The sequence below is a fragment of the Siniperca chuatsi genome, linkage group LG8 (genome assembly GCF_020085105.1).
Source record: "Siniperca chuatsi isolate FFG_IHB_CAS linkage group LG8, ASM2008510v1, whole genome shotgun sequence".
Classification (NCBI taxonomy): domain Eukaryota; kingdom Metazoa; phylum Chordata; class Actinopteri; order Centrarchiformes; family Sinipercidae; genus Siniperca; species Siniperca chuatsi.
In genome coordinates, this window is record NC_058049.1 from 20,533,046 (window position 1) to 20,605,134 (window position 72,089).

At 41.2% G+C, this 72,089-nt stretch overlaps 3 protein-coding genes and 1 long non-coding RNA gene across 8 annotated transcripts; 1 reads left to right on the forward strand and 3 right to left on the reverse strand.

The window, feature by feature from the left end:
- Positions 1-1,968: 1,968 nt before the first annotated feature.
- LOC122880840 (homeobox protein MSX-2-like) lies at positions 1,969-4,290 on the reverse strand. Its single transcript, XM_044206355.1, has 2 exons — positions 3,761-4,290; positions 1,969-3,054 (listed from the first exon to the last, which is right to left on the reverse strand). The coding sequence occupies exons 1-2, from the start codon at positions 4,059-4,061 to the stop codon at positions 2,606-2,608; spliced, it is 750 nt and encodes a 249-aa protein (XP_044062290.1). The 5' UTR covers positions 4,062-4,290; the 3' UTR covers positions 1,969-2,605.
- A 14,305-nt stretch (positions 4,291-18,595) lies between these two features.
- Positions 18,596-30,638, reverse strand: LOC122880841 (cytoplasmic polyadenylation element-binding protein 4-like). Of its 5 annotated transcripts, none has more exons than XM_044206359.1 (12): positions 30,482-30,638; positions 28,419-29,538; positions 28,215-28,313; positions 27,223-27,313; positions 24,623-24,673; positions 23,959-23,982; positions 23,385-23,561; positions 23,016-23,105; positions 22,787-22,905; positions 22,045-22,159; positions 21,765-21,946; positions 18,596-21,591 (listed from the first exon to the last, which is right to left on the reverse strand). In XM_044206359.1, the coding sequence occupies exons 2-12, from the start codon at positions 29,481-29,483 to the stop codon at positions 21,364-21,366; spliced, it is 2,241 nt and encodes a 746-aa protein (XP_044062294.1). In that variant the 5' UTR covers positions 29,484-29,538; positions 30,482-30,638; the 3' UTR covers positions 18,596-21,363. The 5 variants fall into 5 exon arrangements, with proteins under 5 accessions (XP_044062294.1, XP_044062292.1, XP_044062293.1 ...); XM_044206357.1 differs by having other exon boundaries at positions 27,223-27,316; XM_044206358.1 differs by lacking the exon at positions 30,482-30,638 and adding an exon at positions 30,011-30,423 and having other exon boundaries at positions 27,223-27,316.
- A 4,111-nt stretch (positions 30,639-34,749) lies between these two features.
- On the reverse strand, positions 34,750-41,201 carry stc2a (stanniocalcin 2a). Its single transcript, XM_044206362.1, has 4 exons — positions 40,913-41,201; positions 38,707-38,849; positions 37,784-37,995; positions 34,750-37,572 (listed from the first exon to the last, which is right to left on the reverse strand). The coding sequence occupies exons 1-4, from the start codon at positions 41,049-41,051 to the stop codon at positions 37,209-37,211; spliced, it is 858 nt and encodes a 285-aa protein (XP_044062297.1). The 5' UTR covers positions 41,052-41,201; the 3' UTR covers positions 34,750-37,208.
- Positions 41,202-50,526: 9,325 nt separating this feature from the next.
- LOC122880843 lies at positions 50,527-52,715 on the forward strand. The gene is made up of 3 exons (XR_006379042.1): positions 50,527-50,669; positions 50,742-50,824; positions 52,160-52,715. It is a non-coding gene; the product is annotated as an uncharacterized LOC122880843 (long non-coding RNA).
- Positions 52,716-72,089: the final 19,374 nt, after the last annotated feature.

Below are 72,089 nucleotides of genomic sequence, written 5' to 3' on the forward strand. Positions count from 1 at the left end.
TGTACACAATGGTTCACAGTATTGTATTAAGATAGACCTGAAAAATGTGGACATGTCCCCTCGCTCTCTCGGCTGAGGATATAAAGCGTGCATGAGTTGAACCCGCATTGACTATTATGCCTGTGAAACTCAGATTAGCTCAGTCAGTATTTAAATAACTTCTCAAAGCACACTTCCATTAAAATAAAGTCATTCTTTGTCAAATTTGCATGTCTATTCTGTGCTGATTTTGATTTAAGTGGTTTTATATTTACATATTTAATCATTATAAGACCCAACCTCTCTTTTTCTTTATCAGAGGTCTGCTGCTCCACTTTGGGCTGCGAACATTTCCTTCACTAATGTTTCACAATGAAAACACTGGAGGTGAAACAGGAGGTTGGGGTTATTGGGCAATCAAAGCCATTAGAGACCTCACTATCAGTTTAATGTCGGGTTAATTTCAAAATGGAAGAGAGCAAATGGACTGTGAAATATGTGCTAATGGTAACAAGCTTTCCCCAAGATTACAGAAGGGGAGAGAAAGAGTGAGAGAGAGACCATATAATGCCCTGTGCTGTTATCACTGAGTCGACACATATAATTTCACAGAGTTTTGGAGTCAGAATTCAGGGACAAGGACAATTAAACCAGGGACTGCAAAGGGACAGCCTGGTATAATACTGTGTTACAAAGTTCACACAGAGAGACTGAGTTCATCTAAAGTATACAGTTTAAAAATACAGCTCACATCAAATGTAGAAATCTGAACCTCTGTGATTTCCAAGAGCAATATGAAAACACATGTTTGCAATTAAGACAATGTGAGATGTGCTATTTGCTATTTTGCAAAAGATAATTTCACATCTTTAGAGGAAATTTGGCTGGATAAATATTCATTAAAGAGTGCAACACCTCCTCACTCAGGCCACCCAGTTGAACGTGCACCCGTACAATACATACATGTGAGCAGCTGCAGGCAGCCATACAGTATTATACCATGCTTTCAATCTCCAGTGTAAAGCTCTAAAGCAGATTAGTAAACTAAATAGTTCAGTGGTTCGAGCAATATGTTTTGGTTCGTTGCGCACAGTTTCCTTACTTCAAAGGTTTCTTGATTGATAAATACAGAAACGCAACATAAAGTTTTAAACGGATACCATGACTTCAACAGGCATATGAAACTTTGTTTGAGCTGCAATGTGTAGGTCGTTTTCCTCAAAGCAAATTAGGTTTTATTGTCTAAGACAAAGCTGCCTTGGAACATTTGTGTTTGAAATCAGCATAAGAGCACTACCACAGAGCAACTCCCTCTATATGTTAAGCATTTAAGACTGCTACACTGCCTTTACGCAAAAATGATTTACTGTTATTATACTATGGACAACTAAACAGCTTACATAATGCAAAACACAAATGGGTTTTTTTACACTGTACATGAGTATGACCCAATACACTAAACTCACAAATGGCAAGTTTTGCATACTTTCTTAAGCAATAAATCCAAACTAGAGCAGGAGAGGCTAAACCATTTATGATCAAGAGTTAAAAATCCGGCATGTTGCAATGGCTCACAGAATTTCCAATGGTGATGCATAACACTAAATGTCAACAAAAAAATCAGTCTGGTGGAGATCACAGTGCTATGAGAGGAGGGAAACGCCTTGAAATATCAGCCCCTGCTAGGACTGCAGATACAACAGATCTTAAGCATGTCTGTTCGCCACAGAGATCTGCTCAAGAGGCTTCCCGGCATCATTTGTATGGCGTTTTCTAACTGCTCTGAGCATTTGTGGAAAAAAACATAGCTCGCAAGAGCCAGAGAGCATCTTGCTGGATGTGGAGTACACATGAGGAGGCAGCTGGAAGTCTGAAACACCATTAAAGATTGTGTGTCACTAGACAACTGCAAGGCTAGAGTTAGCTCACCAGGTAAATGAGACTAACCACTATGTATGTATGCCACAAACAAGCAAAGAGAACAAAACAGAGGGTTAACTAAAAGCTTTAATGTAATGTCAAACACAAAAATATTAACTTTTAATGTATATATGCATCATGATATAAATGAATCTAAAAGCTATCATAAATAAATATGTGTCACTTGGGAATGCTTTGGCTTTCAAGCAAGCATGCACTTCACCAGGCCAAACTGTCATTGTCCAATTGTAGCCTCTTGTAATTCTAAGAGGAGTATAATATAAAATACTCCTGCATATTCAAGGCTAACATAAAAAATAATATTCCCAATGCTGGAATCATCCAGGAAATACAAGAAGAGTAGAAAAAACAAATCAAAAAGGCTACAATAGATGTAATCTGGTATTCAGGACAATAAATCAGATACACGTGCCCTGATCAATATTCCATTCATTATCAGTGACCCCTGCTGAATCAGCATTGGCCAACAGCAAAGACGGATCTTCCAGATGCTGTATCCTTGTCCTTCAATAGAGTCTCTTGTGAACAGTAAAAGGACATTTATAAATTCTCCTTGTAACTCAAGAACCAGTGAAGACCATGAAGGTTCAGCTCCACTTCAAGTCCACAATCAAGTCTTTTATAAAAGGTGCATGACTCTCCTCTCCAGATCCACAGCACTTTGTCTGTAAAATGCTGCTTCCTCTCAGGAGAGGTGGAACAGGCTGTGGCCGACCTGTGAGGCGTACATGGCCAGATGTGCAGCAGGGAGAATGGGGCTGCGGCCAAATGAGCAACCCAGTCCGTAGAGTGCTGCTGATCCAGCCTGCAGGTTAACACTGAGGGGAAAACCGAAGGACGAGAAGCCTGGGTGGAATACAGCTTTCGGCCCAATGCCAGCAGCTATTTTGAGTTTCTCCACTTCGGCCTCCTGAAGCCTCTTAGCTTTAGCTCGTCTGTTTTGGAACCAGATCTTGACCTGGGTCTCAGACAGCGACAGGGAGGAGGAGAACTCGGCCCGCTCGGTGATGGACAGGTACTGCTTCTGACGAAACTTTCTCTCCAGGGCCAGGAGCTGTGTGGTGGTGAAGGGCGTGCGAGGCCTGCGGTTGGTTTTGTGCTTCCTCAAGGGGCAGACTGCTGGACTGAGCTGCCCTACAGGACATGAGAAAAATGAGGCTGTTTCATTTAGAGTTAAATAACTGAATGAGGGCTGAAAGGATTAGTCGATTATTCAATTACTAGACAATAATTTTGATAATCGATTGATTAATTTATCAAGGTAAAATGCTAAACCTTCCCTGTTTGCTGCTATTTAAAACTGATGATTTTTGGGTATTGGACAGCTGATTATCACCTTAACCTCTGGGGCATTGTGATGGGCATTTGTCATTATTTTCAGAATTTATTTAGACTTTTTAAATTAATTAATTCTAAAAAATAAATCAGATGAAAAAACATATTCCTTTATTATCAAAAAATATTGTCAGGTGCAGCCTTAAACAGACAAAAAAAAAGAAAAATGACCAAAAAGTATTGAATATTTAAAAATTACATTAAAATTTTATCATATTTTTTTTCTGCCTTTCATGTGTATTCCTTTGCATTTAAAAAAATTGAATGAAACTGTATATTGATTTATATATTTATTAGGCCCACCTCCCCTTAAATGTAATAGTTATGAGGAGCCAGGTGCGAACAGGGATTTTTACCTCCAACCTTTCATGTATAAATCATGTTGGACTGGATCCTTCGTTGGGTGATTTAAGGCAAGCAAAGACGTAAATCGATTACATAAACCATTATTTAACAGTAAATCCGTATAAATAGATCTTTCAAGACATTATCCCGGATCACTTACGGGGTGGTGTTGACATCTTAACGGGGCTGGATATCCAAGAAGCACAGTCCGCTCGTTCCGATGGCTCTGATTTGATAGATACTAAGTGTTGGGAGAACTCATCCGGTCTGTGCGCCTGATCATCGCTTATAGAGTAATTTCCGTATTTTCTGTCCGTGGCACTCAGCGGCCTCCTGTCCGACATGAGCGCCTCCACGCTGAAGGGAAGGCACGACACCTGCGCCGTGCGCTTCGTCAGCCGCGGTGGCTGTACATCCTCATCTGTTGAAAACTCGTCTCTCCAGTCTCCAGGGTAAGGCATGCTTTCTTTTTGGGAGGCCGGGATCGATATCTAATTCCAGTCCAGAAAACACATAACGTTTTGTCACGGAGTGCAAACATGCAGCGTCCACACGTTGAGAAATTCGGAGTAAGCTGTCGAGGAAGTTGTAACAAAGTTGACAAAATTGGTGTTGGAAAAACTTTGGGAGGTACTCGAGACTTTCAGCCAATGATGCGTCCTGATCCCGGGGTTGGGGGAAGACTTGTGATTGGACGCGCTCTGGACGGGATCCCAATGGTGCCACGCCCCTAACTAGACAGCAGGTCAGCTGCACTAATTATGCAGGAAGAAGATTGTTTCTTGAAAATAGCTCACAAGGTTTTATCATAATTACTGAGAGTAACATACTGTATTTTATTCACTGTGCTAACTGTAAATCCTTAGTTGGCATTAAAAGCACTGGAAAAGTCCTGTCTTATGTCCTGAATTAATGCATAAGGACTTTGGATGAGACTGAGGCCTGGTATTTTGCAGAAAACTACTAATATAAGTAAACCAATCCCCTGTCTGCTAAACTCTACTCCATCTTGCAATTAGGCTGGTGGATTGTCCTGGCTGTGTCTCCGAGCATCAGCAGCACCAGGATAAAAAGCATCAGTGGGACATCTGAAGAGCTGTATTTCCACTTAACAAAAGCTGACAGAGCTCCTAATTCAAGCCCTAACTCGCAGTACCTGACACACCAGTTGTGGGAGTAATCACAATGGTACTCAATAACAATCATGGTGCTTTTAAATTTCAGATATCACTATACAGCAACCACACTCTTAAATGTGAGTCAGTTGGGAGATGGATTTTGGTTTTGGGCAGGCTTTAAAATGACTGTCATTACATTGTTATTATTAACACCTTGTAATTAGGTCTGTGGAATCCGGTTCTTTTAAGCAGGATTTAACGGTAATGATGGAAAATTGCTACCTTCCTGAGGTGTGTGGCGCCCGCTGCGATTAGTCCCAGTCTCTGCTCTGTCAGTGGAGACAGAGGCGTCTCGTGCCTGTTTGAAGCTCATACATGTAGAGCTCCAGAGTATTAGGAAACATCATGAGAAGTACAACAGAAGCTCTATCCCTCCTAAACATGGCCTCTAACCACTCACTGATGGGATGAGGCGATGCAACGTCCTGAAAACCAGCCAAAAAGGGCGTGGATGTTAAAACTATTATAAAGAGATGAACAGCAGAAGGTTTAATATAATTCTCAGTGAGATTCAGTGTTCTTTCAGCCAAGAAAAGACATGCACAGCAGCTGATGCAAAATTAATGTGCTTATTGCATGCTGTGTCCTATAGTCTGCTCCCAGTTTCTATCTATACACTTGTGTCTGTCTCCTTGTCTACTGTATGTGTCTCTTTCATATACAGATGCCCACACATACAAAGGCCACCTGTGAGGTAACTGGAGTTTGCTGTCCAGAGCTCTGTGATCAGCCCTCAGAGAGACTGTGTGCCCTCTGTAATCAGCAGGATTACAGTGGCATCAGGGTCTCAACTCCCCAGCGCCTCAACATCATTAGTCTCCATATGAAGCAAAGTGAAGCAAAGTGCTCAAGTTTATGGAGTGCACGGACACATGGGTGTGAGTGTGTGTGTGTATGTGTGTTTGAAATTTAAACAAAACTGAAGAATTTAGGAGATCAAGACTTATTGGAAACATTTACACACAGGCTAATAACAACAGCTATATTTCTGTAGAATCCAATTAGCTGGAAAAATCTAGTTCAGGGGGTAACAAACAGCAAGGTGGTCAGTTGTAGGTGTATAATGGTAGTAGTAAAACTGGAAAAACAATAAAACTGTAAATTATGATATTATTTTTAAAAATCACAATGTATCAAAATATGAATGTAAGCATTGCCGTTCTAAGACCATGTCATCATGTTGCATATTATGTTCTTGAAAATAAGGGAAAAAATGTTTAACTTGCTAATCAAGTACTGTATAAAATTGTTTTAAATCAGTAATTAGCAAAAATGCATTGACTATACTGTATCATTGTATTTTACCACTCAATACTGGGGCAGGATAGGGGAAATACTACAGATAAACTAAAATATCGCTTTGCTTGAATGAATGAGTACATGCAAAGCTCATAAAGTAAAAGCAGTCAAAGGGGGACACAGCCTCATGTGAAGACGTGTAAACACTCTTGGAGTGGATCTATGCAGAGAAGGGTGTGTGTGTGTGTGTGTGAGTAAATAAAAGTCACAGAGACCGTGTGTCAGAGAGCTGATTGGTTGGTTGATCCAACTTCTTGTTGAGAGGCAGATTAAAATGGATGCATTACCAGAAGCAGTAATATCAGTAGTTGAAATATTAATACTAGCAGCAGTAGAGGAAGTAGTGGTTTTGGCTATTGCAGTTAAAGTCATGGTATCTGTAACAGCAGCAGAAGCAAAGTTAGCAGTAACAGTGACAGAAATTGCAGTACGGAGGTACATTAGAGGAAGAAGAAGCAGCAGTTCATCTTTTTCACTGTTTCATTATATTGTCATCCATAGAATAACAGTATTGATGTGTTTGAGCTTAATTAGTTAGTCTAGTACCTTAGCAAATAACCAGAAGTAGCCTGATTTTTAAATAAATTAAGGGTGATCCAGCAGTGCACAAGATGCCCTCTATGATTTTCCACCAGTGTAATCTGTCTTTGTAGTCTTTCCTCCAGTAACCAGGGTCTGTCCTGGTTACTGGAGGAAAGACTGCTGGGTCTGTCTCCCATTGTGGGGGGAAGACACACAGGAGAAGTTACAGACAGAGCTGGTGCAACCTGACCATCCAAGAAAGGTTACAGAGTCAGAGTCTCTCCGTATGGGGTAGAGCAGCAGCGGACCAGAGAGCTAACGTCCTCAGCTCACATTGATTGCCCCAAACACCAATTAGCAATGCTCTCTCTTCCACCTCGCCTGCATTAGTTCTGCTAGCAACATTGTGGAGTACGCGTACACACACATTCACACATAAAGGTACACATACATGGCTCAAATGTCTACAGTTTGCAACTGTAAAATCTTTGTCATTGTGAACATCAACACTAGCACTTTTTACAAAGATCCACATGCACTTGGGAGGCTAAATCAGGAAAAAAGCTTCTTTAGATACCTTTTATCTATTCTCTATTATCTTTACAGGATGCAGACAATTATAAATCATGAGTCATGTACTGAATATTCCTGAATACAAAACTCAGTCCACAACTTGGTGTCTTACATGTGAAATATGGTCATATAAACTTCCACACAATTTTACAAAGTGAGGTTTGCGTCTATTTTAGCCATGGCGTTATTTCCAGGACATGTTTCATCATGTTCAAAGCTGAGTCAAACACACTAACTACTGCTACACACAGCAACCCACAGACTTTTTCACTCAGGCCAATCAAGACTGAATCAATATTTCATCTGGAGACAGTCAAAATAAACTACCCATAAAAAAAGAAAGGCACAACCACAGACAACTTCAAGATAACTGATGTTTAATGTCGTTATAAGTACAGGGTAGGATGGATTACAGCTAAAAGCAAAATGAGCTCTTAAGATGTTTTCCTGAATCTAAGGAGAGGAGTTTATTTGGGGTGCATTATAAAGCTGACACCCACCACTCCCAAAGCTGTTTATTTACTGGAGCATGGTGGTTAGAGTGTACTTTCTTTAACTGCAGTCTTGTTCTACACATCAATGTATATGAATGCACCTCTTAACTTTGCAAAAACACATTTCCAACATCATAACAGTGAAAAGCAGAGAAGAAGACTATAATCAGTTGTGTTCCCTGAAGCTGATTTAAATTAAGGTTTAATCAATGTCAGAATTTGTATTCTGACAAGGATCCATGGTGGGAACTGATTAGGACATTGCCATACAAATGGAAACGGAGATACAGGGCTTTAGTCCAGCACTATCAAAATTAAACTGAGGTAACAAAAGTATACACAAGTACCCTAATTATGCTACTTTTTGTTTTAGTTCTGAAGTATAACATGGCTACTGAATGCAAATATAATGTCTTTAATCATCAATCTGAGAGGGTATTTATCTCTTGGGATGCTGTGTTTTCTCATTATTGCTTCTTCAGGCCCCTCAGTGAGTGCAATCATTACTTCATGGTTAGTTGACGGATCTTCATTGTGTTTCCACACATTGCTGTTCCAAGCAAGTCTGTTTATAATATTAAAAAAGCCAAAACAAATTACACTAATCCCCTGACTGCCAAAAGCACTGCGGCTACAGTAAATCCCCATCTCACCACAACAAATTACAGTCATGCAAATGTGATAAAGTATCTCTGAGTCTGGTACTACGACAAACTTTTTTTAAACTTTGACACACATTTACTGCAAAAAGCCAACCACAAATGTGTCATTCTGAACTTGAAACCTGAAAATGAGCTGCAGCTTCATAAAGTCACACTTGTGCATCTTCAAAACACATTAACAAATGGGAAATATTAGTCATCATATGATTAAGATCACAAGTGACAGAAATATTACACATACAAATAAGTGTGCTGCTGTATGGCTATTTAAGGCTCAGTGCTGCATATTTTAAGCAATGAGAAAGTAACAGAAACTTCATGTCACTGTACTCTTTCTCTTCCATGTGCAAATATGTAGCCATTATACTGCATGAGCCAGTTTATAGGCATCATCATCTTGCTTAAATCCATTCAAACTGTAGATCAATGAGCATTGTTAGCCATGCAGAGAATAAGTGTGCTAAAACATGTAGACAGAAAGTAAAGTGCATAAAGTAAACCATGTCCTTAGCTTCCTTTACACTTGAGAACCACTTATACATTCTGTCTCCAACCCCTGTACACACAAACACAGGCACCATCTGCAGAGAGTGAGAGTGGCGCCTTTCCGCATGGCTTTGCTGGCTCCTCCAGGCAGAGTGATTACACTGTAGTATAGCTACAACCAGGTGATCCACATGTAAAACATCACCTTTCCAAAACTATCTTGCCCTCATTTGTCATGGCCTCTGGACATTTGATTTTACAAATGACAGAAAGTATTCACAATTACTACACATTAAAATATCAATGCAATTAAAGGTACAGGGGAATCTGTGTTGTACCCTGATAAGAAAAGCGTTATCTGTGATCTACTGGCTGCTAAGACTTTAGATAAGGGTAATTAGTAGGCACATTTTTTGGCAAATTCTAAATGCATTACCATCTCAAGTGAATACAGTATAGATAAGCTCCATTAAAATGAAGAGCAGTTTGTAAATGCCCACCAAAAACACAAAAATCACATATCAACTACACATTCACACTGATTGAGACAAGATTAAAGGAAGCATGAACCACTCCTTTTTAATTTTGACCAAACTCAGGTCAAAATGATACATCATTGTGTGGTATTTGTATAACATGGTTTACATTTGCAAGTCTGGAGGAAAGCTTAGTGGGTTAATGTGTCTTCTGTTTCCCTGCAGATACCACCAGAGCTAAAAGAGACATTAGCACTTCACAGCAGTTTGGTCTTGGCTTGCAAAGGGATGCTGCCTGTACTCAATTAAGGCTGATGAAACTCTGTGACAGCGTTTGTTTTTCCTGCAAATTTCAACACCCTGAACTCTGTCTGGCAGTGAAAATAATTAAATGCTCTTATGGAGTTGGTATCTATATAAATCACGAGGTACCATAATCGCATTTTGGTTTAGCAAGATGTCATGGTGATAATTCTTTCAGGGATGAAAGTAAGGGACGTGTTAATATGCTGTCAAACCACATACTTTTAAAATTATGTGGTTGCTTCTCCTAACTTGTTGGATTAGGGTTAACATCAGACGAGGCAAAAGTTACAACAAAATCTCATGAACATTTAATTAGAAGGTGTGCATTTAAAGCACACTCATTCACCATGTTGGATTCAGTTTTCTGTATTGGCCATGTCAAGACTCTTTTTTCTCACAGCACTCTGGGGACTTTGATAGATTAGAAGCCACTCTAATCAATATTTTTAGCCACACTAGCAGCTATCTATCCATCTATGGATGGCAATGTCGGTCTGTCAGGCACTCCACCACTTTGGTCCAGACTGAAATATCTCAACAACTATTGGATAGATTGTCATGACATTTTGAATAGACATTCATGGTTCCAAGATGATGAATCGTAATGACTTTTGTTGATCTCCTCACTTTTCCTCTAGCGCCATCATCAGGTCAACAAATTTCAATTTGTTCAATATTTTTGTTTATGACCAAATACCTGCAAAACTAATGACATTCCCATCAGCCTCATCTTTACTTTGCGTTTAGTGCTAATTAGCAAATGTCAGCATGCTAAACTAAGATAGTGAACATAGTAAACATTGTACCTGCTAAACATTGACATGTTAGCATTGTCATTTTGAGCACGTTAGTACGCTGACATTAGCATTTAGCTCAAAGCACCACTGTGCCTAAGTACAACCTCACAGAGCCGCTAGCGTACTTCGTAGCAGCTAAATGCAAGGCAAGGCAAGGCAAGTATATTTTTATTTATTTATATAGGACCATTCAGACACAAGGCAATTCAGAGTGCTTTACAGGAGCATAGAAATATTTTAAAAATAGGAATACATTAAAAATAAGACATTAAAAAATATTAAAATTGCATTTAAGACAATAAAGACAAAAAGTGAAAACAAGCAAATAAATAGTTAAGGATTAAAAAAGAAACTGCATTTAAGACAATAAAGACAAAAAGCAAAAGCAAGCAAATAAATAGTTACAGATTAAAAATAAGTTATGTATCTAATTTATTGGCAACCCGCAGTAAACAATAATGTTTTAAGCCCTGATTTAAATGAGCTGACAGTTTTAACAGACCGGATTCTGGACGAGCTGCAGCTGTCTGAATGATTTTTTACTGAGACCCGTGAAGACACCGTTACAATGGTCTAGCTTGCTAAAAATAAGTGCATGAACAAATTTTTCTGTATCTTGTTTAGCCAGAATCCTTTAATTCTTGCTATGTTTTTAAAGTGGTAGTAGGCTGATTTTGTAATTGTCTTTATGTGACTGTTGAAAGTCCATAACTACAACAAGATTTCTGACTTGATTTGTAGATTTCAGCTTCATGGATTCAAGGTGAGCACTGACTTTTAATCTTTCTTGTTTGGGGCCAAAAACAATTATTTCAGTTTTTTCTGTGTTCAGTTGTAGAAAGTTCTGGCACATCCACTCATTGATATTGTCAATACACTTATTCAGCAAATTTAAGGGACTGTAGTCATGTGGTGACACTTTTATGTACAGCTGTTTGTCATCTGTATGGTAGGAGATAGTAGTCCATAATCTGAGCAAGAGGAAGCATGTATATGTTGAATAAAAGAGGCCCAAGAACAGACCCTTGAGGAACTCAACATGTGATTTTTTGTCTATCCATATCATGATTTAAGCCAATTTATCACAGTGCCTGAAAGTCCCACCCACTTTTCTGTCAAGCAGTATCTAATTGTCATACCAAAACCGAAATTTTTGATGCGTCACTGCTCAGATTTAACAAGTGCAGTCTCGGTGCTGTGGTGTTGTCGAAATCCAGGCTGAAAAGCATTAAAGAAACTGTTTTGCACCAGGAAAGCGTTAGGTTGCTGAAAAACAACCTTTTCTATGATCTTTCCTAAAAAGGTAGTTATAAATTACTGAGGCATCCAGATTAGACTTTTTTAAAAGAGGGTTTATAACTGCAGTCTTCTGGGCCCTGGGAAAAAGGCCTGACTGAAGAGAACTATTGACCATCTTTAGTACATCTGATGCTATGCAGTTAAAAAATTAAATCCTAAAAGAAGCTTGTAGGCGTAGAGTGTCAAGGCAGTACATAGTAGGCCTAAGGTTTCAAACAATTTCTGTCAAGGCTGCATAATCTAGGGAGTGAACACGTGCCAAATTAACTAGAGTAGTCTTATGCGTAGGCACAGGTGACAGCCGTTTTGCCCGAGATGGAGTTATAGACTGTTTGTCTTATCTTTAGAATTTCATGAAAATAGAAGCAAGTCATTACATGACTTGGTGGATAGCAGTCCAGGAGGGACTGATGCTGAGGGGTTGTCAGTCTGTAATTGACAGTAAACGGTGCGTGCATTGTTATTTTCATTAATAATCTCAGAGAAAAATGCCTGCCTTGGCATTTTTTAGTTCAAAATTATAGCTGCAGTCTCTCTTTATAGATATCATAATGAACCTGGAGTTTGGTTGGCCTTTCTACACTCTCTTTTTTGAGCTTTTACCAATGTGGCATTTCTCCATGGTGCTTTTTTCTTACCAGAGAACTTTGATCTTCATGGGGGCAATGGCATCAGAAACATTCATAACATCAGAACTGAAACTGTTTACAAGATCATTGACAGGAAGTGAATTTTTTTGCTGTGGCAGGAAACAAATCAATCAGATCAGATCAATCGTCTGATCGCTCTGATTACTCTACCCGCGGCTTCCAGCTTCGCAGCTCTAAAACAATGTCCAGAAAGGAAATATTCTTACACCTATTTTCCTTATTAAACAGAAAAATACAACTGTACACCTTCTGAATTCACGTTTCTCTCTTTCACCGAACTAAGACCTGCTTAATCGCCTTGTTAACTCATGGTAAAACACACTTCATTCAAACTTGTGTTAGATGTGAAAAATATTAAGGATCTACACGCTGTCGCTGCCTCTCTGATGCCCGACCTCCCTCTCGCTCCTCTGCCACTTGATGCCTCTCCTGTCCGGTCCGAGCTGCTGTAAATCACCTCGGTACTGTATTCAGGTACTGTATTCATTGCCGTCAAACTGGCCTCCGTTGGTCTTGGAAGCTGTGTTCGGTCCCAGTCCGTTGCCCGCTCACCTGGCTCAGGTTCTGGTGCTCAGTAAGCTATTAGGGCCGCTAAATTATCTGCATGGCTAACTGAGCTAACTAGTTAATGGGAGTTAGCAGCAGTTATGACCTGATATGTAATATGCTGTCCCCTATTGATTTGGAGTATGAATTCGACAAGTGGAGTGTAGTCTCAATTATTACATATTGCCCCATTCAATTTTGTGAGGATATGACTGAGTAAAAAAGATGGCACAAGTTATCGTTTGAGCTAGCTCGCCTGCCAGTTATTTTGCTCTCAGCCAACAGGTGGTTGGCTCTCTATTTAAAACTGTTTGTCCTGCCAGAGTCTGCAGTGTAACAACACAGCTCTCAAATCTGCTGACATTACCAGGTATCTCACTCCCATTATCACATTGAGCCATTTCAGTCAGGATGTGGTACAGTAGTCGTTAAAACATAATGAATCATCCATCATTATCAGAGGCAGAAGAACCACCAAGCTGCTATCTAAGATGCAATCTTCTGAATAAACTCAACATGCACTCCAACCTCAGAAAGCTGCTTAGACTCCAAACAGAGGCTTTGAATTTTAAAGCTGCAACAACAGAAGGCGACTTTATGTAAACATGAATTCACAAGCCCAAAAAATACTTAATACACATCATAAATTATTATTGTTTTACATTACATTTTATAGCTCAGTGTCTTTTACTGGTCTCCTCTCTAACACTGTTTCTGCTGACTACCTAATTTTCTGAACAGGTCCTGTACAACAAACTGCACAACAAACTGTTGTGCAGTTTGTTTCAAACTGCACAACATCCTGGGGCCTCTGTCCATGTAAACAATGCAGCAAACCGCTGGTCAACAGGCTTTGCAGTGTGGTCTGGAGGTACAGCTGCCACAGTCTGTCAGTCTCCTAGTAGACCGCAGCTCTGATTAAAAGGCCTGTTTAACTGCTAATCACCGCCCCAACAGCCATTTATCCTCAACGCTGTAAAAACACTCTCTTTAAACCGCCTGTTTACTGATTCAAAACCACCAGCTCAGGCAGTACATCAGCCTATGAACTTAAAGATTTGTTTCTGAAAGTCAAAGCATCTTCATTACTCAGTACATCCATGCTGCTTGTTCTATTATATAAAAGGAAACTGATAAAGTTCCCAAATCATGTTTTTATATAATATGTTGTTCAAACTAGCTCAATTAGTTTGAGAGTGTCATCAAACTTGTTATAAATGATAGGCTGCAAGTGCAGGTAAAACATGTTTAATTATAGGGATTATATGACGAGGTGCTAGGTAATGAGAAAAAGAATCACATTAATGACCACAGGTGACAGGCCAATGCAACAATGTCTTAAAAGTGCCAATTATCTATATGACAAGCCTATAAATATTGAAAGGCTATAACAAATGTCTTTGTGAAAATGTGTACAGCTGTTGTGAAAAAAGGGTCCGTAACTACTGTACTTGCAGACGCAACACTTCTCTGAACCTTAGTTAGAACTCTGATAAGGCCGCTATGTTGTTTTCATGGCAGAAAAGCATAAAAAAACCCCGACTGGCCTCTAAACACAGAGGCAATGAGGCTCATCAATCCAAAGATTAAGAAACTGCAGAACAATTTAAAGTAAATTGTCCATGGTTTAACAGCAATTATTTTACAGTTAAAATAATCACAGCCATATGCTACTCTCAAGTAGATTTACTAATATAAATCCTGATAAAACTTGAAACCTCTGGTGACAGATTCATCACTGAAACCTTTGGTGAACAAGTTCAGGTCAATACCATTATTTAATATTTTATTTCATGTTTATTAATGAAAAACACTATAACTGATTGAATAAAGACAATAAATCCAGTTGATCAAAAATAAAAAAATTGCCAAAATAACAGATGATTTCAAAACAGTCTTTCAAAATCATCAGCACCATTCTCTTTTAAAACATGTACAGTAACAGCAGCTGACAAAGTAGCAGCTTTTGTAACCATATAAGATTCCAAATTAGGTTAGTTTATGAGACAAAAAGTACATTTTGACAGTGAAAATGTATAGCACTCATAGTACACATCATTACTTAATACAGTAAGGATGATGCACCACCCACAAGTACAGACATTTATTAGTTTTCTGATGTTACTATAATAAAATTGGCTAGTGAAATTTCTGTGAGAGGGTAGTAAATGGGAGTGAGTCTATAGTATAAGAGTATATAGTGTTGTGTGACCACTAACTGAAAACTACCACAGCAGACATTGATATTAGAGAAGGTGGTGCCCTCTGGTGGATAATTAAGAGAGTTTTATCTGAGTTAATCTATTGGTAATTCCTGCAACATTCTGTACTATGGGTTGGTGGACTCAGTATCATAAATAACTGTTCAATCTCATGCAACACAACTTTATATTTTTGAGAAAGCTATTTGTAGTGTTATTATACTTTTAATGTGTACATAATATTTTGTCCACCTATTGTAATTGAGGGGGACAAAATATTACAGTATGCTCTGACACATTCACAGCCTACAATGAACAGTAAATGCTTAACAAAGGCTGCCTGTACTGGTCTGCATTTATGAGTAACTCGTGTATAAATCTTAATTTGCCAATATTATGAAACTGTAAAATACCAGATTAATTAGAATAAAAACTTTAGCACAGCTACTTGAATATGGACTCTTTTAATAAAATACCACTGTCAACTGAACATTGAGTAAAAGACTGTTGACAAATACATTTTTATGCAGATTGCTTAATGGTCTCGCAGCACATTACCAGTAAGCACAAACACAGATGAACCACCAAATTGTGCCTTGTTGTAACACTGGTTTTCAACACCCCATGCATAAGGAACTAAATGTATCCACTAATTAGAACTTGTGGAGAAATACTGATATCTTTTAGATAAAGTGACCTGCTATGGTTGTGGGCCATTTCAGTCAGTCAGTGCAGCCTCAGTTGGCCTGGCTGAGGGCGGCCAGTCTCTGTCTGATAAGCTGGTTCTCCTCCAGCATCCTGGAGATGGTCCGAAGAACTGCATGCTTGGCCTATCCAGGACAGGGGATACATTCCCAGGAAAAAAAGACGGAGTAATAAAAGAGCTTGGTAGTCTGGTTCATGGGTACAGAGGATACAATATACATGTGTGTCTGCATGGTGGATGAGGTGCAGCAGATTCAGCGGTTTTAGTAAGAATTTTCACAGCAAACAATCTGACTTGTCATAGCGGGAAAAATACAGGCGTTACTGATAACATTAGTGATGGCTCTGTTCTATTCGAGTGTCTCAGTAAGCCATGACAGTGTACTAAATGGAAGTCAGCCATCATTAATTTTATAATTTACACCTGTGCTTTTCCTATTGTGACATGTCAAAATGTCTTCTGTGAAAAAGGTCTATGTTGCCAAACTTTTCACTGGATTTAACCAAGCACATACTCCCTTTCACTTGTAGTATTGCTAGTATTAAAGTACCAGTATTAAAGTCTAAATTAAATGAATATTTCAGTAGTGATATGTTATCTAAATATCACATATACTGTATATGCTGTGCAGCAAAGCCAATGAGTGGGTTCTAGATTACTACGACTGGTGGTTAAATTTGAAGTGATTGTGGCGCACACGTTAATGTTTACCTCCAAGATGCAGCAATATACAGTATAGGTGAAAATATTGCGCCAGCAATAATGCTCATGTTTGTCTTGATGAGTGGGAGGCACAGCCCACCTCTGTGCACTTCTAATCTCCATTGCCATAGTGAAAGCTCAACGGGAAATGGTCATCTTAAAATCAAGTTACACAGTCAAATATGCATACAGTAATGACTTGTTGGTTCTGGAGATTTTTAATGTAGTGGGCCTAACGGAATTATGGAATTGATATGTTGCCATGTCTGATTTTCTGTTTGTCATTAAGTTGAACCCAAAATAGAGTTCAACATAATTGAACAAGAAATGTTTTTGTGTATAGCTTTTCCTGTGTTCAGTGTCTTCTCCCATTAATCGTCATCATTGTGCATAATGTATACTTTGCATAGGCCCTACCTTTTTCTTCTCGTTTATAGCTTTGCTGGTGGGTCTTTGGGAGAAAAAGAAACCATCTCCACCAGCAGAGTCAGAATCAGTGCCAGCACCTGACAACAAAGAAACTAGATGTCAATATGAGGCTTCTGCTGACAGTTTAGTCTCCCCGCAACATATAGTACTAGTTCATAGCTTATTTAGGCTTAGTTTTACCAATTTTTACAAGATAAACTAGCTCATTTTGCTGGATTTACTCTAGTGCACAGGCAAAACGTACTGCTAGCCAGCTAGCTGACGTTACAGCTAACCTACCAAGCTAACTTAAGCTAACCTATTTTAGCTAGCATTAACAGCAGCATTACATTGGGTTTCTCCTCCTCGGCTCACAGTTGTCTTGGTTTTATTTGCGGCGGGCTCGAACATCCATCTACTCGGTGTTTTGTCCTCATCTGGCGGCTTTTTGGACAAAGTGCGTTTGTTGAGCTTTGGAAATTTGACTTTTAAAAGGGACCGACTTTTTTCACCTCTAACATCAGCCCGCTTGTTCCCGCGCTTGCCGCTCTGGCACTGAGAGGGGGTCTGGTCCTTGATCTGGTCCGGTTGTGGTTCATCTCTTTGACTGGAGCCCGGCTGTGAGCTAAACCGGGGCACATACACAGTCCTAACTGGCGACATATTTCCCCCTCTAATGAGACTGACGGGAGACACTTGTTTTACCTTGGCCAACTGAGTTTTGCTTAATTGCTTTGTCCTTAATTGTTCTTGTAGCGCTGTCAGCCTGCAGTTGGCAGTATTATTAGGGAGTCGCTATGTAAAAGTCTCAAAAAGCCACATTTCTATAAGTTAAATGTGTAAATTACACCCATACCTGAAAAGCCTTAGCTACGTTTATAGCCTGAGAAAATAAAGCAGCTTTCCCAAGATGCAGTAGTGGAGGAAGTACTCACATTATTAAGTAAAAGTACATAAGTATCATTAGCAAAATGTATTTTAAGTATTAAAAGATAAAGTACAGAAAAATGACCCCTATTAGTGTTATGATATATTATTATAGCTGATGCATTAATGTGTAAGTAGCATTTTACTATTGTAGCTGGGCGAGGTGGAGCCAATTTTAACAATTTTATATACTGCAGCTTAATCTATTAATGAATCACATTTTTAGTAAGCTCATCATAAGTTTTGTACGTCAAATCTTAATTTGTAACGTAGTGTAATGTAGTGGAGTAAAATATTTCCCTCTGAAACGTAGTATTTTTGAGTACTTCAAAAAGCAACAAGGAGCTTGTTCCGAGCAGAAGTTTAGATTGAAGACAAAAACCACCATCTATTTGGAAGACCTCCCAGTTGTAATAAGCATTTCAGTACTCTGAAAATTCAGCCATTGTTTATGTTTAGATGTATTAGGGTTGTAAAATCTCTCAATGACCTCATCCATGACATTTTGTTGCCCATGTGTATACTTTTCACTTAAGAAAAATAGATCTTTTATTAGACTAGAAAAGGTTTTGTTGGGGCACAAGAAGTCTAGGTGAGCTAAATAGCACTCACCAAGGCCTGAAAAAAGCCGCAGCCTATAAATACCTCTGACCTGATTCAACCTAACCCACCAGATGTGCCAAAAAAGTGCCACAGTCACAACAACTGCACCAGGTTTGAGATTCTCATTTACTGACTGAAAAATACTTGTTGAGGCATATAATTCTTCCTCACAGCTGTTTTATTCGTTCAACATCTCACATTACAAATACTTCAAATGTATGCATACAGTTACAAACAGTTGGCAGCAAATGAATATATGACATTAGATCTTTGTTTTACTTCAATACTACAAACCAACTATAAAAACTGACTTCTGTATTGCAGCGTAAATTAATCAGGAAGAAAATATAAAAATTAGAACTTACGTATAAATGTGAAATGACTTAATAAAAATCAAAATGATATCAGGTAAAAAAAAAAAGTTAATAAATATAACCTTCCCAGCATACAATTAAAAACTATTGAAATTTTGCAATCAAGTAATACTAACAGACATAATCGATATTCTTTTCATCTGAAAATGTGGAGCACAATACAGCAATTAGAAAAACTAGACACATCAACGAGTTTAACACATCACCCCAAAAATATAACAAAAATCTGATCAAAATGATAGTTATACATTTCAATTGAAAATATAGCAAATGCTAAATACATTATCAACCTAGTATATACAATGTTTTCAATCACAGTAGCATGGTAGTAGCAAAATAAGTAAATAAGCACAAAACTAATGTTTAAAAATAAATTCAGGTATAAATTAGTTTTTTTTTTTTCTTGCAGACATCAGCATGAACAATAGGAAACAAATAATGTGTAAATGACTGCATGGTTTACATGGGTTAAATGACTTACACTGCGGAGACTTGTTTCTGAAAGAATAAGTATTGCACATAATGGCTCAAAGTTAACTTGCAACATTAAATCACATTCAGGTTATGTCCCAAAGCATGCCACATCACAAAGGGGGTCAAGTGATCAAGTCTCCTCACCTATGTCCTACTGAGTGTCCTCTACATTACAAAACGCATCCAAAGTGTTGTCACTGTGTAGATTGCATAAACATCATGTCTGTGTAAGGAAGGCAGACTCCATCATGTAAAGAGAGGCTACAAGAGAGGTGATCTCAAAGAGATAAGGAAAAGAAAGTTAAAAAGGAAAAAGGAGATCTAGTGCATTACATTAGGTCCTGCATTAACACTAGCCATGTTATTTCTGTATTACATTATGCATGCCAAGAATAAGTAGAACTTACAGGCAGTCCCAGAAAGAGGATCTAAATATTCAAACAGCTGATATCCACTCCGGTGATAGAAGGGAAGTTTTCACATTGACCAAAGCCAAAACATTTACCCTATTGATAATCTTATTGACTACACCTAGGAGAGAAATGTCAGAATATATTTTCAAGACTATCAAAATCCGTTTAGAAAGGTCTTGTCATGCCTTAGGATCCTGTAATTATGTTTATTAGGACAGAGGAGAATCCATATATGACTAATGGCTAATGATAGCCTTATTCTTTTTTTTTTTAATCTACAGAATCACACCAATGCACCAGACAATTTTCAGATTTACCAGCACTTAAATATATAAAAGCTAATTGAAAATTATATTAATATCATTCATTTTCTTTTTTAAATTAAGTTTACCATAAATGCAGATCTCTTAGTAACAAAGGTACAAAATTATTTTTCACCAAGTGAAAAAAATGAGGTATTGCAAAAGGAGTTCTCCCATCTGTGAAAAATGTGCCTAAAATGACTATTGAAAAAAATATTTAGAAAAGTAGTGCATAATAAATGTATATATGTTCATGACAAAATAATCAGCTATAAAACACTGTACAAAAATCAGCAGGCCATGTATAAAATAATATCTTTATCTCTGTGACAGCAAATTCTAGCTACTACCATATCCAACCACAACACTTGTGATAGAAGCTCCAGTCATGGTAGAGCGTGCAGTGGTACCCCACGAGGACAGCTCAGGGAGACTGGACTGTGCATTCCCATTAGTTTGTACTACATTAGCATGTTAGCTTCCAGTGCTAATATCCCTGACAATATAAAGTGAGCAAATACTACTGCCAATACCTGAGCCCTGAGGGCTGTGTCTTTATTAGCCGACACCCACAAACTGAAACTCCAGACAACTCCAGCTTTTCCTCCGCCAAATGACAAGAGGACACAACATTATCCTGATAACCCTCAGATCAACATCTGCTTTTGATGATGTGTTTTAGGCCAATCTTTGGTTTGCCCTTTCTGGTTACAAAGTGTCGACTTTTAAACCAAGACCTAAAAACAGCAATCTAAATATGTGTGCCTGACTGAGGGGAGATTTTGTTTTGTGACGTGGCCAGATGCTATACACTGAGCTTCTTGAAAAACTCAAACCGTCCGACCATCTGAAATTGTGTTCCTCCTCTGTTCAACCCAACCATTTGCACTCAATCCTTTGGTAAATGGTACAGTTGTTCTCTAATCCTGCAAGCAAAAAGTAAGAAAATGCACCCTTCTTAAACTCAACTTCCATATTTAGTATACTGATTTAGGTATGATCAACCTCACTTAAATTTTATGTTACTCATCACAACAAATGTAAGCAGCTTTGCCAGCTAACGTGAAAAGAAAGTACAGTCAGAAAACATCAAAATCAAAATCTAATGCATCCATATGCTCATGCACACTTAAAGTCAAAACATAAATGGGATTTCACTCTCTTCTTAGCATTTACTTCTTTTAGAAGGCCAAATTAAAAATAAAATAAAAAATAAATAAAGTTTTTTGTTGTTGTTTTTTTTTTTTAAACTTAAAAGAAAAGTGCATTTATTTTTCATATCATAGCCCGTACCCCTTCCCTAACTACCCCTTTCTCTCAATCCCTCCCCGGTCCTGTATTGTCTCCCTCCCTTGCCCTCTCGCCTCAGTTCCAGCGAAAGGAGATGTGTCGTGGTCGGTCGCCTCCCTCCTTCACCAGCGGCTTATGGAACTCGCGGCCGGCCCGGGAGTGGATGGCTGCCCAGCAGTACTCACAGTAGTACTGCAGACAGGTCACGTTGGCGCAGAAGAAAGGAGCAAACTTCCCCCCACAGCGGGTGCCCTGGCACTCATCACACAGCTGGTCGTCCAGGACATATGGCTTCACTTCCACCTGGGAAAAAGAGATGAAATGGATGACAGGAAAAGAGAGTTAAAATGGAGGTAGAGAAAAATTTGAATGCCTGCACAGCCGCATGTTAGATAGGTGGGAATAAATATTTCATGAACATCCACTCTTCATTTTTAAGACCTGAATAGAATGCTGCTAACATCTGATGGACTCACCCGTTTATCAATCTCGCCGTGCTGCAGTTGAACAAATCGGGCACTAATGGCTGCAATGTAGCTTTGCTGATTGGAGAAGGCTACTCGCCCCGCCCCTTTTGGGTACTTGAGTTCAGGGTCTGTGTCAATCCCAGCATAACACACTCCCCCATACAGACGGTCCATGATCATAGCAAGCTCCACTGAAATAGCGATACACAATGCTCCCAAAAGTTATTGGGATCAAAACAATTTCAGTCCTAAGAATGCAATCCACTTAGGGGTCACCACAAACACTTACCTGCACGTAGGGGACGAGGGACACCTCCTACAAAGATAGTTTTCCTAGGGTCCAATGGCTGAGAGCCATCCATTACAAAGTCACTGTCATTTAGGTTCCAGGGCCGGATCTGGACCTGCAAAACCAAGATGAAAAAAAATTAGATTAATTAATTAATGAATATTGTGAGCAAGATACATTTTGGATTGTGAAAATGAAAGCGGCTTGTTGCTTATGTAATATGGATTAACAAATGTCTTTGGTTCAATTTGACTGCTATTGCATGATGATGTTGGTGGCCGGGGCTTTTTTTTTTTTTTTTTTTTTTTTTTTTTTTAAAGTAGGAAGCCCCTGGAATGACATTTTCCAAATTTTTACATTTGTCACCTTTTGTGCTGTAGGACAAAATACTGCAACGAATCAAAACTAACCAAACACACATTACAGTTTAAATTAGACTTCAATTACTCAAAAGTACTTGTACTTCACATGGTTACCAGTCTGTTTTTCCATTTGAACTTTGCACTGAAAATGAGCAGTGCACAACACGAATACATCTGATGGATTATCACAGCAAAGCCCTCATTTGGGCAAACTAAACAAATGGAGCTCTACTGAACTTTCCAGTTTTCTGAGATACAATGACCAGACACACTAAAACAAAGACCACTTGTGCGTCTAGGATTTTAACATTTGTGTTAGTTTTGCAATTGTTGGGCAAGATGGATAACAAGCATGTAGCAGCTAAACAGAATCAACTCACAGGCTTGTCTTTGATGGTGGGACTGGACACACACAGGTAAAGCTTGCCATCCTCCTGAATGCAGGCGTCAATCAGGGCCTGAACAGAGCTCTCGTCTTGAAACAGCAGGAATGCATATCCTGGAAAGGTTGGACATACAGAATAATGCACAACAAGCAAATACTCATCATGACAATGCTGTGGAGTCAACACGCTGGCAGAAATGTAATGTTCAACTGGTTTGACTCACCTTTTGGTGGAAAATAGGACTTGCTCTCTGCCTTGTGAGGCCAGTCAACAAACAAGTGACCAAATCGGCGGAAACTGGCAGTGATTTCATCTGAAAAAGGAAACTCTGTTAGCAAATCAATCAGTAATGGTTTTCATAGTGCTTCCCTCAAGTTTCATATACAGTATAGCTGAATTGAGGCAATAGAGTTGTAAATTCTACAAAATTTGTGATATTACCGTATTTACATAGTCGTCATTTACAAAAAAAACCCGTTTTGTTAAAAATATTGTTGTTGTAGATCAAAAAATATATCAATATTAATCTACAACAATGTAGACTAGAAAACTGGGGCTAGAGAGGCATCCTCTGTAGCCGTAACGTCTTTACCTTCATCTATGTCTGGGGGCAGCCCTCCAACAAACACTTTGCGAGAATATCGCTCCACACGTTCACCATTGAGGTGGGGAAAACAGTGAGCTGAACCAAGGCCAGCAAGCCCCTGGTCACCTGACTCGTCCTCTCCAAAAGAGCGCTCATCCTCCATGGGGAACAGAGACGAATGGCCTAGTGGAGAGGATGGTCTGGATTACACATACTGGTTCACCACTAGTGGCGTTGAACCACAATTCTTACTGTTTTGAATATGTATTAATATTACAATGAGCAGGGAATTTGATTAGATGTAAATAAAATGTCAAGAAATACATACAAAAGCAGCCATGATTGCTATTTTTGATGACACAGTAAAAGCACGAGTATTATCACTATTAGGTCTTGGCAGGCAACCATGGAAGGCTACAGGAAAAGGGTCTTAAACAGTGACAACATGACAGCATAAATCAGTGACACTGAACAGCCAAGCAGACAAACACAGAGGCAAAACCCCAAAGTCATCATTTCAGGGGTCATTACTGCTTTCTAAATAATATACAAGAAATCAAGATACATTCACAAGCTTTACCTCGTCTTCTGCCATAACTTCTTGCTGCATGTAAAACACAAAACACTCTTGAAATGGCTTTTTTTTTTTATAAACAAAGGCACACAATAAAAACAAGTAAAACACAGCTAGGCCTTGAAATTAATTTGTTGGATCACCAGCCAAAATGGCTACCATATCTTAAAGTAACAGACACTCTGAATTTCAAATAGCCAAAATGCTTTCCATCTAACAAATCTATTTAACCATTTAAGGGAAAGAAAGACACAAATCTATTATCTAAATCTATATCGATTACATCTATTTTCACTTGTATCCATAAACTGCAATTGTTAACAAAGTGGTATCAATAAATCAATGTGCTGTATAAACTAGAGAGAGAGAGTTAAAATCATTCATCATATAACATGGCATGTTATTGTATCCGAGAGTAATTGAATCATTAATCACTTATGTAAAAACAAACACATTTTTACTTAAGATTTCTTATGCTACACATTCAGTAACTCCATATATGACTGTGTGAATCAATGTATTTGAAAATAAAATGCTCATCATTATGAGTGGATTTTCACTATCACTACAAACATAAATGCAACTTACAAACATACATCATCTAGCCATTAATTTCAAACCCTGACTTCTGCTACAGCACTGCATATTTGTATGAATGTCATTTACATACCATTCATAGGTAGAGGCCCGTCTCCACCCTGGTGAGAGAAGCTGTAGCGTCCTACATGACAAAAACATGAGAGGCCTCAGAACATCATGTCTTAAAATGATTCCCAACTAAAGTAATAATTACATTAACTCCTTTCCTTTCCAGTACGTATTAACTGCTTTCCAACCTCTTGAAGTTATGTTGCAATGGTTTGGAGTAGCATATACTGTTCTGTGTCTATAGGAAAAGAACCATGATAGCACACATTTGGGGAAAGTACGAAGAATTCAGCAGACAAACCAAATAGTGCTTAAATGTAGTTCAGTTATTATTACATGTAAACAAAAGTGCATGTTAGTATAAATCCAAGAACGTGTGTTAGACTTGACAACTATGCAAATTCTTAGCAGATTTTTTATTATTGAGGAACCTGATTTGTGATGGAAAATACCCTCATGGCAAATGGCAGAAAGAAGAAGATACATGCAAGAGCTGGCCCAGATTAGCATCAGTAGAGCTGGTTGTGATGGAAAAAGGGGTTCTTTTAAGATTGACTGCAGCAAAACTGAACTGAAATGTTTTATTAATGAGAGTTAGTTGAGATCAAAGAGTCTCCACAGCAGAAATGCTGCAGGTGATTGTTTTCATGAGTTATGGAGAATAAGACAGAAATGTACTGTAATGTGAGACAGAACTGTAACCAATCTGAGTGGGTCTCATTCATGATATGTTCATACACCTGAGTTTAATGTAACATGTGTAGAGTTTTTGTACCAATACTAAAACAATACTTTTGATACTTTACTTTGAGAAATATAACCACATTTTTCTACCCCCCCCGAGACAAGAGAAGCCATATTTCTCAAATGTCAGTTCTTTAAACTAAAGCAGCTGTCAAAGTACAAATTTGCCTAAATAAAATAGTCTACAATGGGCAAAATTTAGATTTATATCAGCAATTAGCTGATCAAAGACATGCCAGCTTTTGGTACTTTTTGATACTCACGGCTATGGACACATTTTGGTTGGTACTAAATAAGTATTTATAAGTTTGTATAAGTATGATATCCATCTCTGCTTTTTTCTTTTTAATTATATATATATATATATATTTTTTATTTTTTTTGGGGTGATACTCCCTGGCCCTAATATGAAAGGTTGATTCTGCAGAGTATCCTAAAAAGAGGTAGACAAAATGGCAAACATCTTATAACTAGTGATGGGTATCTAACCTCAATACTTTGAGTGGCCACCAAATTTTGCCTGTAGCATCCTTTTGGTGTCATTACCAAAAGTCAATTATCATATTGTCACCCATATTGAAAAATATTTAATGATACACAGCCCTAGATGCACCAAATAACACTGCACTAAATATAAATTTGGTGAGGCTCATTAATATTTGTTTTTTGTTGGTTCCATTAGTATGCAAGTTATGTCATGTTGCAGTATAATCACAAGTGAACACTCACTAAAACACTGACAGAAAGACAAAGCAATGTATTAGTTGACAAAACTTCAAACTACAGCCTCAGAAATTGCCATTCAGCTGATCAAGTCTCCTGATAGTCTTGACAAAAGCCAACACTGTGAGCATCACAGTGATGTTGCTAGCTATGCGTCCTGCATCTCTGATGCATTAAAATCCGACTGAGAAGAAGACTGTCGACATATGACGTCTTTTATCTTGTGTTTCTAGAGTTATGTGTTTTTGCGGACACATAAGGAATTGTTAATATGTCATATTTCTTAAAGGGAGGTTGGCGTAATATTTTTAGGCAGGGAGCTTCAGTTTAATTCAAACGGCTAATACTGTATGTAGCCTATATTTTTTTATGTTTTGTCACCACTACAGAAACACTAGGTAACTGCTACAGCATGATAAGGTTGTCTGCCGTTGACTGCGGTTAGTTATTGGTTTGATTAATGGTTTACAGTCTAATAACGTGTGTTTGTATTGATTACCAACGATGGCTGGTCAGGCTAATTATCAGCTACTCAGTTTCTAAATTGTAAATTGTTGCCCTTTGTGTGCGTGTTTTTACTTTCCTAATTAAACATGATGTGCTTGATGGTGTTATGACCCCTGATAAAACTTGAAAGCTCAGCATTCTTGTTGCCCTCTAGCTTCCCTTTTTTAACATTTATCCACCCAGAAAAAGCTAATATTTCTCTGTATAATATGACCTCCTCTTTCTGTCAGCTGATGTGTGTCTGCAGTGTATTTACACATTTATTTGTTTAATTTTCAGACACATTTTCAACATGCATGAATAACCATATAAACATCAAACACAAGTTTAACACTACAAGTGGTCAAAAAAACCAAAAAACTTTTCAATTTCCCTGGGACCCACTCAAATGACCACCTGTGGGTCCCGGGGACTCACTACATCACTGGCATCACCAAGTTGGTACATTTCTGTTATTTTGTTAACCCATAATACTTAGGGCCCAATAAGCAGCATGTATGTGCAAATTGAATTCCTGCTATCAACACTGCGAAATTAATACCCAGTTTCTACTTGCTGTCAAATATATGCAATAAACGGCTGTATTTATCTACAGCCAGCAGTGAGAAAAACTATCCTTTCCTCGCTATTGTTAGTGTGGGAACCAACCTTTCAAGGAATCCTGCTCAGCCCTCATAATGTCAATCAGAGAGTTCTCCAGAGAGTGCATACTGAAACCATCAAAGGACCGTGTTCTCTCCTGCTGAAGGAGAGGAAGACAACAATTAGCGTCCTCACTTCCCACATCACCATCTAAAAGCAGCACAAGCTGCAAGTGCCTGACATAGTTTGCTATGATGCTAATAGCTAATAAAAAACTGCAGAGAATATCCCGTAGAGACCTTCAACGGAAAGCACTGTAAACAGAAAATGGAGCCCAGAGTATGTTACACAAAATCACCTGCATATCTCTGCAATCAAATAACATTTTTCCACTGTATCTGATAGCATCAGATAAGAAGATGTGCTACTTAAGGAGCTAAGATGACACAGTAAAAGCACGAAAGATGCATCCCCCATTACCAAATCCGATTTCAAATCAATACAAATTCTAATTGAAAAGGTAAAAAAGATATGTTAGCATTTTGAAAGAATTCCAAATACACAGAAAAGCTATGATGAGTAATACATTACACAAGTAAGAGTGCTTGACTGTGTGTCTAAATGGGTTGAGAGTATGCAAAGCTGCAGTGGAGCACAAGACATCTCAAATCAGGACAAGAGGAAAGCCATGTGATCAGAACAGATGATAAGACTGCTCTCCTTCAACGAAATGATCTAGAAATGATCTAGATAAGACCTCAGACACACACACAATAAGTTTCAATTCTTCCATTTAGTTGGTCTGTCACGTATCCTGTTTTGCTCAATGGCCTATTTGTTGCATTTGATATAGATACAGAGCGCGTTTAAAAGGATTAACGTAATTTACCCCTGGAGGACAAACTAGACATATTTACAATTTGCAGTCGTATAGGACCACAGTCCAAGTCTTTTGCCATTTTGAAGTGAATGTCAACTATACTGAACATAGTTCTATTAGGGATCACACCTAGTTGTTCCCTAAACCCCAGCCTGAGTATTACCTGTGATATGCTCACCTGGAAAGGGTAGACATTGTCACTGCGACTCATACTGTCCTCCACCCAGCCCTTGTGATTGAAGCCAGAGCTATTTCTGGGGAACTTCTGAGAGGGTACCTGTAGGACAGTTGGGATCAATTTCATACGAGTCTCGCGTCAATTAATGCAAAGATCTTGTAAGATTTATTAGTGTTTGAGATGAATCGTGACAATCTCATCTACCTGGTTGTTGGGGAATGACTTCTTCAGTGGCGAGATGGAGTTAAGACCTGTCATCCCTCCACCAACCCCCCGCCGGTACTCTCGAACCCCCTGCGTGCCTCCCCAGCCACTGTACCCACCGGGGCTCCAGGAGGTCGATGTGGGAGTGGAGGGGCTCTGGTAGCTTCCCCAAGGTGAAGGGGGTTTGCTCTGGGCAGGAGTTAGGTGGGGCAGCTGGGTGAATGGTCCAGTGCGATGGGGATGCGGAGGGAAGGAGGGCTGGGGTGGATGAGGGCTAGCTGGGGAGCGCCGGTGCTGCTGTGGGACCCCCTGACCGTGAGGGTGGTAGTGCTGGGGGTGAGGTGTGGGTGGGTGGTGCTGGGAGACTGGTCCAATCTGCGGGGAGAAACTACCTCCCGCTCCGAAGCCAGGCCCAGCGTGGTGGGAGAAGTTCTGGAACAGCAGGGGAGGTCCGTTGGCGTTGGAGCCAGCTGGGCCGAAGAACCCTCCGACGTCTTCCCCGACCACTGGAGACTGGGTGGATGGGACAGCAGGGGACCAGTTGTTAAAGCTGGTCAGCGAGGATGAGGAGGAGGTGGATTGTGCACAGCTTGTACCCATTCCCAGGCTGTCTTGGTAGTCAAACCCGCTAAGCACCGGGGACTCCATCCTCAGCTTCTCCTTCCCACCACTGCTCTCCAAAGATCCCTTCTCCAATGAGCCATCTTCAGGAAGGGCTCCCTCAAGCTCTCCTAGGCCGCCCCCAGCCTCCTGCTGGCCCGGAGACAGGGCCTGAGGCTGGGCCTGGACCTGAGACTTCTCCTGCATGTCCTGGAGGTCCAAGGCCTTGGACTTGTCTGACTCCAGAATCTCATCTTGCATGTTACTGTGTTGGGCTACAGCAGGGAACAGCCAAGCACTGCCCCCATTGGTGGAGCAGGTGTTGTTTACAAAGGAAGGGGGGCTGGGGGGGTTGGAGGGGTGGTGAGGGTGCTGGGGTTGGAGGTGAGGAGGGATCCTTACAGGGAAAGCAGATTTGTTACCGCTGCTGTTCTTCACCAGAACTCCAAACCCGTAGTCCCCCATTTAGGACACCCAGTAAATCTTCAGTTAACTTTTGGTTTTCACCTTGTTCTTTATCCTAAAATGTGGGTTGAGGAGGGGCAGGGAGGGGGAAGGAAGGGGAGACAAAAAGCATAAGACTGTAACACCTCAAGTTGATCTGGCCTCTAAAGAAAAAGGGGAAAAAAACAAGCCTCGTCAAACCCAGTGAATGTGCTTGGGCTGCACCCTGCCTGGTCATGTGATGTAATCAATGAGATTAAATCATTGACTGGCTTGGCCATGGGAGGCCTGGATGAAATATAACACTCGAATAGCAGGCAGGCAACCACGGTAAACACCCAGCCTGGGCAGCTAACAGCCTGGGCTGGTAAAACTGACGTCTCCAAAGGTCGTTACGCAGCTAGCAGCAAGCTAACAGCTGCTCCGCCACCTTCCATGTGCCCTATTAATCGTCCAGATCCCAGCAGTCAATTTTAAAGTACGTTTATGCATTGCAGTGCATACGTGAACGCTCACGCGCTGTGGTGGCTTACGGCACGGACACTTACCGAATAATCTTCCTTTTTCAGCAATGACCTCCTCATACGCAACCATTCAAATACAGGAAAATGTTGATGACGTCTGCTGTCTGTTCTGAATCTAGGGTAGTTCCCTTCACCAAGCCGCTAGGCTAGGATAATAGCCGATACCGCAGAGACGTTGTAGCATATTTGCAAACCAGCTGGCAAGCAATAAACGAATTCAACGGCTACAACGTCTCTCGAATTTTCAATAACGTACACGACACCGTTATCAACAACAGGACGGCGGAATTTTCCAGGACATGACTAGTTGGAAATGGTGTAACGCTATGGCTCTTTAGACGACCTCGTCTGTTTCGTGTCCTGTATGTTCAATGTCACACAACCTACCAATCCTTGTCATCATTTTTACATCACGAAATAACGTAACGCAACCTCGACCACTGTTCTAACGTATCGACAGACATGTGTATTTGGTGATATGTCGGGCATAGCTACCTTCAGTACGGCGTCATGACCTTATCGTTTTGATGTTGCCATATTTTAGCGTTCTCCCTTTTTCTGCATTTCCTAAGCAGCCGGTGTAAATGGTCTCCTCTCTCTTCTAGATGACAGCTGGACCAGTCCGGAGACACTTCCGTCTACAAGCCCCGCCCCCGCTATCAGCCACCAGCCACTGTGTGTCAGGATTTCCCTCAAAACCACGCCCACTCTGCTGAAATCTAACATTTAATTGGATGATTGCTGTGAGGTCACGCCCAAAGCACGCCTACTCAATGAATGGCACATGCACTCAAGTCGTTCTCCTCCCAAATAAGGATGCCTTGAAATCAAGGGGAGGAGTTGTTGTAAGGAAAATACATTAAAGATCCAAGGAAATTTCTGTCTAAACCCTCAACCAAGACTAAAAAAAGATATTTTAATATAAGAGTACTGTAAACCAATGGAATGCACGGGGTTAAAATCCAAGGTCTAGTTTTTGCATTTGCATTTATTCCAAACGCAGATGAGTTAATTTGGATAAGCAAATGCTTTTTCCTCCACCTCAGCCTCTAGCAGTTGTTCAGGATTGGTGTGTTGTGTATCAGACAGACCCTGAAAAAGTAATGGATTAGAAGAATAGATAGATATATAGATCCTTTTGTTGGATTTGGTTGGACTGTTATAACCTGAGTCCACAGCAAAGTACTGCATAGCAATCTCATTAAAATAAGCTGCTGCTATTTTCAGCACGTAATCGAGCTTGAGAGCTTGATTAATTTTACTTTGGTCAGATCTGTGCTGTGCTCTGATCATACCATCATATCATACTTTCACATAGTAGAATACAGATGACATCTTTATATAGCAATGTGGTCTCCCTCATCTGATGTCTAGCTGCAAGCCAGGACCTCACCTAGATGTGCTTCTCCCTTCGCTGAAGCCAATTCATTAAAACCTTAATGATCATTCCCCAGCAGAGGAAAGAGTATCCTTTTAAATGGAAGTACTCTTGCTATACCTACAGTATGCATTACTCAAGTGGGAGTAAAATTACTTGTGTTAAAGCTACTCAAGCACAAGAGACTTTTAAACAGTTCTAGTAAACACCACACAGCCAATATGTGGGGTCCTGACTGAATCCATATTAATATGAATACTCGAATAACAAATTACAGTGCAGTTCAGTAATGGTGTTGTCACTGCTGACCATTTTGTCTCTGAATCCATTAGCAAAGATTGCCTTACTAAGGAAAGGAATTCTGAAGCAAGCTCAAAGAGAATATCTTCCCTGATTTTCTTCTTGATTGTGCTATAACACCACAACTGTAGGCTGCTGGGTGATTTTCTTTCTAAAAAGAATTTCAGAACAATCCTTCATCAAAATGAACTTGAATAAAGGTAGACTTACTGGTTTTACAGTGTACTAAAACAGTACCTGAAAGAGCCACTCAATTTCAGTTATTTTCCACCCGTCTTTCGGAGTATTATTCACTGCTTGCTTGTTGAGTTAGTCTTGTCAACACAGTGTTCCAGTCCCCCAAGGCAGACCCACCCTTCATTTGTATCCTGTAGTACTTGCACACATCACCCCACTCCCATGTGCTGCAGGGCCTGCTGGGGTGGTGTAACAACACCAAAGTGTGTCTTGAGCTTCTGGTTTCTTCTTAAAAATAACAAAGTGTCGGTTCAGGTGTTACAGGTTTGATATTCTCAGGACAGTATCTACCAACTGAGTGAACCACTGGGAACTATGCACTCTAGTTGATTTAATACTGCAGGGATATGTTCAGTGTATGCATGCACAAGGTTGTGTGTTTGAATGTGTCTTGGGATCCACCATCTTGCATGTATGCTGCTGTCTGCTATAGGCCTTTTGAGGCTGACAGTAACTCGAGCACAGTGAGTTGTGTCAGCGTTTTCTTCCCTGAGAGCAACACACTCTGTATTCCCCAGTGAAACAGAGCCTTGATGCTGAGGTTCCACTCATTTTATGCAGCTGAACAGGTAGACATAATTCTACACACGGTATGTTACATTTATGATGTACCAACTTTAGGAAATATAGGAAATTCATGTTTCTGAGGCCCAACAGCAGACAGAAGTGGGCTGCACCCATTCACCCTGGATGGCTGTTAAATGATTCATCCATGGAACTTAGGCACCCAGTCATTAATTCATTAGTTCACACTGGAGCACAGGGTAGATGTTCACAAAGCACCCGATTCTGACTGTCTCAGGTTTCTCTGTACAAAGGCGCAGTCTTTCTCTGCCACTCAGCCTCCTCTCAGATGTGATCTCTCCTGCCTCCATATTCATAGAGCTCGTTGCCATACCAACCATGTAAGCTGGGAGATTTCTGGTCCAGCCGGCAGCCCATTATTTGGCCAGGAGGTCATCCATCTCAGACTCGATATATTGTTGCAACAAGCTGAGTGTGACACAGCATAATTTCTCCCATACACTGTAGTCCCAGTGAATGTGGCCCTGCTTATCAGCTACCTGACTATAGTGTGACACCAACAGTGTGCAGGCAACAATGTCAGCATACTGTTTAGTGTTGGCATGTAGCTCGCACTGCCCTCTCCATCTGTGGGCACGGGGAAAAAAGATAAATATATATACTGTATTTATTCATGCATAAATATTTCACTTGCTCTCTACACTGCAAAGGCTAATTTATTGCAATAATAACTTTGAGTTATTAGTTTTGAATGTAAAGATAGGTGGAAATAGAGTAAGATGCAGTCCTCCCAGCAGTGTCTTTTCTGTCTAAACAAGCAAAGTTGTAGTTTGAGACAGAATGTTTGCTATGTATCAAGTGTATAATAGGGAATCAGGTTAAAGGGGTACTCCAGTGATTTTGTATGGTACTTCCATAAAGAATGGGGACTCACAATAGATAGATTTTTTTTTTTAATTGAAGCAGCAGAGGATGTTCAGACTTTTAGACCCTAATCTGGGTCAAGATCAAAAAATGCTGGATTTCCCATAATGCCACTTGATAGTGTTTTTCATTAGACCCTCCCTGCCTCTTAAATACCCACTTCTTTCACACTCCATACCTCCAGTTTGTAACACAGGCTTTCTGTTCTCAAGCCCAAATTGAGATAACCCTTATGACATCATCGGGGTATTTTTTTTTAAACTCTGGAAAGCTCCTCCAGAAGACATTATACAACTGTTTTCACAGGCTTAGTAGTATTCCTTATGATGACTCAACACAACTTAATCTGTTGAGTCCTCCTGTAATATAAAACAATAGAAATGCATCTGTTGTTCCTTATTAGGTTGTTTGGAGACATATTGTTCTTGTGTGCTTTCTGTAATCCAAGAGCAAAGAGGATAACAGGAAGTTAGGACACTTTAGATTTACATTCATTCATTTCAAATCAAAATCTGAGACATGAAACACTTTACCTAACTATTCATTTCAGCTTTAAAAGCATTGTAGCTTCAATCAAGTGACTCAACTCACCCCTATTAAAAATCAAATACTTGCACCTGCTCCCACCATCTGCGTTTAATTCAATAAAAAGAGAGATGTCACCACCCAGTGGTCATTTAGCATCACTACACACTCAGAGATGACTCATTAAAAGCTGTGGCACTCTGGCAGAATGTGCAAGGCAGATTCACATTGAACTGCAGAGGTGCTGATATTACAGAAGATGTATGATGCTGTTGTGACATGGCAAGTAGCCTTCCTTCTTCCCTGTCACGCTGTAGGCAAATTGAAAACAAAATTAGGGCAGGATTTGTGTGTCAAATTCCCATACAAGGCAAGTGCAAATGCACATCAGTGTACTTAACTTGACTCTAGAAAAACTTTAAAACAGCAGTTAGAAGTCTACCTTTCAAAATCAGAGCACTGTCTAAATGTTTAGTGAGGCAATGTACACTGTTGCGACAACTCATAAAAACTGACACCCTGAACACACCCCAAGCATTGCATACAATCCAGAGCCGCTGACGTAAATGTTTAGGTCTTTCAATAGGGAGGATATTTCCAGTCCTTGAAACTTTAAACACAGCCCGTATTTCACTGTCAGAAAGGAGGCGGCAAGTCAAATGAGAATAGGGTGTCTTTTAACTTGTGTATATCTGAGACGGCGGGGCCTTTTCTGCTGACCGGCTCAGACCTCGTTGAATGTCTTACCACTGAAAGTTTTGTCCTCTTGTCTGAACTCTGCATCTCTTCCTTTGCCACAAGAACGTGTTTGTCCTGGTGTTTATGCTATACTTCAATATAAATAAAAACTATATTGACAGACACATGTACAAAATACAGACAAACATATTTTAATGATAACGAGATACATCTGACTTCATGAGTCCAAAGATATTTATAGGATCATATGCCCAATGTCTTACAGGTGAGTTACAAACTTCTAGACCATGTTCTGTATTTTCAACGCTGAGAGCAGAGTCCTTGTGCTTAACAGAGGAAAACAACATAATGTGGTGATGGAGCACTAACAATACAGGAAACGTGGTTAGTTTTATATTCCTCTGAACACATAAAGAACAGCCATTCAAGCCACTACATTATTACAAAAAGCCATATCAAACCTAATGACAGAGAGCTGAAACACACATACAGTACATTCTCAATAGGATTAGCTTATGTCTCGTGCTGGGATGTCACAGGAATCCCAACATCCACAACAGAATAAAAAAAGTAAAGCCTGAAAGCCTCACTGATGATTCAAACACTCAGAGCTTATAACAGTCTCTAAACGATTGGGAGGGAAAACATTACCTTACTGTAAGTACATGGGGGGGGGGGGGGAGAAGAAGAGTACTAAGAGCAGTAAATATGGAGTGAATCATCACATAAAAAAAGAACAGTTGAGCATGTCTCTCTCCTTCTTGCTCCACTCCTCTCTGCCTCTCTGTGTTGCTGGCTCTTGGCCGTGGCCCAGAGGAATTCTCTGGTGGCCTCGGTAAATATAACATTTAGAATAACAGCGCCAGAGCCCCCGTGTGTGGACTTAACCCAGTTCCTGGGTCCTTGCTGCGTTGCCTGTGGCTCTAACGGGACGAATAACAGGCCTTCATGTCTCTCCTGACCTAGGTAAGGGACCAGAGAGAAATAAGGGCTAATTTAGAGTGGCCAGAGATCTGGAGGGTTTCTGTCAAGCCTCTTTCCTGCCCACTGGGACACCACATTAGGGTAACATTGCTCTTCCAAAGAAGGGGCTCAATCTGGTCCTAAGGAGCACGTGGGGATACAGGCCTTGGTGCTGTAGTTGATAAGGAAAACCAAGGTTGCTCATATGAAATATCCTATACAGTGAGGTCTGAGTAGTGGGCGACTGCTCTGGTATCCTGGTCTTATTTCTTAACCTGCAGCGGTCCAACACAAACTGACAATCATCCAAAGTGCAAAATCTAAGACTTTTGTGGCTCAACATCATCGTAAAATAGCTCAACATTAACTCTCCCCATGACAGTATCATCCATTCACTTAAATCACAGAGAAGCGGTCGCTGTGGACAATGACAAGTTTAGGCACCTTGATGTGTGTGATTTTACATTTGAAAGGACTTGAGCATCCTCTCTTTGCTGCAGTTCACCGATAGCTGACAGGTAGATGGAAAACCAACTCAGAGAATGTATAACATTTGACAGTTCAGTTATTATTTGTGAATAAGAACAATAATGTCTCCTGAAGCTACAAACATGACATTAATCTGCAATGTCACTGAGACAGTTTTCTGAAGCTCTATTAACAATGAATGAAAGTAATGTGATACTTTCTGCATCCAAATGAGACACATGTCAGAGTTGCACTAATACTTATGAAACAGAAAGAGTCCATAAAGCGGCATCTGCTATGTTAGCCTCCCATTCATTGCTGCCCAGACAGCAGTGCTTGATGACATCTGAGATCAGTCTTGGCTCTCTTATTTCTAGCTTTGTGAGAGACTTATCAATACATACAAGTGTGAAATAACTGTCCATATTCATAGTATTACATTTGCATCCTCTTTAAAATGGATTTTCACTTTAAGAATGCACAAGTTTGTTGGCTTCATGGCCATCATGCACTACAATTCATATGTGCCAGAACTGGACTTGAAACCTGTACAATTTGTATTTAATCATCAAGTATCTATAATTATAATACACACATTCCCACTCTGAAACAACAAATGGTGTATGTTACATATCTACAGACCATGTGATGGGTGCAATACTGTGAAGAGAACAACAGACAGCACACCATATATACTATGTCATCTATAGTATATCAGTATTGCATATTGTAACTATATTTATACATGTTTATATAAATATAGATAAGTATATTTCTATGTACATTTTGATATTTCAACATTGCATAAAGAATAAAATAAATAATACAAATATAATCAAATCTTACAGTAAGTATGATTTGATAAATGCTATATTAGAGCCAAAATAATCCTAACAGTTGAAATAATCATGATAATAACAATTATTGTTCCATTTTAAAAAATTGTGGCCTACAGTCTGCCATAACAGTACAAGCTACACCACAATTACCCTGCAAGTTTACAATGTGGGACTGCTGGAATGACTGGAGAGGGCAGAATAAGGACAGGAAAGGTCAGGGCTTGTTTCCTTCTGCTCAGTCTGTCTGGGAATTTGTGTGTGTGTGTGTGTGGATGGGGTGGGGAGGTGGTTGGTGTGCATAAGTCTGCAAGTGTGGATTTTAAATGTTGTAGGGGGTCAAAGGTCGGGACAGTCTCCTGCGCTTTCACCTCCGGATGTCGGTGGCCTCGGGGTCTTCCTGCTCAGCCACGACTCCGGCCTCTGGACTCTGGCGGCGGGATCCCTGACTGCGATTGCGTGGGTGAGCGTTGAAGCCCGCCTTACTGGGTTTGTCCTTGTCGCCTTGTCGTGGGGGGCGAGGGTGCTCCGGCTCAGGGTGGGAGGGCAAGGGGTGGCGGTGGTGCTCGACGGCGGAGCCAGTGGGAGACGGCGCGAGGGAGGAGCAGAGGCTCAGGCTGTCGCACAGAGCCCCCCAGTTCTGCTCGCACTGTAGCCGGACGCTCCGTGTCAACGCTTCCTTCACCTCCTCTCCGCAGGTCAGGAGAATATTCACCAGCTCCACATATGGACTGGGCAGAGAGAGGCAGATGACTCAAATGAAGCTTGTGATTTAATATTTGGAAGCACAATAGATCTAGGTCTAGGAAATAAATGGGATGGTACTATTACTATACATGGAAGAACAGAAGAGTCCAGTGAAGGTAATCAATCAAGAGATAAAACAGAAAGGACAGAGTAGAGAAAATATATTCAAACATGCTGTCCAGACCAGCCACTCACCCTTTAGGGAAGAGATCTTGGAAATGGATCATCTCCACCATGACAGCCACATTCTCCTTAGCAGCAGAGCACAGATTGTGTTTGATATAACACTCTCTCTGGAGCTGGAACACCATCTCTTTAATGGACACGCACTTCCTGCTGATACAGCTGAACTTGTGCCGCAGCCCATGTGCCATACATTTCAGAGCATCCTTGATGAAGGACTTCCCCTGTGTGCACGCAGAGACACAACTGTTGAGCGAACTCTGAAGACAAAGTCCCTTGAAGTTGTTGAAACTTGAGAGTTTACACGTCAGCCAAAGAAAACACTTTGGCATGTCATTTAGACTTCTATATTACTTACATATAATAGTTTGGGTACTTTGGAGTTGTTGTGCACCTGTTTCAGCAGTGTTGAAGTGTATGTGTGGTTGTGTTAGAGCAAAATCTGTATGAATGTGTAACTATACGCTTCTAATATAGAATAGGGTAATGAAATCCTGCTTGAATAACTCGTGTTATTCTGAAATCTTCTGGATTTGTCTGCCAAAGATGTCAGTTTCTAGTATGTGACCCTATAGACATATTAGGACCCCAGTCAGGCCTGGCTTGGCTGGGCTTCAGCCTCTGCTATGTATGAAAAGAGAGCTAACTGGGCTTCTGGCCAACTGGCTCATGACCCTTAGTCCTAACGGTACATGCATCAGTCCACAGAGATGGAAATTAACTTCCCAAGAGAGGAAAATAGATTATGAGATGAGTGTATGTACGTTCGCACTTTTAGAAAAACTGATATGTTTTGAGGTATGTAAAGAAAAAAAAGCACAAGTAATCAAACTTGTTCATGGATGACAAGCGTGGAGCAGTGAACCGGTGAAAAGGAAAAAGGAATGTTGCCTCTGGTTATATCATTTTTGCAAACACACATACTAGTTTAGTACCTGAGAGTCAAATTTGCCAGCGTTGTGCAGGAACGTCATGCAGATTTCCTGTAGCCCTCGTATCTCGCAGGAGTTATTCTCAAAGCACTCAAACACACCACAGCCGACATCCCCTGCACTCACCAGGCAGTGCTGGATCTCAGCTGGAAAGAGAGAACAGGTTAGGGGAGGGACCTTATCATCTGTTCACAGCAGCAGATTGTTACAAGCATGTTTGGCAATGAAGACCATATGGCTTGAAGGCACAACTCCACTTCAGCACTGATTGCTGCACGAATCACAAAGCTGATGTGGCGTATAACTATTTCCACAGACACAGGCGGTCGCTCGTGTGTTCATGACCGAGAGTCTGAGATAGAAAAGGGATGCAAGATGCAGGGGGGGGTCGGGTTCAGGGGGAAGTCTAATTTCCCAAGCTGAGGGGTTCCTGCAGAGGAACACTTGGTGACAGATATTACTGTGTCATTCTGCACCACAATCCATCTGCACTGCTTAGCATTGAAATGGGATGGTGCATTGCAGATACAGCCTTGACTACTTGTGGATGAAACACAAATGCAGTCATTTCTATTGTCTGTCAACTGAAAGTGCATCAACAAGTCTCTGATTATTGCATTCGAAGATGAACTGACATTGCATATTGAAATCACAATATCAAAAAGGTGCATCACTGGCTACTCTAGGGGGCACAACAACAGTAATGCAGCCGACAAACCTGGGAAATATGCACATATATGCCATGTGAATACATAATATCAGCTCCTGCACACCACTGGCTGGCTCTCAAGTGCCCTTTTCTCTTCACTGTAACCATAAAAGACAGGAATAAAACTGATGATGGAGGACAGAAATTACCAAGAGAAAATGTATTCTGTGCATTATGAGACATCTGACTACCAGCAGGGAACCTGTAACTGAAACTGCTGCTTAAGCTATGTGACATCTTTAAGAGTGTTTCATTCTTAAGGTAATAAGGCAAATTGCAGCTTAGGTTGGGAGCCAACAGGCCGTTTACAGTTTCAGTTCGGCTATGAAAACCCAAACTGTTAACCTAAGTAAAACATAATTACATAATTTGTCTTGGAGCTGATAGCTGATGGGCGTAAAACATTTTTCCTACAGTCGGAAGAGCGCACCAGTTGCGTAAAGACGACTGCATTGACCACATAAAGGATTAAATGTGACTCATCAGAAATCACGCTTATCAACAAAGAGCCTCTGTCGGGGGGGAAGTAGTAGGGGGAAGGGGAAGAGCTGCTGTGGGGTTTGTAGGCACAGAGTTGAACTTTAGTGCGCAGGAAAAGTGAGCCGCTGTCAGCAATGCTTGTTTTGGCATCACGGGAATGTGCTTGGATCGTACGAGCTTGGCCGCAACGTGCATTGAATTACACAGTGGTGTTACCAGGGACTCTGCTGAGAAACCTGCATTGGAGTTTGTCCTTATTTTTCAGTGTGGAGGCATGATAACAATTACGCTGTAATGTTTTTGTCACAGGTTCACATGGTGGGTCGCAAGTCATGCTGTGTATGAGGGAGAGAAAAAATAATCAGCCAATATAAACGACAAGTTTCAGGGGAAAGGCAGCAGTCCAACGTGGTGTTAGTGCGTTGTGTTAATTAGGCAAATCACAGTTGTCTTTTTATGGTATTTAAGCAATATTTCCCCAGAGGGTTAGTTCAATGAATAAACTCTTGCTTGCCTTAAGCACTGACCAACCACCACACTACTATGATCATTACTGCTCTGTTAACCTGCTTGAACACATCACCCAACATTCATTTGAAGACAGCCTAGATAACACATGCAAAAGCCAGATTTCTTCCAGAAAACCACCGAAACTGTTACCTATAATTGTACACCAGCGCGCACACACACCTAGATGCGCTGCCGTATACATTACCTATTACCTTGTGCCATTCTATTAATAGTTTACTAACATATTGGATTTCTGTCTGAGAGTATTTACAAGATATCGTCTTTCTGAGTAGGCTAATCGAAAAGGGTCACTCGTGTGCACCGTAACGCCGGGATTTAAGTGAAAAACAGCGGATTGCTCAAATCGCCCGGACGAGTCCCCAGCATGGTGTAATTTGCAGCCACAGAAACACGTGTACGCTTGGACGGACAAACCCCACGTAGATGTGTGAGCAATTGCAAAAACCAAGAATCTCCACATTTTTATCTCTAGTAACACTTATTTCCTACCTGTATTCTGCAGGGAGAGGCGTCCTTTCTGGCTCGCAGGCTTCTCCGGGAGGCTGTCATGGACATCAATATTATCCGATCCCACTACTTGCTCCAGCACTGACAAAACCAGCAGCGCCACGGCCAGTTTGACCAACATTGCGTCTCAGACAGTGCGCTTCGATTCCCAGCAAAGATCCGGCAGTGTGCGAGTATATCTGTGTGTGTGTGTGTGTGTGTGTGTGTGAGGGTTCACCTTGGATCAGCGCAGCTGCGGCTTGGTGTCTTATGGGGCAGCTGTGGGACTGAATGCATGAGCTGGAAGGGATGCTGCCTATATTTCTCAGAGCCCCGGGTGTCAATTTGGATGAAGGAGTTAAGCAGGTGTTGTCGGTTGGGGCTTCACAACCAATCAGAGACGCAGACATCCACGTCCAAGGTTTTAGGGGAGTGTCCAGTGAAAGTCCCCTTTTTGCAATAAAACTGGCGCCATAAAGCAGCAATATTCATGAGTAAGTTGACTGTGACATCTCTGGGATGATCAAGCAGTGTCTCACAAACCAACTCTGCAAAAGTCAATCATATAATGTCCAATATAACCCGTAGACCTCCAATAACACACATAGGCATTGTATATGATCTTTCAACAGCTCATGTGATTTGCATATATTGCAAGATAACTTACAGTGCAGCAGTGAAATGTCAATAGAAAGTCTGTTTTTGCCATAAAACTGGAGCACTTATTTAGGCTACAAGGCTAAGTATGAGGGCTGTGGGAGGATCAAGAAATACCGAGCTGGCCAACAAGAAAATTGAAGCAAATGATGTCCAAGTGCTCTACATAAAAAGGCTTAGCTTGTGGGTCTAAGTCATTAATGCAAGGTAGTAATTAAATTAGCAACAGCTCCAAAGATGTCTGTAGTTTTGCTTTCACAGAAAGTGGGTGTAAAGTCTGCTATAACAGAAACACTCAATGAAAATGTACCACACAGTACAATCTTGCAATCAATGTTCTAATAATAATGATACACAAGCAAAAGGATGTCACAGCTTTATATGATAGTCTATACTGATTTTGAGATCATGCTATAATAACTGCATACTTACAACTGAAAGCTCCTATTGCCTTTAACTAACTTTTTTTTAATGGGGAAGGTCTGTTACACTATGTCAAGTTTAGTCTGTGACAATGAGGTCTGCTAACCACTACTACAGAGCTTGATCTAAGAATAGAGGACCAACATTGGCAGGGTTGCACATTTGGAGACATTAGAGGAATCTTTTTCAAGAGCAACACTTGAGGATGCCATGTGGAATAACTGCAAGCAGACTGAGCCTGCAGAAGGAACATAAAGTCTCTGTCTTCGAAATGTTTCCAGTAACCTAATGGTGTTTCTACTTTCAGGTAAAGGCCTCTATAGGAGCCGGTGGTGCAATACAAGCAGGCACGTTGCTGTGTCGCTCGTCCTGCCAGAGGGCTACTGGTGGACAGGAAATGGTACCGATGGCAGGAAGTTACTATCAGGGTGCAGGGTGGGCATCTGCACTTGGGTCCCAAGCCTCTAGGGGGCCCACTGATACTAATTGTTCCTTCATTTCCGTAATTACAGCACTAAAGCAACCTCACCATAATGAACCCAACATCCAATCATCTAAACTTCAGACAAATACATTCATAACTACAGGTAATTTAGATATTTCTTTTTACCTAACCTGGATGTCTTTGGATCGTGGGAGGAAACTGGAGCACCTGGAGGAGATGACATGCAAACTCCCCAAACCACAGCCATTGACTTTCTTATCACTGGTGGTTTTCAGTTAAAAATGTTCAGGTTTGAAACAAACTTTAACCTCCATCATAGGGTGGCAGAATAATAAGAAACGACAAGGTGGTTTAGTGTCTGCGTGTGATTGGGTGGGTGTGGGGACCCAACTAAAACCCAGACCCCGAGACAAATTCTTTACGCCACTGCTCAGGCGCCCCGTAAACGAACATAGGGAAACGATTGGCCATCGTGTGTGTGTGTGTGTGTGTGTGTGTGTGTGTGTGTGTGTGTGTGCGTGAAAGACAGACAGAGGAAGAGGCAGACAAACAGGCATCTGATTGTGGGCAGCCGAATTTCATAGATCTGTGACTTTGAAATCTGTTTATCATAACATTTCATTTATTTTCATAAAATCCTTTTCATGGGAAGCTCTGGCTCTGTCTGCTGGAAAAGCTTTCAAACCCAGGCTATATTTAGACCATCAATGAAATTAGCCTAGAGCAGGAATTGGACTCCCGCTCTAACCTAACCAAAATGACGATCACTTATAGCTCTAAATATAGATAATTATTATCTTCGGACTGCATTATCTATCGTTTTAATTGAGGTTTTTAGTCAGTGGAATGAATTTTGGAGAAGTCACCACAGCTGAGCAATGGGAGGTATTTTGGCCAGGAGACGGTGTAGCGTAGAAAACCTCAACATTTCAATATTGCCATTATATTCTTACGGTGGATGTGGTAGACTTTTTCAGGCATGAATTTATGATGATCTTGTCCTACTTTCGTCTCATATCCTAATGATATTTCTCTAATATAAAGCTTAGCTTTGATGCGACATTAGTATGCTATGGTCTAATCTAAATTTAATATGGCATCACTATAGACTTTGTTTTCCTCAATAAAAACGTTGTTCCAGTCTGTGTGCCACAAATTGGCTTAAGCTCGACAAGCACAGAACGGAAATTGCAATGCAGCAGTATTTTCAAAGTCCACTGGATTTCCAGCAGGCTCACACAGGAGGCTGTAGCGCACCATGGCACGCGTCTGGAGATGGGCTTGGTGCGTTTCCAGTTGTGCCTATACCACAAACTGGAATCTCCTGTTCATTCACGTCTGTTAAAAACTGCCCACGCTGTGAACACACCCTCGATTTGGCCCAATCAGTGTGCTGCAGTGGACCACAGGCTTGTATAGAGTGCGTCACCGCTGCCTACTGGTGCTGCATTCAAGTCGTATGGGAAAAACTGCCGGAGGTCTTCAAACCAAGACCAACGACCACGGAGGTATTCAAGTATCGTAGTTATTTAGAGACTTAAATATTCCTGTTAGTAGTATTTTTTTCTAGCATTTTAACGCACTTAGCAGGCGTTAAGGAGTTCACAGCAGACCAAATACCAAATGCATAATCCTTTCTCTGTGTTAAACTTCTTAGCCTAAACTTTAGCCTTTTTGACAAGAAAAAAAAATCACTCAAGGTCCACTTAATAGCTTTCTCTTAACCACATTTCACAGTCTTCCTCAGTAGATGGAGAAAGCTCAGTGAGTTATCTTAGGTATCTCCTAATTTATCTTAGCTATCTCCATGACAACGGAGCAATCTGCTGAGGAGCAGCTGGTAAGTGGACCTTGAGTTGTTTTGTTTTTCTTTGTCAAACTACTGTTTCAAAATCAAGAATGATTAGTTATGCTTTACTGCTTTAAAATTCAGTTAAAGGTAACCTGTAGAGTTTTTGACCACAGGTAGCAGCATGGAGCAGTTTTTCTGTGAGTGAGTCCCCATTTTGCTTGTCCTATGCACGCGCACGAGGACGCATGCGCAAATGTGCACGCGGGCGACGCATACACAGTCCCGCCAACAGTGTCACAGTATTCCACCAATCTACTGGTGGCGATGATGCGCCAAGAAATGCAGCAATGCGCTTATAAAGGCAAGGAAGAAGAAGACCGCTTGCTAGTAAACATGGATGTAAACAATGCAGGATTCAAACTTTGACTTTCCAGATGTTTTATGGGGAAGGAAAAGCATTCAACACATTTGTTAGAGCTCAAGCAAACACACAATGCGTTCTGAACGTAAACATAACTTTTGTTTGTTCACAAGAAAACTCCACAGGGCACCTTTAAGGCTGAGAAATGTGGGTGCGACCCCGAACTAAGAACTGACTAGGTTTAACCACCAGGTGAATGGTACTTTTAAAATCATTTATCACAGGAAAACTGATGGGAATTGCTGAAAGGTAGAGAAAAGTGGTACTCTAAGTACCATTCGTATTTACTACTTCACTTGAATGCAACACAAAACACCAAGCATTGGCACTTAGAACAAGAACATTCAGTGGTTTGACTAACCAAATGAATGAACATCATGATTTAAAACTTTATTCACAAGGTTTAAAATAATCTTAGAATTCACGTTTTCCAGAGCAGCTTGCAATGAGTGAGCAGGCAGAGGCCAATTACTGAAACATGTCTATGAACACATATATTTTAAGCATGTTTAAATTTGATAAAATGATCTCACCTCATCCTCCATTTAATCACCTCATATAATTGTCATTAGCAGATGGAGTTTGCTCAGATGTCACTGACATTTCCGTTTTTCACTTTTTAAGCAATTTAAAGACATCTCATCCATGTTGCCTTAAAAGTTGAGTTTAACTATATGTTCAAATTGTATGTTTTGTGAGGGTGATGTTGCACTCCAAACACTTGTCATTCACAACTTGACTGCATCTGTTACCATCAGTTGAATATTTGAACACAATGCAGAGCCATCACTGCCTGTAATGACAATCCTGTTGTATCTAAAGTGTGAGGACTGTCGCGGTCTGGTTGCTACAGTTGGTCATGTGACAGCTAGAATGATATGTTTATTTATTCTTATATTTAATGTGTCTTGTTTCAGAGATATTCAGATTCCATTTCATGTCTATGTTGCATAAAGACATTGTCTCCTTTTGGTGACACTGTCCAGAAAATTGATGTATGTAAGTATGCTTTGACAGCAGTAAGACTCAATCACTTTGACTGCTGTACTGTATATATACAGAAAGCAGACATGTGTTCTGAGTTGGGACCCCTGGGGCCCTGGCAAGTGATCAACCAATGAAACCACAACAGAGAGGCCAGGCTGGGGTGTGTGTGTGTGTGTGTGTGTGTGTGTGTGAATGGGGGGTTGCTTCACTGGAAGGGAGAGGAGCAATTAATGTTAGCAGTTTACAGACTCCTTATGGTACTTTACGGGAAGCATGTGCGTGTAATTCGGCCATAAGTTCAGGCTCAGTAGTGGAAAGCTGCCGGACAATAACTCTTGAGTGACCCCACAGAGACTTCATTCAAAGACTTAGTAGTAGTATATAGTAGTATAATAGTATTCTCTCCATTCACACTCACACACTGGGTTTTGTTGTCAAACGAGTGACAATACGGCTATGTTCACACTGCAGGTAAGTGGCCCCAATCTGGTATTTTTCCTTTGTATACGTGACTCAAATCCTTTCAGTATGAACAGACACAAAATTAATTTTACACATTTCATACATTGGTCCTTATCTTATACAGTATGTGGAAATTATGAAACAGCTAGCCTGGCTCTGTCCAAACGTAGCAAAATCCGCCAACCAGCACCTCTAATTTGTTGTCTAATTTGTTCTTAAAGCAGTTGTTTGACATTTTGGGAAATACACTTATTCGCTTTTATGAGAGTTAGATGGGGAGATAGATACCACTTTCATGTCTGCATGCTAAAAATGAAGCTACAGCTTTAACTTAACAGAGCACAACAACTAGAAACAGGGGCAAAAGGCAAGCCTGGCTCTGTCTGAAAGTAACAACATCTGCCTACTAGCACCTCTAAAGTCCACTAATTGACATATTAGGCTATACTAGTCAAGTCAGCTCCCAAAATGTTGAATTATTCCTTTAAAACTAAAATATATGCAACTTGAATATATGTGTCAGTTTTACACTGAGCTAGACTGTAACTTATGCAATAAACTTTGTGATGCCATGTGGCCTCTGTTTCATTTGTACTCAAGAATTCCAGGTGTTTATTCTTTATAGTAATATTGTTATCTGGCATTAGAGGTTCAGTTCAGACTGATGCAATATATGGCCACAAAAAATAATGTGAACAGTAAATTAAAGCTGAGCATAAATATAAACATAACTTATGAAACCCCTTGGAGAAGAAAGAGTATGAGAAGGGAGCAGTTTGGCTGTGAGAAGAAGGAGCCGTGAAATATCACACACCAAAGTCTTCGAGGAACCTGAAGATGATATCTTAGTTTCTAAATCTGGCTCAGTTTATGACCGTGTGCATTTGTTTGTGTGTGTATGTGTGCATGTTGATGGTGTCAGGTGAAAACCTGAGTTGACTTCTTGGGAGCTGCATATAAGACAAACATTCTTGTTTAAGCAGGATGACAGTGCCTTTTTTTTAATCTTTTTTGAGTCAAAGGAGTTGAAAATCTGTCTGAATTCATTAAGGAGAATGCAAACTTGACCTTCTTCATTGCGAGTGTGCGTAGTTTTGTAAAATCTTTTTTTTCTCACTCTCTCTCATTAATGCACTCTTTGGTGTGTTAACTCACCTGACTCGTGAAAAGAGAGGTTTTACTGGCCCAGCTCAGCAGGCCAACTCTGGGCTCTGATTCCAACCTGTGTGAAAGCGCCACATCTCAGACCCTCACTTAACTCGCCTCAAACAATGTGCTATTATAGACTTTGCTCTGTATGGGTTATATTGCTACAGCGCTGGCAGATTACAAAGTGCTCCGTCTCATTACTGTCCATATAAGCCCGCAGGCCTCGCCAGCACAAAGGAGTGATTGAATGATAAGGGGAAAGAGATGGCCCATAGCTGGCCATGAGAGCCCTCACCTTGGCTGCTCTAGCCTCGATGAGGGCAGAGGTGATGTCATCATGGCTAGAGACACAGGGGTCGACCCCTCTGATAGGTGGGCATGCTGGGACAAAAGAGAGCAGCTGGGACACAAAGGCCCCATTTAATGAGAGTGAGACACGAGGCCAGAGCAGACTCCGTGGGTGGCACATAGTGTCATAGCTGCTGAAAAGAACGGTGAGCAATTAATCATCTGATTCAAGAACTGGGCAAAGGGCTTATTATGTAAGGTCAATTTAGACAACATCATTGAGGCAAAGAGAGCCTTTCTGGGTTACACTTCTATTTGATCACACTGATCCCCCACATTTTCCTTGATCCCATAATATTGGATCCAGGGATACTATATTTATCGTGATGGTCAGGTCCAACAATTGTGCAACATAATATGACACACTTACCCCTCATTAGAGATGAAGGGTCCTTTGTGGCAGCCTGACAATCATTAAAACTTCTCCCCTGGCTTGGCTTGTTTACTCTGTGGTAATTACCAGGTGATTGTGTGGCCTGTGACCCACATTCAGAGTCAGGTCAGCCAAGACATGGGGGATAATTGACAATGTTCAGAGAAGTGCACGTAGAGAAAGAGTGTTAGAGTGGATAGTCATTTGTTCGTGCCTCATTAGACTGTGTTAGAAGACAAGCTGGCTCACAGTATTCTTGCAGTGGAACAATACCTCTTTCCACTGTAAGACCAAAATGTGGGCTCTGGTGTGTAAATGTGTTTGAGAGGGCATATGGCAGCCTCATTTCTCCATTTATGCATTCATTTATTCACTCGCTTGTAATATGGAAAATAAATGAATAAACTGACTGTGTAATGTACATATGTCTTGGAGGTGAGCTCATTTGAACTAATATGGTTTCTGAAGCATTTTTGGACCGCATGGCTTTTCAGGTCCTCCCATTTCACCTGTCCAAGTGTGTACACCACTTCTCCTGGCAGCGCTCCTACCATGATAGAAATAAGTGACTGACTGCCTCCCTTAAACACACACACACACACACACACACAATGTGTTACAGTGACCCTCACTTTAATGAGTTTATGAATATGGTTTTGCAAATCTGAAAATCTGCTTATGTGATTCAATGTGTTTATTATGCGATTATCTCCATAAAGCAAAAACACTGGCCTAAACACAGCCAATAAAAGCTAATGCTAGGCCAACCTGTGAAAAACTAATAGGTTGCTGGCAAACTAAATTTAATTTGGCAGTGCTCTCAAATTTCTGTCGCACACTGTGAGGTCTAGGCTACTCGATGTGAATCCAGGTCTGTTTGTTTAAAGGCGTCCACACATGAAGGTAGACGACCTCATGAGTAAAGTTGGGAGCAGACACAACTCTTAAGTTCCTGAAAACAAGAAGTAAACAACTTGATGAAGCCTAAAACACGAAGCTCAAAGGACTGAATGTAATAAAATGCAACCAGTCACATGACAGTGTTGACCAATTGCAGGTTTGGGCCTGTAGAGGGATGGTGAATGAGGCTGTGTAAAAAACTGGACAAGTTTGGGTGATCGCAGCTTGTTTTTGTTTGTATCATGCACTTTTGCCAGTGCACACATACCAGATGGGATTTCATTTGAAGTGCTGCAGGGCCAGAGCTTCATTAACTTTGGGCTAATGCTATGCTAGCCTACATGCAGTTAAAAAGCTACAGTTGGCAATTTTCTAAATTGGAAAACTTTTAAAGGAATATTAGTATACTGAAAAGAGCACCATTACTAGTTCTTCGACATATTAAGGTAAGAGTAATGTAATGGTTCTGAAACAAACCCATTGTCGTTCAGTTTACGATCGTTAGCCATTACGTAGTGGGGGCCAAAAAGTCAAAATTCACAAATGGTATGTTTGGTGGAGTATTCACCAAGAAGCAAGAAATTAAGTTAAACTTGTGTTAACCATCAACATAAATTCAGGCTTTTAACCAAAGCCCAATTTAAACTGTGAACCAGCTGCTAAAAATGGCAAAAAAAGCTAACTCACTGCTGGGTCTTAGTGCCAAAACCTCAAAGTAACAATTTTTCATTTCCATTTTCATTTCCAACTAGTCAGCTTGGTTTCATGTAGTTGTTAGAAGTCATTGGTATATAAGAAGTCAGATTCTGAAGGGGAAATATCCAAACTTTTATTTGTGTCTGTGATTATCCAGTGCTCCTCAGACACATCTTGGACCCTGTAAGACTATGCATTGGTGAGCAATAATAACCCTTTTAGGTAGCTCATTAGAAAAGTGTTATTTGACATGAATGGAGAGCACTGTTTCTATACTGGCGCCTGTGTTTACAGAAAACAGCACTGGACTGGTATGGTGATAACATAACTGTCTGTAAAGAATAAAGCATTTTATTGTACTGTTGAGGAGTACCATATGCATTCAGCATTTTTTTCCTTGTTTGGAAAAAAAATCGCCAAGGAAGGAGTGATTTTCTGATAGTGGTATAAATAAAGCACATGATATATTTAGAATAGTTGAGGTTAATTAGCCAGCTCATGAATTAGTGGCTGGGTCCAGATCAAACCAACATGTCACAGATGCTTGCGAACCTCAGTGCCATGAGGTTACAATTGTAGGATGTTTTGGGATATTTGTTGTTTACGATGTGTGTTCTACAGTTAGGGGTAATTGATTGCTGTGATGGTGTGTGTTGGAACATGTTGTATTTTTCCGTAAGGCCAGCGGCTGAGATGGGGGTTGGGCTGCTGCAGCAGATAAAAAAGCCTTCTAGGACCGTCCAACCTTCCCAGGAATTCCCAGAATTCCAGTTTCTAATTATGACATCCGCGGAGCAGAGGCCCAACAACCCCCCCCCTTCCACACACACACACACACACACACACACACACACACACACACACACACGCACACGCACACGCACACACACACACACACACACACACACACCCACACCCACCCCACCCCATCACCCCAAAATCCATTGCTAACACGTGCACGTTCACACAAACACATGCACACATTCCAATTATCCCTCTACTAGCATCATCACAGACGAGAGATGGAAAGTGAAGGGAAATGGAGGGAGAGTATGGAGAGCCTCAGAGAAGAAAGAGGAAGATAAGAAGGCAAAGAAGGAGGAAGAGGTAGTCAATATGCAACACAATGGCTTAAAGTTGATAGTTAGGTCATTGCTATTTGCCTTTCTGTCTCGGCAGGCATTCCAAAGGTATGTCGCACATACCTCAGCTTGGCCCAGTTCCAGGAGGTCTTTGGAATCAAGTAACAGGTCTTCTTAAAGGTAAGGAAATACATTGCCTACATTTTAGGGGTTTCATACTTTGTACACATTAGCTTAGCAGCTTTTCTTTAAAAACAAAACAAAATTGTACCTCATGAACTTTTTTTTTCTAAACATGCATAATTGTATTCATCCATCCTGGCATTAGGCAGATGTAACTGAGAGTAGATGAACATTTAGGTATACTTTATAATTAAGAAACTATACTTGAGCTGCTAAGTGGTCTAAATTGAGCTATGCTAGGCTAATCTCAGCGGTCAATACAGTACATACTGCATGACTAATTAAGAAGACATCCATACATTTCTTACTTTAGTTAAACTTGAAATAACTCATATTTGCTGGCCACTTGGGGGCAGCACAAACAAGTTTTAAACACAACACTGAGATATCATCACCTTTTAACTTGATATGGTGGACTTGTTAGCAAATAGATGCCTATTTGCACATCCTGCCGATATGAAGAAACATTAACATTTGTTTAGAGTCTTGTTTCTGGTCACCCTAATGAGTTTAAATCTAGTATTCACTCTCCTTCTAGCTCTGTTTTTGGTCTCTACCAGCTCTTGAGGGGAATACCTGGCTCATTAGCTACTAAATGATCTGCTATGTTCATCAGTTTACCAGTCACTATTTGCCTTTATCAGCCAGCCAGTCTGTCCTTTCACATACAAGTAGTCATGTGATCCATTGTTAATATAAAAATATTGATAATGGCCACTTTAAGTAGGAAAAATATTCAAATTCCTTAAAAAAAAAAACGTACTTTCTAACTATCAAGCCTCTTGCTCCCGCAGATCCCATTCACTTCAAGCAGTGTAGGGCTGGTTAGCTGGGTTGTCAGCCTGGCTTTATGTACAGGCTCTTCATTTCATGTGCCAGAAATGCTTTGGGACACAAATTCTCTGGTGTGAGTCGTGGGAGGTACGAACTGAGAACGGGTGTTTCTGTTTGCTCTGTACATTTTGTTCCTTGGGGAAATCTTACTGATTAAGTGCTACTATTTTGACAATATGTCAACTCACAAGGAGTGAAGATGAATTTATGTGCTTGGCAGTTCTGTAAACAGCATTGCTGAGCAACATGTTCCCAACCTCATCCCAATGCCGTCTGAAAAAAAAGGGTCAGAAGCCTGCCTATTTTAGTTCTGCTGTCAGACTGTAAAACTGTAATGAATCGTTTTAATTAAAACCCACAAAGTACCCTCTCTTTTTTCTTTTTTAAAATTTTCTACTAAATAAATCTTTGGTGTAGCGTCAGTGAGTGTGCATGAATTCTCTATGACACAAATATACCAAATTCCTAAAATGCATATGTATGTGTCTTTATTTTTAGGATCAAGCCCCTGGCCAGACCACTCTGTGAGTCGCCATGGGGATAAAAGAGCCCTTTATTGGAGATGGCACACAGGGGTCCTTCATAAGGCCCACATGGGCACTTATAACATCTGACATAAGCATTTGTGAGTGTGGTTACTGATGCTTGTGGTTCCATCACTGATGGAGTCCAATCTTATGGGGTTAGAAGACTCGCTCTTACTCACTTTCTCTCCCCTGTCCACTGCCCTTCAACCAAGAGAAAGAGAAATGGAGAAAGAAACAGACAGGGTAAACATAGAACCAGAAGAAAGGGGAAAATCAAAATCTAGTGATGCTGGACCAAAAACACACAGAAGCAGTTGGAAAAACACCATGAACTTCATATAAAAGCTCTGAGGGGGCTGCTAATCATTGTTAGCCAGTGCTATATTAGTCTGCATCAGAGGTGTTGGCTGACTTTATTAATGTGTTATACAAAGCAACTCATATGGGTGTTGTCTGATCCTGTGCTCCTGTCAGCAGGACGGCTTCTTTGTCTGCTGCTTTCCAAATAAAAATTGCCTGTGACTGTTACAAAATGATTCATGTCATCATTTCTGATCTGACACCTCTATGGCTAAGGTTTGATTTGGATCATCTACGTGGTTATGGTTAGGGAAAGATCATAGATTGGGTTAAAACAAGGAGTCTAGGAGGCTAAGAGTCTACAGCAGCACTGGGAGGATGAGCTTAGCAGTGCTTTGACTGAAATCCTAACATCAGCATGACAGCATGCTCACAAAAACAATATTAACATGCTGATATTTAGCAGGTACAGTATAATGTTTATCATGTTCACCATTTTAGTTTAGTGTGTTAGCATACTAACGTTAGCTAATTAGCACTAAACACAAAGTATACAGTAGATCACCAAAGTTATTAAGGTTCATCCTCTGGGGACCTTGTATGTCTGTACCAAATTCCATGGCAAACTATCCAATTGTTGTCAAGACATTTCACTCAAATCCACAAATGTCAGCCTCATAGAGGCACTAGAGGAAAAGTCAGGGGATCACTAAAGTTATGAAGATTCATCGTCTGGAAATCAGGAATTGCGTCAATCTATCTAGCAGATGCTGAAACAATTCTTTGAATAACTTAAAAGTTTGAAAAGCCAAAGGATCACCAAAGTCAGAGGGCTTCATCCTCTGGGGATTATGAATTAATGTGTGCAAAATGTAATGGCAATCCATCCTGTATCTGCTTTCACCTTCGCTTCTGATAGACAACAGTCATAATTCGCACGTCTACACAAGGTCCCTCATAAAATCATAAACAGAGGTCATTTAAGGCATGTGAACAAACAACCACTGCCTCAGTTTTTCTTGTGAGGGCCAGTCTCCAAATTTAGCCAGTGTCTTCCAGGTCAGGAATGTTAGATAACCTGCTACCAGTTTTCAGGCCATGCCTGAGTGTTTGTGTTTGTATCCTTATGTGTGAACATTCCTTGCATGGCCAAGCATCAGAGCTGAGTGCACAGAGGGGGGTCAGTGGAGTGCTTGTAGACCAACTCAGTGAACCCTGGAAGGCTGGTTCGTCCTTCATCATTACCTTGTGCTAAAAGATCACAGTTAGAGGCCTGCCTTCAGTCGTGCAGTTGTGCACACACAGAACATATTTTTATCCGGCTCACAATCCCTTAATTAAACCCTTACTTATCCATTGCCTCTGAGCACCTTTTATTGAGTCACATAATAAATCTGTTTTCTGTGTGGTTCAAGGCAAGAGGTTAAGTTACTGTTATTTGTTATGTCTGAATCAGGATTTCTAAACCTTTTGACCCAGATTTTAGGTCACCAAATTCTATATGTTATAATTCTGTTTTCAAAAGAATTGGAAGATGCTCCAAATAAACCACACAGACATTTTGATGTATTTAAAGCATAATTTTTCTTATTTTTAATCTGACATTCATCAGACATTCATGTATCAGTTTGATAAATCTCCTGCACGTCCGTTTGCATATTAAGCAACCACAAATAGCATCTCAACCCCAAGGTTGAGAACTCTGGGGTAAACATTTGAAGCTCTGCTGCTCTTGTGCAACAATTTGAAATAAACTGGACCCCTAAGTACTTGTTACAATGTTGATGTCTTCCTCCAGTGTGAACCTCTTGTTTGGCTCTATCAAGGGAGACCACATGGCAGAGCGAGACATTTTTAAGGCCCAGGCAGCCTCAGCGCAGCGAGGTGCAGCTTAGTTTTTATGACATTGCGATGGTGGGCGCCACTCATCTTCATGGTTGCGGATTCCAACCCCCAATCTGATGATTACGCTGTCTTGGCCATCCCAGCGTGTGTAGTCATACCTGTGGGTTGGATGGGAGCTGCAGACAGCTAGTGAATTGAAGTTGAACGTTTATGGTGTGAGAAGCAGCCCCGGGGTCTAAACGTGGTCTCAGTGGAGTCTGTCACGGTAGGTTTGGTGAGAGAGGCAGACAATGGCTCCTCCGGTGCCACTGTGGTTATAGACTTCTGTGGTCAGAGCTGATCTAGGCTGCGGTATCACATGATTCGAATTAGCTTAAACCTATATGTCTGTGGGCTAATGCTTCTGGTTAACAGCTACCCAGTCTATATGTGTTGTGGGTTAGATTTAGCTGCTAACCCAAAGCCATGCTTCTTTGTGAGACCTTAGCTGGGTGAAGTTGCTGTGTGGGCTCTTTGCTGGTTGACTGTGTGCCGTTGGTTTGGGTTAGAGGGAGTTGGCCTGAGGAGCTGAGGATGTAGCAGACATGCACAGTGGTGGGAAGTATGTGGTAATTATTGTGTTCAGGACTGCCATCTGTCAACTCTCCCCTTCTAGATATTTACTGGACCCGCATTCCTCCTGCTGGGTTGGTGGGTGGGATGCACTTTGTACTATATGTGTGTGTGTTTGTGTGGTAAATGCACACATGCAGTACACAAAGTGCTGCATATGGTGTGTACACCAGATTTTATGCCCTGGGCCATCTTCCATCATATAATACCTTATTGTCCAATTCTTCTTCTCTCCTTCCCTCTCTCTCTCTTCTTATTTTCTCATGGTTTATATCTCCTCTACAGATTCAGTTTGTCTTTTTGAGTTATTTACATTTTTCAGAGACGCAGTTATTCATTGAATATACAAATATAACTAAGTCTGTTTATATGTTGTGTGTATGTTAGATTCCAAACATTCTCCTTGTAATGATGTGCAAAGCATTAGGTGCATTAGTTGCGTCTGTTTGCTGACAGAGGGGGGTGACTGCTTTCCACTAGAAAAATAAAATCCTTTTTGCATTTTTGGTTTGTATAGTTACCCACAGCTTTTCCAAGAAAAACAAATAAGAAAATCTGCTAGGTTGAGTTTGTCTTCACTGTTGGTTTTAAGTGTACCTGTCATGGTGTGAGCTGGGTTCACCTCCACAATTTGAGCAGAGCTCTTGGCTTTGCTGATGGAAATCTGTCGAGAGCTTATACATGGGCGTTTGAGTTTTCTGTTTGTGCTGTATAGCTGGTAGAAATCGATTAAAAGTTTGTGTTTGAACTGATTTGACCCTGCAGGGAGTGATGAATAAATGAATACAGATGAATAATGATTTGCACTTTATTTTCTCTCTGCCACTTTCTGGCTCTATCTCTCTCTGTCTGATAAAAGGAACAGTGGTCCTGGTCTCACGAGGGAGTAGCTTTAGTGGTATTGCCTGTGGAGCCAGAGCTGATTTGGAGGATTATTATAATCCAGTTTGCTAACAAAGATATTCTTTCACCAAGAGCTGAGGAAGCCTGTAAAAGTGATACGATGCAACAGAAAATAATGCACAAGAGAGAAAGAAAGGCTGAAAGGGACAGGCTGAAGGTGACTAGACAAGTTTCACCAAATTTCTCTCTCGAGACACACATGCACACATCGCTGCTTTGGTCTGAGATGCTTTCCTATAGCTTCACACAGTTCTACCTATCATCCCCTCGCAGGCTGAGACGTGCGGTGATGTCAGAGGAACGACTTATGTCTGAGAGCTTGGCAACAGGCCAGACAGGTCGGTCAGTAAATACAGCACGGGTCCCCTGTAGCGTGTTTGACGTTTGAAGTATATACAGCAGGCAAGGCCCGAGCAGTGGTCTTGGCTGTCATGGTGGGACCCTTAAAGGAGTCTGTGTTGTTATAGGAAGGGTCCCAAGCCACGGCATTAGCTCTTATTCCCCACAGCCACTCATGACAAACCAGCAGGCTTCAGATGTGGCTTTTCCACCCACACACAAGAGCAGAGTGGTTCAGACTAATATTTTATAGACCTGTAAAAACAGCACCATAAACAGAGGCTTCACTGAGTAACACATGGGGGTCTTGTCCCGTGAACCAACAACTCAAAGAGGCAATGATTTTTGTTTATGTGTGTGCATGTGTTTGTAGCCGTAAAAATTCTGTCATCATGACGCTGAGTGTTTAACCCCCATCTGTAGGTGTGTGATTCTATGTATGTGAACTCAGTGGTTTATAAGACCTGGCAGTAGGTGTTGCACAACCATAGCGTTCAGTGTGGATGTAGAGTCCTTAGCACTGTGTCAGCGACGGCTTTACTAACATCTCAGTGCTGACATGTTTCCTTGAAGGTCTGTGTTTCTCATGGCAATAAACTTTATTTGCTGGCTGCATCTACCACTGGCTTGACTCTCAAAATCACACTTTCCTAAATCAAAAATTCCAGTGAAATATAGTTCTCTGAAATACTATATAGTGGAGTGTTCCCAGAATATGTTGTTCCTAGAAAACTGGGTGCTAAATCTCAGGAATGCATCTGAAACCAAAATGTGGGCCAAATGGTTTCTACGAAAGCCAAACTTGGAAACAGATTGACACCAAGACTTTTTGGACTATCAGTAGAGAGCATTATAGTGGAAGATGTTGGATGGTGAGGTGCACAAGGGGAGGAGGGAGTGTCTTATAACGATCGTGTTGCTCATGATTCGGAGTGCTGAGATGACTGATCCACTGGCATTCTCCCTCTGCAACCTTAATGGACTAGGTGGTAGGCACTGAGGCTGCCATTGTTTTCTGAGTCACACGCATGCACACATGCACGCACACACACTGCCACGCAAAGCCATGCATGAGTGACACCACACATGAATGGAGATAAATGCAGTGAGTGCCTGAGGTTTCAAACATGGCTGTGTTATATGAGTAAATGATTAATCCACATAGTTGGACCCTGTCTCCTGTCCGCAGCGGCATACTCCAAGGCCACACAGCTGGTACCAATTTGTGTGCCCCCACCACATCGTGATCCAACTGCATGTGTAGGAATCATGGCTTATCGCAGCAGTAATTCACTCCTTCCTCTCACGTTGAGGCTATTCTTGGCCTTTCTGCCTCTTTATTTTTAGTCACGGCTGCTTCTCTGGGTCATTGAAGGGGTCTTGATGTGGTGTGTCAGCTCAAAGCAATGGACCCTGGGTCCTAAACTGTCATGAATCACGTCTGAGATGCATGCTTCACCGCAGTCACAACTCCTCTGACCAACACAAAAACTGCTTTGTGTTGCTTTGTTCCTCTTATAAGCTGCAGATGTTACCACTCACCTGGATGTGGTGGAACCGAGAATGCATCTGTGTTTTTCAGCTCTTTCGTGTGACTGTTCAGGTTTGGGTGTGCACGTACATGTAAGAGTGCGTGCATGTTTGACTCTGCCCCTCAGTGCATCAGGTTTAAATGGTATCTTGCACAAAAGAATCTGGACCCCATTAAAGCTTTGGCAAATGAAAACAAATAAAAATAGACTGGACAGTCTCTGATAAATCTTCATTTGAGCGTGTCCTCTTTAAAGACATCAAAGTGGTCACTCATAGGACATTTCCAGGCTGCGACAGACCCTGAGGTGACCTCACAGGAGGACGGATGGCCCCCGGGGTGCTCATTTGATGACCTCATTCACCGTTCGGCGGGAAATGAACTCATCTCCCTGTGCTCTGTGTCTTGGCTCATCCCCGGGTTCCTGGGTGGACTGAGAGCCACAGGGAACATGGAGTGCATCCCAGATTAACATAATGGAGTTAATTGATCAACTAAAGTTCAGTCGGGGGACAGTTCTTGAATGCACTCACTCCTTTTCTGTTTGTTACTCACTGAGGTCCAAGATTACCTCACTCCATTCATCGCTTTATACCTGAATCTGAGCTCTCGGGTCACATCAGATAGTGATGACAGCTCTCTTTGTCTCTTTCTGCTGCCTTTTCTTTGTTCAGCTCTCTTACTGCTTTTGGGGTCAATGGAAACCAATGGCAAATTAGACAGTTAGCTCCAGTCCTTGAGATGAATGTAGATGAAACATTTCTAAAGATATGAAAGAAGGAGTTTGATATTTTGAGAAATTGGCTAATTTGCTTTCTTACTGAGAGTAAGATGAGAAGATGGCCACATGTCTGTACGATAAATATGCTACAGCCAGGAGACGGTTAGCTTAGCCCAGCCAAGACTATTTCTTGGATGGGCTCCACTTCCTGGAGTCACCATGAGTGTGCCAGGCATCCAGTGGAGAGTCCAGGAAGTGACTGCATCAGGAGAAAAAGTCCGGCACATAAGCCACCGTAAGACTACAACTTGTGGTTTTTACACTTTGGTTTTTGTACAGATCAAACAAACAAGATGAAACGTGTTAGTTAGTGTGCTTTAGAGGTCTTGGTAGGTGGAGTTTGTTAACTTTGAACAGAGCCAGGCTAGCTGTTTCCCTCTGTGTCCAGTCTTTGCGCTAGGCTTAGCTAGTCGTCTGCTGGCTCCAGCTTCTTATAAAATGGACACGAGACTGGTATCAATCTTCTCATCTAACTCTTGACAAGAAAACAAATAAGTGTATTTCCCAAAATAATTTTCCTTTAAGAACAAATTAGACAACAGTCTCAGGAAAGTTACTTGAAAAATGTAATCAGTAACCCATATTACTAATTGAAAAGGAAATTAAATTACTTTACTAATTACTCATTAGTAAAATTACCTACTCAGCCCAACTTCACCAAAGGTGCCTTCCAACAACATCAAGGCCATCAGACCCACATGTCTCATCTTCACATGTAGAAACAGAAAATGAGACATTATAGTTAAGCGAGCAGGCAGACTAAGTTAGGCGATATTTACACATCATTGCGCTAGGTTGAGTATTAGGTTCACATCAACACTTTCCTTCTTTCGGCTGACTGTTAGTGGGCGGGGGCTTACCAGTGAACTCGGGGGCCCAGGTGTATTAAGTGCTATTGCATAGCAGCATTGAGGGTCGATTTTGTTAAGCTACTGTTGGTGTGACAGAGATCCTACACCTGTTTGCTACATGTCTTTTGCTGAGAACTGTTAAGCTGACTACCTCCGGATTTATTTTCTTTTTGGACTGACCACAAATAACAAAGCTCGAACAAAAACGTGAACACTGTTTGGGCTGGCAGCTTGTGGGGCCTGTGCTTGAGCTAGCCATTTGTGCTGACTCGAGGTAAGCCCCAAACAACCCACAGCCAGCCAGCCTTCACTTTCTTTCCTTCAGTCATCATTATTTTCTTCACACACACACACACACACACACACACACACACACACACACACACACACACACACACACTATGTTAGAAAGTAACTGTGGCCTAGACGCTGTTAAAGAGCCGATTGCAAGTCATTCTTGTAACAGTTGGCAGCTAGCTTAATATTAGCCCTTGTGCATGCAACACTCCAGAAGTCCAGTCCTCACAGTCTCAAGGGTCATACACCCTAAAATTCAAAACTCAAAACAACAAAACTCAAATCATTCCCGATTGCAGGCTGAGCTACTGAAGGCCAACTAGCAGCTAAGAAGAAACATTATGTAAATAAGACCATTCTCCTTTTTTGGAAAAATGTGTATGCCTACTGGACAGACTGGTCCAGTACACGTGAAGACAAAATGAATACTCACCCTCTGGTCTAACAGGCCTCGGTTTGTCTTTCTTCAGCTTTGATGCAGCTCTGAAGAGATAAAAGGTGGAATACAGCTTGAGGATAGAGAGGAAGAGTAAGGGGAATGGATGGCAAAGCAAAGCAAAAATAATGAATTAATGAATTTTCAGAGGTCAGTAAGCTTTGATTGAGGGAGAAAAAAGGTGAGAAATGAGAGGAAGCGTGAAGGATGAACTGAGGTAACGTCTAATGCCCTCCTGCTTGTTGGCTTATGTAGATTCCCTCATTAAAATATCTCCACAGGATGAACCTCGTCCTCAGCTTGGGGAGCAACTACAATCTCTTTAAAAGCTGATATCTGCTTCAAATTAGCTTAATAATGTGTGTGCATGCACAAGTGTGTGTGTGTTAAAATGTGCCTGTATAAGAGAGAGTGAAGCTAAGAGAGAGAGAGAGAGTTACTCAAAGTAGCTCCTGTTGTGGCAGATAAGCTGCCCCCGGCTATTCAGGGATTTGCCAAGATACCATTTGTATTATCAGAGTTACTGTTAATTAGTTCTAGGAAGAAAAATATTGGAGGAATATTGGATTTGGAAGGTTGGTGCAGCTGACATGCTGACAGACACTTGAAAGAGACAACTTTCTTCACTTTATTTTATGATTTGAATATCATTAATCATTGTGTAAATGTCGAACCATAAAGGCTAATAAGTTATAACTAATGTCTTTAAAATAGTACCCTTCCTATTTACTTAGTGATTCCTTATAGATCAGCCATAGTAGTAAATCCCTTTTGGCTGGTGTTTATCCTCCTTAACATGCCACTTTTACTTTTTTGCATTTATTTAACTATATAAGCTTTTTTTAATTCATCAATTCCAGTTTCTCTTACCATCTGGAAAAGAGTTCCAGAGCAGCTGTAGAGTATCCAAACAAAAATCAACTAGCCAACAAGTATACTTGTGGTGGGATAACTGTTTATTAGGAACTTTAACAGCAGCCTTTAGTGAGTAAGTCATTAATAAAGGTTACAATACCACTCTAATTTCTGTGCGTTAAGAATGGAGCAGGAGCCAGGAGGCGATTAGCTTAGCTTAGCATAAAGACAGGAAACAGGGGCAAACAGCAACCCTGGCCAAGCCCCCAGGAAGTGCACCGGGCTTTGAAGCCAATTTGACGTAGTGGCCAAACCGTGTCATCACAACATCCAGGTCTGTCACGTGATGCACACTGGCCCCAAAATACTTTTTTCCCATAGACTTACATTGAAAGAAGCGGCTGTAAAATGGTGGATAAATTGAGAGTCACAACCCCTGCGAAATGACTCGTTTCATTATCAGAATTTTATTCTAGAAGAGCCGCACGATTAAATAATTTTATCCCCATTCAAGTTAGTGGAGAGCAATTTTATACCCGGAAGTCAAACTTTTTGGCTTCATGCGCCACTGAGCAACTTTCATAGGAATGAACGGGGCCCCGCCTCCGACGCTATATCCAGTTCTCTTTATACATCTATGACCCTGGCTCTGTCCAAAGTTTCACTCCCTATTTACCATATAGTGCACTACATTTAGTGTCCAAATTCTGTGTAAATGTATACTTCAAACTTCTCATCTAACTCTCAAGAAAAAGTGAATAACAAAGTGAATAAACATATTTCCCATAATGTTAAACTGTTTCTTTAATGTATTATTCTTTTAACCATTACTAAAACCAACATATCAACTCTTTATAACTTATGCCTAATTAGAAAGCGGTACCATGACAGTTTTGTGTGTGCATGTGTGTGTGTGTTTGTGCAGACCTGGATCTCAAAATGGGCTGACACATCAGTCAGCAAATCATCCATAAACAACCTAAAACAGACAGAAGCCAAATTAAAACCTAATTTGGGTCCTAAATCATTACACCTGTGTGTGTGACAGGCTTGGACCTCTCTGGGCATTGTATGCGTGAGTGTGTGTGTTTGAAGGTTTGCATGCTGCCAACACTTCAGTTCTTCCTACGTCTGGCCAAGCACAACACTGGCATGGTAGCAAAATGGCCATAGTGGGCGCCTGGCAGGGGCATCCAAGAAAAGAACGCCAAGCTGAGGCAGCAAGAATCAAGTCTATGCAAAAAAAGGTCACACCCTCACTTCTGCCCTACAATCCACGCTGCCACAACAAAGGCTTGACTGACAAATTAGCATCTCAGTCCGGTAGCCATTAACACACCAATGCATTCATCAAGGTGCCTCTACAGCAAACTGGTGGTATTTAATTACACCAGGTTCATGTGATCTTTCAAGAAAAAAATATGCAGGGATAGGAGCATCTGCTAAAGGAAGCTAAATGTAAATCAGGAGAAGCAGAGGTCCCAGACTGCTGGCTTTGGCCTCTCTCTGAGCTCTGGCATCAATATCGAATCATATCGCAGACATTTAGCATTATTCAAATTGAGGCATTGAAATCCTTCTTGTATGTTATAATGACATTTGTACATTTCTTCTGGTTGCACCATAACTATTTAACTGTTTTCTGGGAAAAAGAAGCGCTGATAGATAGTATTTGTCAAATCCAGTTTTTCCACCATCCATCACAGGGGCTGGGGTAATTGTGGAGGGTACAGCCTATGGAACATTCCATTGAGGGAGGAATGATGGGGGTGGATAGATTCAGTACATCGCCTGTTGCTGGACACAGCCTTCGAACTGTCCTCCATTAAGGCATGTGTTCTGATGAGTGATTCAGTGTGTCTATATTGGGCAGGAACTCGAAACAGTGACATGAAAACGCAGTTGGCAGTAGCTTCACAAATCCCACATCAGGCCCAGGGAAACCATAATCACCACTTTCGTTTTTCAGCCTTGTTTATTTCAGAGGCTGGGGTTACAATTAAGACAATTTGCCTTGCAATTACTGTGTTAAAAATAATAAAACAATTTCGGCCTACCTAAAATACCTGCATTTTGTGTAATGATTCAGGGCGTGCAAATTGAAATTGCAAAGTTTGGACATTGTCAGGGAGCTGTGTGAAGCTGCCAGAGTGATAGAACTATGTTTATCTGGATGTTTGTCCGCTTCTGGATTGCTAGCACTTTGTCAGAATGCAGCCAAACCCTGGTCACAATTTCTGCCTGACCTTCACAGGATAATTTTAGCTGTGTGGATGTATAATGTCATGATTTACTGCAAGGATTAGTTTTTCAACAGCCACAACGTAACTGAGGAACGTCTCCCTAGGGCCAGTAAGTAAATTCCCCTGTCAGTAACACCCCCCCCCCCCCGCCCACATACTCCCCACCACACCACTTAACCTAATTTTCCCAATAAAGTCACACAGTCCAGCCAATCTCTGCCCTCAGGCCAACACCCAGCCAAGGATGTACACAACACTCTGAGGGGCATCGTCCCCCACACACAAACAAACACACCTCTGGGCGTGCCCTCTGTAGCTCACCTGGTAGAGCGCCTTTAATGTATCAAGACATTACCGCAGCGGCCCGGGTTCGATTCCAGCCTGGGCCCTTTGCTGCATGTCATCCCTGCCCTTCCTGTCTCTCTCCAGCTATCACTATCATAATAAAGCAGAAATGAAAAAAACACACCACTGCACTGTGTCCACTGCTCATCCTGGAGCCCCCAGGAATTGCAGGTAATGTGACACTGGCCCAAAAATGCTTTTTCCGTATACTCAGTCACAAACATGGCTGTAATAAATTTTTCTGCATGTCACTCAGGCACTCTGGCTAATTTAGCTTGTATTTCTACTGCTTATAAGACATTCTTACTGTAGTTGGAAACATGTCATCAGTTGCTAGCTAGGCCTGCATTTCACACTGATGTTTTGGTAATGAAGATGGTGTTTGAAAGGAGCCATGTGACATCACTCATTTCTATGCAGTTCCACACACCGACATATTGGTGGCAGAAAAGTGCTGTAAAAGGCAGAAGTGTGCCAGTAAAAGAGAAGAAGATCATAATCGGATGCCAACACTAAAGGTGTTTAAGCATTTTTACGTATAGGCCTTAAAGCAGTATTATTTTTTTGTTTGGAGATGATTCTAGCCATCTGACGAACACAACCCTCCTAAAAACTGTTTTTTTGTCTCCAACCACTCCTGAGGGAAATATCTGGCTCTTAAGCTGCTAAATGCTCCATTATGTTCACCTAGTTACTAACTTTTTCTGTCAGCTGTTTAGCCATTTGGGCAGGTACTGTACAGTAGGTTTATTAGAGCATTTTCACCGAAAACATCTGCCTGCTGGGACAGGAAACATGGGTTGATGAGGGTGTTGCGACTGAATCAAAACAGTAAAGTTGTGGGCCAGAAATCCAAAACAACAAGCTGAAAGACACTAAAACCTGCAGAGTCAGGTGATATTTCTCTATGGATTCGTGCAGCTTTAAGTGTGCATTTTGGTTTAAACAAAACTGTGAAAACAAAACTCAAACACAAATGTCATAGAAAAAAAAAGTCAGGTGACGTAGTATAAAGAGCGACAAAGTCCACATAGGGATGAGGTTGGGGTGGATGGATGGGTCAAACAAACACAGGACTTTCACCCAGGAGACTGCTGTTTGTGTCCCGTGTGAAACCAAAAGTCAACTTGTTTTAACTTACATACATAGTTCACCCAACCTTTTCTGCACATCCAAAACTCATAAAATGCGCCATCTCTAAAGGCATTAAATGACACGCTCAAAAGCTTAAAATGCATAGACATGACACGCAAAATGTCCTTAAGAGTGCTGTGCTATTTATATGCCATCCCATGATATCACGCTGCAACGTGACCGCCTTGTACGTTGTCCCTAATGAAACAAGATTCCAAACTGAAGCAGTTGTTGATCACTTGCAGCCCCTACCTGAGTGAGGAGTCAGCAGTCAATGGCAGTAAAAACAGAGCAGTCAATAAAATATTTTTTTCAAAAATTGTGATTCACCGCAACCATGAGAGGTCCTTGAACATACATTCATAAATGTGCACAAAAAATATTAGGCTGATGGGTGCAGTAGTTTGTGAGATTAGCTGAGGACAGACACACACACACTCACACACACACACACGACAAAACGCATGATCCCCTCCAGGCTTATGCCTGGCTGAGATAATAAATATAGTTTCATGTAAACTAACCATAACTGCTGAGTAAATTCTGATGACTTACACTGTGTTCATTTGTGCACAAAGATGTTTATCATGTTATTCATACAAATCTTTACAACCTTTGTAACGTTCCTTTATTTCCATGCTTTCCTGCAGGCGCAGCATTTTTATCTTCCTACTACCCCTTTATATGACACTCACACATCTAACCAAACTGTATCATTTAACCTTTTCGCCACAACTTTCCTTCCCCACAGCCCTGTGTTATCTTTTCAAGGCCTAAATCCATGCACTCTTGTAAGACGTTTGGCACTGATGAGCACCACAGCGTGTGTGCGAGAGCGGCACGGATATGGATGTCCGTGTTTCATGTTTTTGATCCAATTGTTGTGGAATCTTATTCAGACTGTGACACATGTGCTGTTAAGATGAGAAATAGCGAGCCCATAAAAGTTGTGCGTCACATCCCACGCAATGCAAGCCGTATAGGCACGAGGTCTGGCTGTGCCGTGCGGGGGAGAGCTCGCAGTGCACGGAAAGCTCATGTCTCACACCAAGCTCTGTGCTGCAGGCCCACATACACTAATTAGACCTGATATACAGCCTGATGTGTGCTGATTGAAAGCAGGCTCATCTAACTCAGGACAGGGTCCTGTTGCACTGCTGTGGAACGCCGGAGGGTGTCATTTTGTTTCCAGGCGCTGGTCTAAGGTCAGTTTCATGGTCTCCAGACAAATTTCTTTGGTAGTGATTTAGAGAGGGTAAACTGATGCGGATCTATGGGTATCATGCACTAAGTTATTGACGGTGTAAAAGGATGTGGTGGTTTGCGCTCTTGCAGGGCTCTGCAGCTCACAACCAGCTGTCTATGTGGCGACAGCTTCAGCTTCACACAGAAATGAGTGGCATGCACCAGGCAGCACAGGCCACGGCACCATGCCAACCATGCCAGGCACTCCCTCAGTGCCTTTTGCAGCATGCACACTGTATTGGATGTGCTAGGCTACAGTGCCTTGCTTGAGGAATGATAACAGAGAAACACTAAGCACTCAACCCTTGTTATCTATCCGTATATTTCTTTGTTCCATGAATTTGTCATACAGTTTTTTGTCTAATCTGAGCGAGAAGTACATGCATGAACAGTCTGATTTACCTGCTTTTTTGCAGGCTTCCCTTGTCACTATATAACTGCAATCAAGCATCTGGAAGACTCAGCCATCCATAATCAGGCTTTTAGCCAAAGCGTTACTATTTTCTAATGAGACAGTTTATGTGTTCATTGTTGTCGAGCAGATTCTCTGTTTAGGTGTGGATTCCATTGGGAATGTTACATAAAGAACACTTTATTCACTATAGCAGGACTATCCAATGGATCTGCACAGAGAATGCTCTTGGTGACCTCCAGCAGTTGCACTTCAATTATATATATAAAAAAAGAAAATGCTGGGACAGTTTAGCAGCTCAGACCAATAGCGTGGAAAGAACAGCCATCCTTAGCTGGTTTTCAATTGCAGAATAATTATAGATTAAGAAAACACGACTTGTGTCAATGAAATAATGGCAACCCATTGACAAATACGCCTTTAGCAGCCCAACACCTGGTGAAAGACCAATTGTTAGGTTTAACAGCATGCCAGCTTGAAAAGAACACAGCGGGTACACTGGGTTAATTTTTCCAACATTTGTCTTTGTAATGAACCAAAATTTCTCTTTGGGATGGGGACCTGCCATTTGTATGAAGCTTAAACAAATTGTGTTCCAATAACTTTTTCAATGAACCAGAGGTGATTTGACTTTCCTTCAACTCGCACACTATTAGTCAAAATATCACATTTCTGTTTCTTCTGTAAGAACTTTATGTACAATCACTGAGTGTCCAGCAGAGTTGTTGACTTGATTGATGGTGGCCACAACTTAATAACAGAGTCCGTGACCTGTGGTTTTTAATTCCCAATCTTGCACAATGGTAACACTGGCGCAATAGATTCCCAAGCACACGGGTACTACTATACAGATGGCTCACCAGCCCCACCCCCAGACACCCCGACAAATAGTACTTGATGAATGTGTCGTAGAGTCCAAGCTGCGTTCCATAAGGTACTAAAACACGTTTGTGTAATTATCCATTTGCGCATACAGTTCGTTTACCAACACATGGTATGTAACTTAGATGAGAAGTTCAGCGCCACTCTCTCGTCTGTATGGTACAGACAGCTGGTTAGCTTAGCTTAGCACAAAGACTGGAAACAGGGAGGAAACAGCTTGCCTGGCTCTGGCCAAAAGTAACAAAATCTGACTACCAGCACCTCTAGAGTTCACTAATTAAAATGTTATATCCAGTTTGTTTAACCCATCCAAAAATGTGTAAAACCAACAAGTCGCGGTTGTACTGGGGGTTATAAGCAGGACTATTTCTTGGCTGGGGCCAGTGACTCGGCAGCTTACTGTTTTTACACTACAGTTTAGATTAAATAAATGAGATATAACGTGTCAGCTTGTGAGCTTTATAGGTCCTGGTAGGTAGATTTTATTACCTTTTGACAGATCCAGGATAGCTGTTTTCCCATGTTTCCATCTTTATGCTATGCTAAGCTAGCTGGCTGCTGCCTGTAGCGTCATATTTACCGTACAGGCGTGAGAGTGGTATCAATCTTCTCATCTAACTCTTTGCAAGAAAGTGAATAAGTGTATTTCCCCAAATGTCAAACTATTCCTTTAAGAAGTCCAATACTTTGCACCAATTCCATACTCTTTAATAATCTGTTTGTGTGGCTAGTATATAAGAAATGAATGTACTTTAACATGTTGCAACAACAGGAAATAACACAAGGTATGTGTATGTGTATGATGACATTGAAAGGCAACTGCCATTTTCAAATTTGGAAATAAAAAATAAATAGCTCCAATGATTTATTCCTGTATTTTCTGGTTTTCTGAGCAGTTGTTCAAGTCGTCGCACCGCCAACAACAATTGCTTTGCTTATTTTTAGCTTCTTCATTTCAATTGTGCACTGCATTGTGGGACAATAGTGTCCAGTAGTACTGTCTAAGACCACATTCAAACATTTTGTGGTTTTAACTTCATTTATTTTGTAATCTTTCATGCAGTCACACAGAAAAACTGAATGTAGAATGCAAGTGGGACACATCCCAGCCCTATTTCATATATAACACACAGAGGCAGACATTCAAAACATGTCCACCACAAATTATGTTTTCATCTTATTATCTCTGCATTTCAAAATTAAACGTTTTTTCTCTTTTCAAATACCAGACGCCGTACGGAATGACATACGTATGAGCCAACTTAGAGACACAAGGCTGGTGTCAGAATGTGCTGATTCAGCTATTTTTCATTATACTGTGTTTGTAAAAGTGCAGGCTCTGTTACTGACGGAGGATAAATGCAGGAGAGATGCCTGATGGGGGACGTTGGTTTGTCCTGGGATTTAGCTACCAGTTGGAACTTCTCACAGCGGCACTGATTCACTTATACAAGTCATTTCAGTAGCGCCAGCTGAAGCCAACAGTAATGATGAGTTGCAGTATGCCAACCACATGGTGGACACTGCCTCACTAGTGGCCTCCTCAGACCTCAGACTGTCTGTACAGAGATACACCTTGCTGTTTGAATGGTTAGGAATAGAAGAGTGTGCCAAAAGCCGGGGGAAAAAACGTCGGAAAAACGTTTTCATCCTTTAATTAAACTGACCTTCTTTTCTTTCTGCACATGCGTGGACAAATGCACCCATACACCCACAATGCATATATGGAAAGCCGTATATGGACATGTGGCACGTTATAACCCCACAGGTGACACAGTTTACAAACTTTAAAGTTGATTCTGTTTATGTTGTTTTACTTTTCATTCTTTCTCTCCATCCAGCTCTCGTCTTCCAGTCTCTCTCCTCCTCCTCCTCCATCCCTTTTCTGTCTCCCACTTAAAGCTGCTTCTCCTCTCTGTTGACAGCTTTGCTCGGCTGAAAAAAAGAAGCAGAATTACTGAGTAAAAGGGAAAAAGAGAGCAAATAACAGCTCTTAGAATGTTTGGATTGTGAAACCAGAACATTAGTACAAACCATAATGGCTGGCCCAGAGAGCCCAGCGCCTCTCCAGAACTTTAGTCTCACAGGCAATGATGTAACGCCAGCCATTTCATATGAAGCATTCGCTTGTTGTACTCCTTAAAGTCTATTTATACCTTCTTCGTCTACTCAAAATAAAGCAGCCTATGTTAGGCTGATGCCCTTTAAATAGCCTGTTTGTTTAAGCCGAGGGAATTAGAATACAACTTTATGGTGGTGATAGTTTACTATAATTCTGTAAATCTCTGAATTGCTTAATGTCTGCAAAGTAGAAAAAGATGTGAGCTATTTATCACAAAAATGATGAAAAGAAGAACTTTTTAATGTCAGAGGACCTTGCCTGTTGGTAATGATGTCCTGTGCTCAGATATCCATAAATGACTGAATTAATATACATAAAATACAAGTGACTCACCCAATTGGCAGGTACAACCTGCTGCGCTGTCCAGGATAGATACTTTTACTACTACAAAGCAGTGTGTGTGTGTGTGGCACGTGTGTTTGTGGTGCCGACCAGGCCTCAGTGTATACTACACAGCAGAATAAACAAGTCTGTCTGTGTTCACAGTCTGTAATTAAAGCCGTATAAAAGTGCACACGCATGCAGTAACAGCACACGTCATGGCCCTCAGCGGCTGTTTCCCTCAGCCCTCAGCATGGGCTTGACAACAGCTGACCTAAACCACCTATGGCTAACTTCTCTGCACAGACGTATATGAAATGTAGCATTAAAAAAAAGCTGCACAGGAGTGGATCACTCGGCTTGCTTCGATAGAGCCGAATGTGCAGCATACAGTAAATGCTGAGTAATAACATGCTGCTGCTCACAATCGCCCTTCGCAGTCTTGCTTTGTCAAAGCTGGATTCACAGAACAGCGCCCTGTATCAGCCGCTGCAGGGAGATTTGATTGCATTGGCTTATTTCAAAGGGTAACCAGACCTCCCAACGGGCTCCACCACCACCTCAGCCATAAAAATAACCTAGACATGAGAAAAGACCGCATCATGCTGAATCCTGCCAGAGTTTGGCTGAAATGTAGACATACTAAAGTTGCCCATAATCTACTGTGAGGTGAGCTCATAGGGGAGTCAGCCTCAAGACCTCACAGCTGAAAAAGATGACAGCTACCTGTGCAGTGTTGATCCTGGGAAGCAATCAAATGAATTATGGGGCCAGTTCGTCACATTTTCCTCTCTAAACATGATATTTTGTTGGGATTTAAGGGTCAATCATTGCATTTCAGTTGTAGTTCTGTGCTCTGCAAGCCTGCTACACATCCAGATCTACATACTCAACGGAATGTGTAACATAAACTGTTCTCGCTGTGAATTGTATATACTATATGTTACCACAAGTGAAAGAATGTAAATGCTGACATAGTAAGGCTTGTATGTGTGTCGAACAGTGGGGGGTGTGCATGCATGTAGGCACATGTGTGTTTGTGTGTCTGTGTGTACATGCACATGAGCTTGAGAGCCTCTCTATTATAGTTTCTGACCAGATTTTGCCCTCTGGTGGCGCAATTTAGGCAGCACTGTTTTTGCATCACCCCCTTGACAAGTGAAAAACATCACTAACAGCTGCAGACCACAGAAAAATGATGAGTTTTTACTGTTTAAATGAAGATGTGGGCTCCAAATGAAAAACACATTTTATAGCTTAAATTTGGAGATTTCACAGAAATCTAACTGCAGGTGAGTAGCTCAGATGGACGTTTGCTTCAGCCAAGCATTAGATGGAGGGTTGGTGAGAGGAATAAGCCAAAGTGAATGAACCACTCTACACTGTGTGTTTGTGTGAGTGTGTATCCATGCATATATGTACGTCCGTGTGTGTGTGTGTGTGTGTGTGTGTGTGCGTCAGTCACCAAAAAGATCCCCTTGGAACCAGTGATGGTCCAGAAGTCCCACGCATTTCCCATGCTCACTCACACCAAGCAGTGAGTTCCACCACACTCTCTCCCTCTTCTCTCGTTCTCTCTCTCATTTTCACCCTGTCATGTCCTCTTCCCCTCTCCTTTTCATTCTCTCGCTCCCGTCGTCACCGTTGACATTATCATCCCACTTTGTTTTCAGCTGATTTTCAGCCTGACCTCATCTCTGGAGGAGAATAATTACCAAATGGGGACGCCGTGTTTTAACAGTGATTATGAGGTCAACGACTTGCTCACGTTTGCTGGTATTTTTTGTTCTCGGCTGTGAAACTTGCCAGTGTTCCTGTTCTTCCCCTCCCCTCCTTCCCTAACCCCCATGCATACATCAGTCCATAGTGAGATTGCTTTAGGAGTAATCACTGTCATCTCTCACTGTCGGAGGAGTTGGCGAGGCACCCTCCGTGCACTGCGTCTTGGAACATTGTGTCCATGCAGTGCTAGATGTTAAAGAGTGGTGATTGCGGAGAATGTGGCATGGTTTTGCAGAATGCCAGTCTATTAAGTTCAGCCATGCCAAAGCTATATTTGTGTTCCAAATGCTCTGCTGAATTGCAAAGTAGAATGTACTGTACATTTTTTCCCATGAAAACACAAGAAATGGCTTCACTTTGCAAAGAAAAAGAATAAAAATCATAATCATCAGAGTTTTATTTGTGTGTGCAGTCTGAGCAGCTGTTAAGTGGCCACATGCAGGTTTCATTAGTGTGACCTGGTTAGGGGACAGTAGTGGAGCAGGTGGTCAGTGGTAGATAGGGCAAAGAGATGGGGACCCTGAGCGAGTAAAGCACAGGGCTAACAGGAGCTGCGCTGGTATTCCACTCACCTTGAGTATGCAAAACACTATCCCTGTGGAAGTAGCATGAGGCGTGGGGGAAGGGGTCGAACTTTTCTTCCCTGCCTTGACATAGATCACATA

What these genes read in the sequence shown, in the direction of transcription:
- LOC122880840 (XM_044206355.1), bottom strand. Translation starts at nt 4,061, where the DNA reads ATGCCTTACCCTGGAGACTGGAGAGACGAGTTTTCAACAGATGAGGAT. An exon ending in TAAGATGTCAACACCACCCC is followed by an intron (nt 3,055 to 3,760) that starts GTAAGTGATCCG and finishes CATGTCCTGTAG; the next exon opens with GGCAGCTCAGTCCAGCAGTC.
- LOC122880841 (XM_044206357.1), bottom strand. Translation starts at nt 29,483, where the DNA reads ATGGGGGACTACGGGTTTGGAGTTCTGGTGAAGAACAGCAGCGGTAAC. An exon ending in AAGTTATGGCAGAAGACGAG is followed by an intron (nt 23,562 to 23,958) that starts GTAAAGCTTGTG and finishes CCTCTCCACTAG; the next exon opens with GCCATTCGTCTCTGTTCCCC. An exon ending in CCACCATCAAAGACAAGCCT is followed by an intron (nt 22,160 to 22,786) that starts GTGAGTTGATTC and finishes TTGGTTTTGCAG; the next exon opens with GTCCAGATCCGGCCCTGGAA.
- stc2a (XM_044206362.1), bottom strand. Translation starts at nt 41,051, where the DNA reads ATGTTGGTCAAACTGGCCGTGGCGCTGCTGGTTTTGTCAGTGCTGGAG. An exon ending in CCTCTCCCTGCAGAATACAG is followed by an intron (nt 38,850 to 40,912) that starts GTAGGAAATAAG and finishes CTCTCTTTCCAG; the next exon opens with CTGAGATCCAGCACTGCCTG. An exon ending in CAAGATCTCTTCCCTAAAGG is followed by an intron (nt 37,573 to 37,783) that starts GTGAGTGGCTGG and finishes CTCTCTGCCCAG; the next exon opens with TCCATATGTGGAGCTGGTGA.